General features: G+C 37.6%; 8 protein-coding genes across 17 annotated transcripts in view; 4 read left to right on the top strand and 4 right to left on the bottom strand.

The window, feature by feature from the left end:
- Positions 1–6,775: 6,775 nt before the first annotated feature.
- Positions 6,776–8,372, top strand: LOC122003505. 2 transcript variants are annotated; one of them, XM_042558614.1, is made up of 4 exons: positions 6,776–7,372; positions 7,452–7,689; positions 7,852–7,929; positions 8,008–8,372. In XM_042558614.1, the coding sequence occupies exons 1-4, from the start codon at positions 6,956–6,958 to the stop codon at positions 8,088–8,090; spliced, it is 816 nt and encodes a 271-aa protein (XP_042414548.1). In that variant the 5' UTR covers positions 6,776–6,955; the 3' UTR covers positions 8,091–8,372. The 2 variants fall into 2 exon arrangements, with proteins under 2 accessions (XP_042414548.1, XP_042414547.1); XM_042558613.1 differs by having other exon boundaries at positions 6,777–7,372; positions 7,837–7,929; positions 8,008–8,370.
- A 5,455-nt stretch (positions 8,373–13,827) lies between these two features.
- On the bottom strand, positions 13,828–16,294 carry LOC122005084. Its single transcript, XM_042560001.1, has 2 exons — positions 14,932–16,294; positions 13,828–14,413 (listed from the first exon to the last, which is right to left on the bottom strand). The coding sequence occupies exons 1-2, from the start codon at positions 15,381–15,383 to the stop codon at positions 14,194–14,196; spliced, it is 672 nt and encodes a 223-aa protein (XP_042415935.1). The 5' UTR covers positions 15,384–16,294; the 3' UTR covers positions 13,828–14,193.
- Positions 16,295–19,875: 3,581 nt separating this feature from the next.
- On the top strand, positions 19,876–21,985 carry LOC122005083 (transcription factor DIVARICATA-like). The gene is made up of 3 exons (XM_042560000.1): positions 19,876–20,463; positions 20,553–21,095; positions 21,278–21,985. The coding sequence occupies exons 2-3, from the start codon at positions 20,641–20,643 to the stop codon at positions 21,759–21,761; spliced, it is 939 nt and encodes a 312-aa protein (XP_042415934.1). The 5' UTR covers positions 19,876–20,463; positions 20,553–20,640; the 3' UTR covers positions 21,762–21,985.
- Positions 21,986–24,855: 2,870 nt separating this feature from the next.
- Positions 24,856–25,616, top strand: LOC122005081 (josephin-like protein). The gene has a single exon (XM_042559999.1). The coding sequence runs from the start codon at positions 24,896–24,898 to the stop codon at positions 25,298–25,300; it is 405 nt and encodes a 134-aa protein (XP_042415933.1). The 5' UTR covers positions 24,856–24,895; the 3' UTR covers positions 25,301–25,616.
- Positions 25,617–25,669: 53 nt separating this feature from the next.
- On the bottom strand, positions 25,670–40,221 carry LOC122005080 (putative tRNA (cytidine(32)/guanosine(34)-2'-O)-methyltransferase). 7 transcript variants are annotated; one of them, XM_042559993.1, is made up of 13 exons: positions 40,065–40,171; positions 39,880–39,973; positions 36,334–39,362; positions 36,007–36,195; positions 35,413–35,462; positions 30,115–30,164; positions 29,488–29,596; positions 28,651–28,711; positions 28,505–28,557; positions 27,967–28,059; positions 27,812–27,875; positions 27,181–27,288; positions 25,670–25,971 (listed from the first exon to the last, which is right to left on the bottom strand). In XM_042559993.1, the coding sequence occupies exons 3-13, from the start codon at positions 36,416–36,418 to the stop codon at positions 25,721–25,723; spliced, it is 1,113 nt and encodes a 370-aa protein (XP_042415927.1). In that variant the 5' UTR covers positions 36,419–39,362; positions 39,880–39,973; positions 40,065–40,171; the 3' UTR covers positions 25,670–25,720. The 7 variants fall into 7 exon arrangements, with proteins under 7 accessions (XP_042415927.1, XP_042415926.1, XP_042415929.1 ...); XM_042559992.1 differs by lacking the exon at positions 36,334–39,362 and having other exon boundaries at positions 40,065–40,221; XM_042559995.1 differs by lacking the exon at positions 36,334–39,362 and having other exon boundaries at positions 27,996–28,025; positions 40,065–40,221.
- Positions 40,222–41,116: 895 nt separating this feature from the next.
- On the bottom strand, positions 41,117–42,510 carry LOC122003504 (WUSCHEL-related homeobox 9-like). The gene is made up of 2 exons (XM_042558612.1): positions 41,613–42,510; positions 41,117–41,465 (listed from the first exon to the last, which is right to left on the bottom strand). The coding sequence occupies exons 1-2, from the start codon at positions 41,917–41,919 to the stop codon at positions 41,257–41,259; spliced, it is 516 nt and encodes a 171-aa protein (XP_042414546.1). The 5' UTR covers positions 41,920–42,510; the 3' UTR covers positions 41,117–41,256.
- A 15,252-nt stretch (positions 42,511–57,762) lies between these two features.
- LOC122005079 (nuclear pore complex protein NUP155-like) lies at positions 57,763–60,618 on the top strand. Of its 3 annotated transcripts, none has more exons than XR_006118315.1 (4): positions 57,763–58,046; positions 59,187–59,358; positions 59,455–59,777; positions 60,198–60,618. XR_006118315.1 is itself a non-coding variant. In XM_042559991.1 (4 exons), the coding sequence occupies exons 1-3, from the start codon at positions 57,939–57,941 to the stop codon at positions 59,665–59,667; spliced, it is 465 nt and encodes a 154-aa protein (XP_042415925.1). In that variant the 5' UTR covers positions 57,763–57,938; the 3' UTR covers positions 59,668–59,777; positions 60,323–60,618. The 3 variants fall into 3 exon arrangements, 2 of the variants coding, with proteins under 2 accessions (XP_042415925.1, XP_042415923.1); XM_042559991.1 differs by having other exon boundaries at positions 59,215–59,358; positions 60,323–60,618; XM_042559989.1 differs by having other exon boundaries at positions 59,215–59,358.
- Positions 60,619–69,115: 8,497 nt separating this feature from the next.
- The window catches only part of LOC122005078 (glycosylinositol phosphorylceramide mannosyl transferase 1-like), a 2,301-nt gene continuing 1,210 nt past the window's right edge, over positions 69,116–70,206 (bottom strand). The window contains exons 2-5 of the mRNA XM_042559988.1: positions 69,849–70,206; positions 69,596–69,762; positions 69,423–69,493; positions 69,116–69,334 (exon numbers count right to left, since the gene is read on the bottom strand). The exon at positions 69,849–70,206 is cut by the window's right edge and continues 42 nt beyond it. Of these exons, the coding sequence (XP_042415922.1) occupies positions 69,174–69,334; positions 69,423–69,493; positions 69,596–69,762; positions 69,849–70,206 (757 nt within the window). The 3' untranslated portion in view covers positions 69,116–69,173. The remainder of the gene's footprint in view (positions 69,335–69,422; positions 69,494–69,595; positions 69,763–69,848) is intronic.

Genomic DNA, 70,206 nt, shown 5'->3' with positions numbered 1-70,206 from the left:
AAAAAGTAAAGCTTATACCGACAAAAGTAGTAGTAAATCGTAGCTCGGTCGGCAATCGTATGAAGTTGCTTGAAAAGTTGATGATGACTTGTCGCGTGAGCAGCTTGCAGAAGTACACGGGAGTCGATCAGAAAAGTTCTGTCACAACCTCTGACTTCGAGCACTTTTTATAACTTCCTTGAGCATTCGGTTGACCGATCTCTCTGTTCGGTCGACCGAACCCTGCTCCATTCCTTCCTCGCCAAAAACAGAAGTTGGCTCGATCTTTTGTGGTAAATGCTCATAAATGGTTCGGTCGACCGAACCTATTTTTCGGTCGACTGAACAGTCTATTTCCCTGTTCGTCGAAATCAGCCAAGATCTTCATTAATGCCGCAATTAATTCTGATTGGATCGGTCGACCGATCCTCCGGTTCGGTCGACCGATCAACCCTTTTTCCCTTTTCTGCTAATCGCTGCTGATGAGATGTCCAGTGCTGATTCTTCATGGTTCGGTCGACCGATCTTACTGTTCGGTCGACCGATCAGTCTTTGATCGGACTCTGATCTAATCTGTTCTGAGATGTTAGCTGCTTTGTATTGATCTTGTTTGGTCAACCGAACCACAGGTTCGGTCGACCGATTCAGTCGGTCCTGCAACAGAAGGTTAAGCAAAAACTATTTCCCGTAAAACAGATGTTAGAACAGTAGTAATATAATGCAGGATTAATAATATAAAAGACAGTATAATTGTCTTGATCTCAACTTGGAAACCTTCCCGGTTTCTTCAGTTGGATCAGCGACCTAAGGTTGTTCCCTTCGGGAACCCAACCTCACTGTCGCTCCTCCAGTTGTTTACCTCAACCTACCTGCCAAACTTAGATCCTCCAGATCTAGTTTGGACTTTTCACTTAGCTTTGATCGGCTCGCCAGGACTTTTTCCTTGATCTTAGGTCCTCCAGACTTCTCGATCATACTGCCAAGCTTCGGGTCCTCTCGACCTCCTTGGACTTGTACCTGGGTTCCATAATCTGCTAAGATTTCTCCTGTCTAGCCTCCAACTAGGTCTTTCTTGGTTGAGTAAACATCCTACACACTCAGTCAACTTATTAGATCATAACAAGACTTAACTTGAACCTTTAACAACATCAAAACTCAGGTTTGATTCTGGTGCGGCTTGCACCAACAATTGTTGTTTCAGATGGATGTCAAGAATGCATTTCTAAATGGTGATCTTCATGAAGAAGTTTATATGACACATCCTCCTGGCATTTCACACAAACTTGGTGAAGTTTGCAGGCTTCGTAAAGCGCTTTATGGTCTCAAGCAAGCACCTCATGCTTGGTTTGAGAAGTTCTCTACAATGATTACTTCGTTTGATTTTCATCCTAGTAATCATGATTCAACATTGTTTGTCAGATATAGGAGTGCATGTCGTATTCTTTTATCATTATATGTTGATGACATGATTATTACTGGTGATGATTCTGATGGAATTGCTTCCTTGAAGTCTGAGTTGGCTCATTGTTTTGCTATAAAAGACTTGGGTATATTACGCTACTTTCTAGACATTGAGGTTGCTTATTCCTTGAAAGATTATATTTTATCTTAGTCAAAGTATATATCTAATCTGTTTGAGCGTGCTCGTCTTACTGATAATAGAGTTGTTGATACTCCTATTAAGACTAATGCTCGATATTCTCCATCGGATGACTCACCTTTGCCGAATACTAGTTTGTACAGAACTATTATTGGAAGTTTGGTTTATCTCACCGTGACTTGTCTAGATATTGTGTATGTTGTTTATGTGGTTAGTCAATTTGTCGTTGCACCAACTATAGTTCATTGGTCTGCTGTTCTTCGTATTCTCAGGTATATTTGGGACACTCAATTTCAAAGTCTTTTATTTCCTTCTACTTTATCTCTTGAGCTGCATGCATACTCTGATGCGGATTAGGCTGGTGATCCTACGGATCACAAATCTACCACTGGCTTCTGCATTTTTCTTGGTGATTCCCTCGTTCTTGGAAGAGTAAAAAGGAATATGTTATTTTTAGATCTTCCACAGAAGCTGAGTATTGTATCATGGCCTCAACTACTTGTGAGATAGTTTGGTTGTATTGGTTGCTTGCGGATATGAGTGTCTCTCTTCATCAATCTACTCTGTTATACTATGATAATCAGAGTGTTATTCAAATTACACGCAATTCAGTTTTTCATGAGCGGAAGAAACATATTAAAATTAATTGTCACATTACTCATCACTATCTTCAGATTGACACCATTACATTGCCTTTTGTTCCTTCAAAGCTACATATTGTTGATATGTTTAGCAAGACACATTTCACTTCACGTTTTTATTTCTTATCTGATAAACTCTCAATGTTTTTAGTTATAGTATCATGAGTTTGAGGGGGATATTATATTATATATTTATTTATTTATAGCTTTTAGAGAATTTGAACTTTTTCTTTTTATTATAGAATTTAAGATTTTTTAACTTAACTATAGAAGAAGATCTTATACTCTATCAATTTTAATTTTAAGATCTTCTTCGTCTAAATGCTATCAGATCCTTTCGTTTGACTTGGATTTAGTGATTGGTTAAAAAAATAGCATGAAGAAATTTTTTATGTTGGTTATTATGGAGAGATTATTTTGATTAGAAATAATATTCCGAAAGCAATTTAGATATCGTATTGTAACATATTCCAAGAAGATTTTATATATAAACAACTTTCACAAATGATAATATTGTACTTAGTGAGATTGCCAAATTTTCTTTTGAATTTGACTTCTGCAATTTGCAAAAATAAAATCCCTAAATTTATATTATCTGAAGAAAAAATATATATCGCCTGCTCGCTTCTCCTCGAATTGGAGCTGTTATTCTCAAAATTAGCGTATTTTATTACCAGTGAATTTATTTATTTTTTTATTGCCAGAAGTGGATTGCAATTTTTGGATTCAATTAGTGCCACCGTGTCTATCCAGATGTACCTTTGAATTAAGGTATAACTAAAAAAATAATTAACCAGATTAAGGGATTGACCAATTTATTCTCACGAAATTTTTTCATTCATTAGAGTAAATCATGAAATACTCACATTGAACAACCTAAGAATCTAATATTCTTTAATTACATATCTCATTTGAACGAGCTACAGATTAAGATATAATTAAGGAGATTGTCAAAATGGGTTTAAATTGTCATTATTTTGATTTACTTGGTAAAAGGATAGAAGCGGTTGACGATGGATAGAAGGGACTCGAAAGGGAAAATATATATATATATTGAGCATAAAACACTTATTCAAGTAAATTCATTCTTAAATTATTATAAAATGACGGCTGCTGCTGATGATAAGTATCTTTTTTACTGGGATGAAACTGAGCTTTTAAATAAATCTAATAGTTATAATTTCAGTAGTTTAATTAAAAGCTTTGCTTTCTTCCTGGTTGTCTTGTCCGGCACTGTCATCGTCGTCAGCAGGCATGGATGCGAGCATGCAACCACCAGTTCATGTCTCCATTAATTTCTGCAATTGTTGTCCTCTACTTTTTTGTTTAAAATTCCAACATTCTCCTCATTTTCTGAAACCTTTTTAATCGTCGGGAGTATGTGCGATTTCTGAAACCTTATTTATTGTTAAACTTTCCAATAATTTGTTTTAGTAATTTTTAATATAAGTATAAAATATTACTATTCTCTTCCCAATTTAAAAAAATATTCATATAACTTTTTTCTTTACCTGAATCATACATTATAAATAACATATCTTTATTTATTATTTTTTATTTAATATCTCTATATAATTTTTAATTAATATTTCAATTAACTATGATCTTTAATTTAATTTATTTATAATTTTTAATTAATAAATTAATAACTTATAAATTTTAATTTAATTTATAATTTTTATTTAATATTTAATTAACTTATGAATTTTAATTTAAGTATCGTGTACATTTGTTTTAACTTATCAAATATATTTTTTTAAAGAAAAGTACCGTTTTAATTATTACTAACAATTTATAAAATAAAATATGATAATTAAATGTTTCATTAAATAATTTATTTGTTAATTGTTTTGAAACATCAATCATATCCATTAATTATTGGCTCCACCTTTAATAGAAATAAATTAGTTTAATTTTTCAAACTTATTCTTAACTAAAAACCCTAAATCTCACCTCCACCATTATTCAGGATTTTTTGTTGAGGTTTTTTTATTTAAAAAACTTTTGATAAATCTTATATTTCTTAGGGCACTCTGATGTAAGATTTTGAGAGCTCTACATAATCAAAAAAATTAAATAAAAAAGTTTAAACCATGGTAGATATGAGGTTTGAGGTTTATAGTTTAAAAATAATAGTAAAAATTTAAATCTTCTCTTTTATCTTGAAATTGATGTAATATGCATGAATTGGACTAAAAAAATTACATTTAAGGTTCTAACCATTAAAAATGTTTTAATAAAATTTTATAATATTTATGTAATATTGAAAGCTCATTTAAAGTTCTAGCTATTAAAGATGTCTTAATTAGTTACTTGAGACAATTAGTCAAAGTTTAGCATGTGTTTTATCCTAGATAACTCGAATGTCGATGGTGACAACTATTTTTTTTTTTTTTGGCATTTTCTTCTGAAAATTATTCACTTAGAGCGAGTATGGCTGTGGGCCAAGGACTCCACACCGCGTCCATCAAACTTGACGAACGACCGACTCATTGCCTTCATCCTAAATCAATCAATTATCCAACTTTAATAATTTAATCATAATCAATGAGAGTCAATTTACTTTAACCAGATGATGCTATCGTCTTTAATTAGTTGAATGAGAATCAGGCCAGGCCATCTATACACTCTAATGACATTGTTTGCTATTTAATTGAGTTTTGTTTGCTAAAACATTTGGTTTTTTCATCATGTATTGAACTTACTCGACTCAGTTTTGTTCGGTGCATCTAAAGCAAAAACAAAAAAATAAAAAAAAATAAATAAAACCGAACAACTAGATAAGAATTGGTGTGCAATTCTGATTGATATTCTTTTATTCTTGCATATAAATTTTAAAATAATATTACAGATATCATCAAATTATGTTTTGAATGTTATTAAATTATATATTTTCAATGCTATCTGTTTGTATTCTAAAATTGTAACTTAAATGATATTATATTGTATTATATACACTATCAAATTTTATTTTTGGCACTACTGAGGTATATATATTATAAATATTATTATATTTTAGTTAGTATTAGATTATAGCTAAGATGTTATTGAATAAAAAAGTATTTTAAATTCATTAATAAATCTATTTTAAGTTTATAATAAATAAAAAAAGGTCATCACATGTACAGAACCTTCGTAGTAGTTCTATTTACCATAGTAAATGGTTAAGGATTAGAATGAAAAAAATAAACAAAAGGCTGATGTACATTAAGTTGTATTTACAGTGGTAAATGGTTAGGGATTACAATAACAAAATTAATCAAAAGGCTAAATACAATTGGAGATCAGTCCTACTATACTAAGACATGGGTGCTTACAACAAAATTACGTGATTTGTTGGGTAGAGGAAAAAAAAAAAAGACTATAATTAAAGGTGCAGTCCTTACATTACTTGAAGAGGTGGGATGAAAAATATATAAAATTGATTAACCTAGTTAATTTAGGACCGATTCGGTCTCATAGATTTTTTTCATCGACTAACCGGATAAATCGAAAAGTACTCTAAAAATTCATCATAATTAAAAATCGAATAATAAATATCTAGATGATAATATGGATATTTTATCTCTGCATGCAAATATTAATCCTCCTACACTACTATTTTCTTGTGTCGCTTGTGCAAAGATGACATTATTTTCTTGTAATGTTGGCTGCTGAGGATCGGAGTGTAGTGCTCTTGTCATGATTGTCACCGTGAAATTCGAGTAGTCAGTAAGGACGAAGTAAAGCAGAAGATGCTTGTGCAACACATCGACCGGTTGCTCAATGTGTGGTCCTCTCATGTCCTCGAACACACAAAGTTGAATCTTGACGTTGTAATTATATTGGAGATGAGAGGGTGCCAGATGAGAACGACAAGAAGGTTGGAAATGACGGTAGATATGCCATTGGACTACGTACAATAATAGATGTTGCAAAAATCAGCAGCCGGCTTATATATCTTTGCTGGGTTGGAATGAATGATCAATTGATGAAGAATTCCCTTGGGGCTTGGTCTGCTATAAGAGGAGCCAATAATGGCAGAAGTTGGCTGAAGAGCCACTGCTCGTTGGGCGTGACAATGGGTTGCATGCAACCTTAGCGTCCATGGAGAGACAATTGATAGATAATAGGGAAATCTATGGAATTTGGTCTACAAGCAAGCATTCATGGATTGAGCAACCCGTTCTCTTCTCCTCAAAATTCACAAATCCACCACCTTCATCATTCCTAATCCTCTGTTCATTGGGCTAAACCTGAAACCTTCTTCCTCTGTTCGTTGGGCTACATTTTTCGTCTCAAGTAACTGTTTGTTAAAATGACTTCCCTTCCTCTTCTCCCAAGTTTCAAGCAAGCGTGCGGGGTCAAAATACGAGCCTGGTTGGGTTTGAGAAAGCCAGCGGTGGGTCGGACGAAAGCCGCTTACAACCGCACGCATTAAGATAAATAAGATTTATTACTACTCAGAAATCAGAATCCGTCACTTCATTGCCGGATCTTAAACAATTCGATGGAACAATTAACCGATAACTTGCAAAGTGCAGTAAGCAACTCCGTATCAAAAATCTATTTATGGATTTGTTTGGGAAGGGAAAGAGCAGAATAGGAGAGGAAACCCCGGACCTTGCCTTTGTCGCTGTCGGCTAACATTGTGCCTTCTTCAAGAAGCAAATTAAAAATCGTCTTTTTACTGGGCGGCGCTGCGGCGCTTGCTATTAGTAGCGCGCCTACTTCTCAGTTTTCCTCGTGCTGTGATATGGCGGAGGACTTGGAGGTCGGAGAGTTCTGGCTTCCTCTGGAGCTACTCGAAGATAGCTTCGCTGTCGAGAAAGAGGAGTCACAGCCGGGCGAGGAACCGGTCGATGTGACGATGGGGATGAAGAGAGATGGGGAGGAGAAAGATTACATGGATGGCCTCACGCGGCGAATGACTCAATCCTTCCTCCAGGACGATAAGGAGGAGGAGGAGGCAAAGAGGACAGCGGCGTGGTCGTCTCCTTGGGAGCAGTGGAAGGGGGACGAGTGGGCTCTGTTCCAAGAGACGGGAGGATGGGTGGCAGCGTCTGCGAAGCTTAATTGGGAGCCAAGGAGGCAATGTCCGGCGAAGAACTCCGGCCCTGGCGGTTGCTTCGCGTCACCCCTTAACGCTCACTACTATTGGGATGCCGCTCGAGTGAGTCTTGCTCACCCAACGAAGCCTTAGACTTCAAGATTCAATCTGAATTCACTCACAATCTCGTTTAATTCGTTAGATATTCCAACTGAGGCAGCAGCAGTTTGCTGCGGCATGGGAGCGGCAGACGATGACAAGCAGAGGCAGAGCAGGCGGCCGTGGTGCGCCGCCTCGCCAACTTCAGCATCGACACATGCCAGGAGCAGGGATGAGAGCCGTCTTCCTTCGCAGATCCGGCGAGCGGAAAGAGCCTGTCGGCACCGGCGTCTTTCTCCCCCGGACCGCGACGCGCAACACCGAACGGAAAAATAACTCAGGTAGCTTGCTGCGATCTTATTCCATTAACTTAGCTAGAGATTACAAATTTTGCTACCTTCTCCTTCGAATTGATTCTTGTTTATTTGAAACATCTATTTTACGGACGATACTTTTCCTGTTTTCCTTTGATCGAAATTCAAACGCAGCGGCTTGTCCGACAGTGCGAATTCCGGCCAAGGTGGCGCAGGCTTTAAACTTGAACATTGAGAACTTCCCCAGTGGATTTGTTCTACAACATGGCAAGTTCTTTTTATCTTTATCTATTCGTAATTTGGAAGTCTTTGTTCTTGAGGTAAACCATTTTCGTGTTTCAACAGATGCTTTCGTAGAGGGAAGAAATGAGACTTCTGCGACGGCGGTTCCTATAAGCTCTGGGCTTCCTCAAGAATGGACTTACTGACCCACTCCACCAGCTTCGCTGAGAGAATTGTGTTGGTTGGAAGCCATGATCAGAAAGTGCATGGTTTTGCTTGTAACGGAAGAATGCATTGATGATAAGAAATGAAAATAACAATAAATAATATACTTTTTCTCTTCTAGTGTGATGAAATCAGGAAGGGATTTGTTTATGATTGCAGTAAGATCCTCGCAAAGCAAAAGGCTTCATGTGACGACATTTGTAACTCGTGATCATTGGATGTGTTCTTGTTGTCTTTTAAAGTTTTGTAACCTCTCTAATCTCTATTGAACAGCACGGAGTTGGAGCCCATACACAGAGAAGGGATGTTGGGAACTGATCAGTGAAAAAAGCTCCTCTGGTTTTTCATTTCAAATTTCATTTTTTAAAGAAAAACTTAGACAGTGAAAAGAAAACAATAAAACAATATATTTATAAATTATTTGATATATTTAATGTAGCTAAAAGGGGTGATTAACTGTAATAACTTCTTTAATGATGTGTGTTGCAGTGAAAATTTGAAACAATACTAATATCCTTAATTTTACTTAATATTCACCCCCTTGAGATGATAAATCTAAGGATCCACTCCTCACACTCATAGTTCTACTATGAATATCTCCTTGGAGATGGAAAAATCTCGTACAAGTAAATACGAGAAATACAACAAGAAGAAAAAAGTAAATACAAATAAAAGTAAAAAATGATTTTACAATACGTGAATATTGTTTAGCTTGCTTTCTTCTTGCATGGAAAATATCTCTACATTAGAAAGTACAGTAATACTTATCTCCAAGAGCTCAAAAATTGACAGAGAAGGGCAAACAAGAAGAGCTTCTGAATCCTTCACGAAAACACCTTTTATCTAGCTGATTAGGATGTTTAATCGATTGACTTTACTCTTAATTGATTGTCACATCAGATCCGTCTGTTTAAACCTCGCAATGACTCTTTTCTGCTTCTCTCAATCAATTAAACAACTTTAATTGATCATCTGATCGATTTAGAAATCTACTGTTCGCTTACATTCATTCCCAATCGATCACCTAATTGATTGATCTTTTCATGAACAAAAACCTTGTCCAATCGATTGACCCAATTGATTGGTCGGGGCTGAATCGATTAGGCCAATCGATTTAGCCATTATTCTCACGACTTCACTCCTCGAAGTTCCCAATCGATTGAGCTTTCTTCCTAATCGATTCAGCACTGCCTAATCTATTGAACTAATTTATTAGAGATGCTGGAATTGATTGTCCAATCGATTCGGGTACCTTCTGTGCTCCATGCGAATTAAGCTCTAATCGATTGCCTAATCGATTAGCTTAGGGTCAATCGATTGTCCAAACATAACTTGCTTAATCTAAGTATAGGGTTCCCTTGTTCAACATCTGGTCAATCATGATCTTTTGAGACTTCTTAATCAAGTATCTAGTTAACCTTTGACTCACTTAGACTTTCCATCTTGTGTCAACTTTCTGTTAGACTTTTGATCACTAAGTGCGGTCTTCATTGACCCACTTCGATTTTTATCTTGCCTAACCTCAATTAGGATTTTTCCTTACCAACATGCGGTCATTCTTGACTGAGTTGGACTTTCCTTTGCCAACATGTGGTCCTTCTTTCCTTTGCCTAACCATAGTTAGGACTAGTCACTCGATAGACCTTCACCCTGCCTAATCTCAATTAGGGGTTTTCCTTGCCTAACCCTCAAGTTATGTCTTTGTCTTACCTAACTTCCAGTTAGGACTTTCCCAGTCGAGTATGTAACGACCCGCCTTCTACTGACTAGGCTGTGAGGCCGATCGCTAAATTATGCTGTGCTAAATTACTATTGCGGAAATCTGGATTGATTAAAATTTTACTAAACTGATTACTGTAAAATCTGAACTTAATATTCTAGGTGTACCTAGGAGTTGTACACATGCTAGGGAAGATAATCTATACCTCTCGGATGTCCTGCTAGCTGTAATCAGACATTTCAATCGATCCATGAATCGATTGGGCTGTCGGATCGATCCAGTGATCGATCCAGCTTGATACCGGCACGGAGAAATTGGATCGGTCGGTGACCGATCCATAAGCTATATTGCTTCTGTACGCTCGGATCGGTCTCCGACCGATCCAGCAATCGATCGGTCGGTTGACCGATCCGTTAGCTCACCGATCGATCGGTGACCGATCGGTGGCTCTACTCTGTTAGCATACGGATCGGTCGGTGACCGATCCATATGACGCTAACTCTCGTTCATGTTGGATTGGTCGGTGACCGATCGATTGGCACAACCAATCGATCGATCAGATCGATTCGATTTCACGAATCGGAACCCCTGATTTCAACACTATTTCGTGCCCAACTCATACACATCAAGTCTATAACAGCTAGAAACATTTTTAACATGTATTAGCTAACATTTTAAACATGATATCACGCATGGTTCACTAATTCATGGCATGCAAATGTACTATGTGTAGAATAATAAGGTTCTAACAGTTAACTAATTTTGCTGAAAGTTCTAATGCATAAATAAAGCTTGTTAGATCCCTAAGATCTTTTATTCCAAGTTCCTTCCACACACATCTTCATCGCATTGTCCTCCAGCCTCCGCTAGTCCATTTTCCCTTTACCTTTATCTGCAGTATAAGGAAAAAGTATCTGTAAGCTTAAAGCTTAGTAAGAAACCAGCTACCTCACAAAACATGTACACGATGCAATTTATGTTTTGAAAACATGCTATTTGAAATACGTACTGAACATAGATAAGCATTAGCAAAGTTACTAAGCACAAATACTGAAACATAGCATGCATATCAAAATCTAAGCATGGAGCTAACTCATGGTATCAGTCAGGAAGAACTAAACTGAAACTGAAACTGAACTAAACTAAGCGGATACTGAATTAAATCCTGATCATATAGGTGACTGAGAGTTTTGAAAACTGTATACATAAGTAGATTAAAATAATAATCATGCTGCTGAGGGCCCTGGCAACTGTACGTGCCGTGCGCGCACCCCTAGCTAAACCCGGGATTGCAAGTTCCAAATCTAGTAGGGTTTACTAGGTTATCTGAACCTAGGGACGACTGTGGGAGTCCAACCCAATGGATATCTGATTCTGTACAGTGTCACTGCTGAAAATAAAATACTGAATAGCTGTACTGTTTTATTTAGCCGTTTCTAGGTTATCTGAACCTAGAGCTAGGTTGTCTGAACCTAGAGGCGACTGTGGGAGCCCACCCATTGAACATCTAGTCCCATGAAAGCTGTAATAAATCTAATAACTGGATCAATACGTCTATACGGCATTTGACTGAGCTGAATAAATGCCCACTGAATCAAAAGCTGTCCTAATCTTTTTATCGAGCATTTGGTGTGCTCTAACTCTCCTCTCTAGTAGGGAGACCACCTCTAGGCACCCGACAACGTCTAACACCTCAAATTGAAGAGGGCAAACGCGTCCGGCCCATCTAGAGGTGCTCGACTAATCCCTAAAACTGCAAGGAGGGTTAAATACACCCTAGATGTCGACAAAAATCCGAGTATAACTAATCTAAAAGCATGCATTCAAACGGAAGCTACTTATACTGCAGGTGAGGGGTTTCTTACCTCCTATTCGTAATTTCTTACGATTCTAATCGCGAGATTTTCCCGGAGGAGACGATCCTTTCGACGATCTTCTCGCGTCTAAGCGTTCCTCTCGTGAAGGGGAACGTCCTCGTGTCGGAGATATCGCCGGAAGGTGTCCTTGAAGCCCTAGGAAAGGAACCCTAGGTTTCTTCTTGTGGTTGGCGCCGAGAGAAGGAGAGGGAAGGGAGCGGCGTGGCTAGGGTGAGGAGAAGGAAAAGTCACATTAAAAAAATAACTCTTCACCTATTAAATTCCCTATTTATATTAAGTGGGTAATTTCAGCCCAACTCTAATATAAATTTAATTACCTCCCTTTTCTTTCAGCATGGCCCTACTGGGTTCAACTAGTTACTAACATTATTCGTAAACCGTAAGTTTCGGGTTCAATTCCCGCTTAGGCTGTTTTCGTTTTCTATTTGTTTTTGCTACTTCCGTTACTCTAAAAATTCTGTAAAAATATCCTAAAATTCCAGAAAAATCATTGAATATTTCTAAAATAGTTTTGAGAAATTCAGTCCTCTATGCCCTACTTGACTTCTCTCTCACTGTCTCACATATTATTAAGTATCCAGTTAACCTTGATCTACTTAATTTTTTTTTCATATATTGTCCAAAAATCAAAATTCAAACTTGAATCCATTCAAACTTAATTAAACTAGTCAACTTTAACCATGAGAAAATTGTGCTAACAATCTTCCAACATTTAAGATATTAAAATATTTTTTTCAAAGGAAATGCTTCATCTTCTTTAGAAGATGAAACTAATTACTATAAAGTAAAATTCAATGAAATTTTTAACTATTTTAACGATTCCCTCCAAAAGTTATTATTTTTCATTTTGATAAAGGTCATTTTACTTCTCAATCATTGCAAGGTTATATATCATTTTATTTTCTACGACGATTTCTTAAAATGAGTTAATTGCTAGCACATAATATATTATTTGAAATACTGTCAATTTAAAATTTAGGATTTGAATTTTAGTATAATCAAAATAGATATTTTCCTCATATACTAATCACTATTTTAAGGGTGAATTAATAGGGACGCTGAGACGACTAGAGTCGTCTTTTGTCAACTTATCTTCTATGGCTAACCTTATTTATCACTGTGCGCTTATTAGTGGAATATTGTTATTTTACCTATGAAATTTATCTAAAAGTACATTTGAAATTTTAAAGTCATCAAAAAAAAAAAATCTCACAAAGTTTTTGATTTGTGTCTCCTAACTATAAACATCATTATGTTCCTTAACAAAACAAGTGAAGTAAACCAACTACCATATCACAAACTAATTATGTTAATGGCTAATAGTGTTTAACAAAAATATTAGTCTATCAAGATATAATAAAGACAATCAAACTTAATTAACGCAAGCAAAAATAAGTTGCATTTCATGTTGCATTATATATATTTTTTTCTAGAACCAAACTATTTTTGTAATTACTAATAATATATATAATTTATACTATAACTTTATTGTGGATATATTATAGTTATACATTCAATCAAATTATTAGTTCATTTACAATTATATAATTTATGCTATAAACTAATCTAAATTTTGAATTCATAGATGAATTTAGTATTCATATTTGAATTATCAAAAACAAATTTGTTTATTCTCTTGATTTCAATTTTCTTGTCTCATTGTTAAAATTTTATAAGAATATAATAAAAAAAATCCTCAAAACTAAAAAAAAAAAATCTCAAATTTGATCCCGTCGGACCTAAAAAATTTAGGTGCAATTATTATTTTTTAAAAAAGTAAGGTTCGAGTTTATTATTATTTCATTTAAATTTCAAATCTAAATTTAGAGATTTTTACTATCTCAAATTTGGACTGTCGTTTTCAACCTGGAAAACTTCAAAGGAATTTTGAATCTCCTCTCTCTAGAAGCATTTCGGAAAGAAAGTGATTTTAAGGTGCAAAGTGAAACATTCTCTATGATTCGCATTGATCATATTGACCTAACAGTGTTAAACTCAGGAGTAAAATAATGTGATTTTCCAAACGCTGAGAGAAAAAGTGCAACTTATAAAAAATTTGAGTAGCATAGTGAAAGGTTTAATAGCTGCAAAACAAATGACAACTTAGATTCCAAGAGATCATATACTAAGTTTTGATTTATTCCTACCAGTGATGTTCATGGTTTCATCCTGCACCTTAACATTCAACATCCAATCATGTGATTTTCGAAACACAAAAAAGCACAAGCTGCTACAGCATGATCATATCTTGCAAATGATAAACACTTAGGTGCGGAATAAGCCTAATCGCACCACAAAGCAGACTAATAAAGGGCAACCAAAAAGCTAGTTATGTAGCTTTGTGTTCCCTTCATCAAACCGGTAGCACACCGAATATTCAAACGACCCATCAAGTGCCTCTCGCTTAGTATTGTTCATTCTTTGTTTGTTCATGCGAAAAGGGAAATGCAGTTACGGTGCCAGTGCTACTCGGAAATCATATGAAGTTTATCCCGGCACATTGAAGTGGAATAGCCATGAGACGACAAAGGCGAGCACAAGACAAGCGAGAAGGAATTTAAGAAAACGGTGCCCCTGCCAAAAGCTCCGAGCTTCTGATGGTGGCGGCGGAACAGTTCCGGTAGTAGCCTCATTCCACTGCTCCACAGTCTCAGTCTCAGTTGAACCAACAACATTCCGTGCAGTTGAACCACAAATCTCACAAATCCTAGAGTCAAAATACGTACAAAAGAGACTTAGGAGCTGAATTAAGAAGATATAAAAAGAAAGGAAGTGACAGATATAAATAGCAAATGAACCTATAGAGATTAACAAAATATCAAAGAAATGATCAGTGAGGCACTAGGGTGGCTTTTAGAGATAGAAATATCAAAGTTGATAATATCCAACAACTTCATGTTTTCTCAATCATGTAAAAACTGCATTGCATTGGGTGGGTTATGATCAAAAGAAAGAAACATGAACAACATGAGAGCCTGTCAATGATTTTTATCCGGCCTAGATCTGCTTTATTCTCTACCCTTTTGTTCTACACTCACTACTAAAGAATATGGTTTTCAGTAGGTTATGATGGAAATTTCTTCTGATAATTGCAGACTTGAAGATTTACTAAAAAAATGTGACTGATTTTTTTTCTCTACTGACACCATAATGCAACCAAGAAAAGCATGCATTTCTAAAGAGATAAGAAGAGAACTGCGGAAAGATATGCTAAGCTAAACTTACTTGTTTCCCCTGATTTTAAACCATGTCTCAGCACACTGCTTATGGGCAGCAGCTAAATCATCCTTGCAAGAACAGCCTAATACAATCGGGACACCTGACTCCGGAGACGCCCTCTCCAAGCTGAGATGACAAATCCTGCAATCTCGCTCAGCTTTACTCATATCCACCTTTACTTCCGAGTCTCCACTCTCAGGATCGTCATGATCAAGTGAAGAATCAGAGACACAGGATTTCCTACAGGGAGCTCTAAATTCATCAATCTCACGGCAGGATGCAGCCGAGGCACGATCATCATCATAAGCTGAACTATCACGGTGGGAGCTATTCGGCGAATGCCAGGAGTGCTCTTCAGCATCTGAGTAGCAAATACTTTCTTCATTGCTCTCGTTACCATGGCAGTGGTTTGACCCTTCTTCTATGTCACCAGAGGATTTCCCAATCTTCTTAGCCATTTGACAAGTATTTCAAGAGCAGAAAGTTGTAATATGGCATTAACTTCCCTCTGAATGAGCTCCTTAGATAGAACGGACAATCTATTTGACCAAGAATTTTGTATAAAATTCGATGGTCAGAAGCAGAAGAATGTGCGATTTCTACATAGGGCGAAGAGGATGGCAAGAACAAATAATAGAAGAGCTCTTTCAATAAGTATCGGCAAGCAAACCCGACAACCTCAAAATTAGGAACACAGTATCAAATTGTCTCTTTTCTCAGTATCTGAAGTCATAACTAAACTGGTCCAGAATCACAATCCGTTAATCGACTCCCTCAAGACAAACACAACTATAGATCATCAAAAAGAAACTTCACCATTGGTCTACTGCAGGTTATGAACAACAAATTGCTCCTAAAGGCCCATTGCATTACAACACAAGGTTTTCCCAAAACCAGGACAATCTCTGAATCCCAAGTGTTCCAACAATGCGTGAATAAAGGGTAGAAAGGGAAGCAGGACAAAAAATCGATTTTTGCGAACTCTCATCCTCGGATGAAGGACCAAGAGCAGAATATTATAGATAAAAAGGAGCAGAGACAAAAATCAATTCACGGTGTCCACATGAAGACCGTCTGGAGATAGAAGCCCTTATAAATAGAAGTTGAGACCGGAGATACCGCAGTAGGCCGTGATGGACGCAAGGTTTACCAGCAACCGTGGCGGCGGCGGCGGCGGCGGAAGATGTGGCAGCAGAGGAGGCTGAGCTCGCTTTGCTCGTAGGAGCCGGAAAACAAATAGAGAGGAGGGGAGGAGAAGTAAAGTAAAGCTGGGACGTAGGGCAAAAGATGAAGAGACCCAAAGAAATGTGCAGGCTTTGGATTCTTGTGACAGCCTCAGGGCCACAAAAATGACAGGGGGGAGAGAGAGAGCAACACAGACATTATGGAAGCTGCAAATAAATTATTACTCCCAATTCTGGTCATTAATTTAGGCTAGAAATGCCCATCCATGAAGTTTGTGTGAATAAAAAAAAAAAACTCTCTTCGCTTCTTAAATTTAGCTCGGTACGATTCGGAAAATAGATGATCAAAATGTGCCGGTGGTAAGAACAATGCATGCTTTCATTATACCATCCTAAAACTAAGATTCATGCGAATTGACGCCGAGACAGACATGGAGGTCTGTAGCCCAAACTCAAGTCATATTCTGTGCTTTTTGTGACCAAGTAGAGAGAGCTTGCCCAGAGATTCTTCGACAAGAGTGAACCATGAAGGACCACCTTAAGGCAACAACTATCATCACGTGACCCGATCGAATTGATGTATCAAATGCACACCTCAGTGATCCTTCCCAGAAGCATGCGTCCGACAGAAGCAAAGCGGCCTATTCTCTTCTCTTCTCCGAGGAATTCATCAAAGTTTCCAACTCCCATCAAGTGTGATTTCGTACATCTTTAAGGTTGCTCCAATAAAGAACGGAAAATAACCTTGTGGCGTATCAGATTCGTTAATTTTATATCTTGATCGAGCAAACGATGGTGGCACTGAATCCACTAAAAATGGGACAAATATAATGAAATGAAAGGAATCGATCTATCATCTATCAATAATAGAGTGGCTTAGGGTTGTTTGTGCTAGTCCTCATCACATGCTTTAAATCAAAAGCTTTTTTACTTGCAGTTGTGTAGGGCATGCATGACTCGGAGTGCTTCAATAGAAAATTGTCGGGATCACGTGAATGTGATACTTTAAACATCGTTTATGAATTCGCCGTATTCAAATCACAGTTAGTATAGTTGAATATTAGCCACTTCTCCAAGAGAATCTGAGGGGAAAAGTACAATAACAGCCTCTCTATTCTCATATCAAATTGGGATGAACTTCAATTAATTCATCTCAAACACTCTCAATAAATATGAATATAAGAATCGATCAATGTATTTCTTCCCATAGGTAATACACTCTCAATCTATCTTATCACAAAGACTGAAGCACATTTGGTAAAACTGATTCAAGAAATGCCAAGGAATTTAACCCGCCATATATAAGCTCAAAGAATCATGGTTAAGGTTGACTCATTGGATCATAATCCGAGTAAGCTGTCTCAGTATTTGGCTAAATGACATGACACAAGTCACAAGCAAATTTTGTGTACCAGCACATGGGCATGGATCTGCTTCGTAGAAGATTCATGGACTGAGTAACGTGTCATTAAAAAGAATGCCACGACCCATAGACTTTGCACATGTTCTCAATCGTGATAGTGAAACTAAGAAGCTAGGATCTGATCTGTTCAACTATTGACGACAACTTTAATTTCTTGTACGACTTTTTTTTTCCACTTATGATCGGGACCTTCTCACCTGACCTCGGTCGACTAAAGCAATGGCGGGACATAAATTAAGGGAAGAGTACACAACTGTCGAAGCTGATCAGCACATGTGATGATGCCGAAGACTGTTGCTCCTGTCCACGTATGGGCTAGCTAAATTCAGAACTTCAGTAGACGAGATCTCATATTACTGGAAATTAAGCAGATCTCAGCTCACTTAAGGACCATGATCGATAGACGTCGTAACGCAGCTCAATCAGAGGCCCTGTTTCATCCAGGACTGGGAGGAGAAAGAAGGAAAGGAGAGGAAGGAGTAAGAGGAAAAGAAACAGAAAGAGAGAGGTGGAAAGTTTTGAGTCATCGCTATCGAATCATCATGTAAATATTTACATGTTTTCTTCAAGGTATACACTCAATAAAATATTTACTCAAACAATTTAGTTAGTAAAGTTTTTGCTGAGTTAGAGATGTAATTGAAATTTTAAAAAAAAGTTTTTCTCCATAACTATATTTTTAAAAAGAAAATTTGCTAAAATAATTTAGAATCATGTATCCAAGGCCGAATTCAATGGGCTGATTCGATCTATAAAGTCGATGGGCTTTCATACTCAATTTGTATAACTAGAAATGGGTCAAATATTACATGAAAACTTAAGAAATAAGGTTGTAAATGAATCAAACGTTCGTGAACAAGTTTGATGTTCGGCTTGGTAAGAACTTGTTTATGTTCGTTTAATATACATAAGATTAATTAAACAAACAAGCTTGAACAGCTCGTTAAGCTAAACAAACAAATTAAGTTTGAACACATATGTGTTCAGCTTGTTAACGTTCGTGAACAACGTTCGTGAACAATATTCGTGAACAACATTCGTGAACAATGTTCACGAACCATATTTATTAATAAAATTCTTTTCAATATGCTAAATAAACAGTAAAATAAAATAAAATAAATAAATAAATTTAAATTATCAATCTTAATAGCCAATAATAGCCAATCAAACAAGCTTGAATTGAGAGTTTGATAACATCTAAATAAACCAAGCTCAAGCCAAGCTTGAATTGAGAGTTTGATAACATTTAAACCAACCAAACTCAAGCCAAGGTTCAAATAAGCTCAAGCTCATAAAAAATAAACCAAGACAAGCTTGAACACTCATTTCAAAAGCTTGATTCATTTTAAACTCGGCTCGGCTCGATTATTTTATCAAACAAGCTTGAACACTCCAAAACTCGGCGCGGCTCGTTTACAACCCTATTAAGAAATACAAAAGATAATGTTATATATAATAATGAAATAAAAACTTAGTACAGTTGTATTTAATTCAAATAAATCACTGCTAATTAAAAGTTATATGTATATTTGATTATAAACACAACCAAAAAAGTTATCAATTACTGTTGTGAATTAAAAAGAACAGTCAGATAAAACAAAGAAAACATGTCAAAGAGAATTAAAAACCAAAGTTAGAAAATAATTACATAGTTGAAATATAGGCGATCCAGCCCTGTTTAAAGAGAACATGTACTATTCAACAAATTTCTTGAAATATAGGCGAGCCAGTCCTTTAAAGTGTAACAAGAAATACATGGCACATTTCATTAATGTTTTTACGATGATACATATAATAAAAAAATTATCGAGAAGAATTTAATCTGATCATTTAAAATCATCCTGCACTGGAAAAAGTAAACAAAAAAAGAATATCTATATTAGCGAGCAGTGAACAGGTGAAACCGCGAATCTATTTAAACTACTGCGTCCATGTTCCTCTGCCGATTCTGCACCAGCAGCTGTCCTCCAATGGAATCTCGAAACCTAAATCCCTCCCTATTCAATTGAAGCCTCACAATCACACTGGCCATGAATGGGTGCTCGACACATCTACACACTAGGGACAAGCCTCACAAAATGCTCTCGAGCGATGCGGTTGAGAGAGAGCAGTAAAAACAGAAGATTGTCACACACACAAATAAAACAATTGACGGAGCTCAGGATGTACACCAGTTGTCCATATCAACTGCACCAGACAGTGATTCCAACCGCCTTCCAATCACCGGAAGATCAAGGAAAACACACTCTTCATAATTTACCCTTTACTTCTGTCAGATTCTCATTTGATTGGATCGAGTAGGCCAAATTTAAAAAAAAAACAAGAATTAGAGGGGCAGATGGGCTAGTACTCATTGCCTCAGGACCAGAAGGGGGAAATTGTTTCTCCTCTCTGAGTGAGAAAACAGTGGTTGGGTGACTGAATAAACAACAAGAACGAGTAGGTTAGCTTGCTATCATATCATTGTATGGTTTGTCATTGTAGGCTTCTGATACAAAAATAAACCAATGCAAGAGTTAATGAGAATGATCGGAAGTATAAGCTTTGAGGTCTAGCAATGGTCTCTGGTCTGTCTTTATGAAGGAACAAAGGGGAGAATTTTCCACTTTAGTCGATTGGGAGGCCACAAATTTTAAGCTTCCAGAGCCAGTCGTAGCAGGTTCACCTCCGTTTGTGCTCTTTTCCCTCAGATCTCTGAAGGCAGGAAACTTGGATTAGAATACAGAATCCAGGAGGAAAAAAGGGAGGGTGGAAAGATTGGAACTTCTGGATTCATAGATCTACCACTTTCTGACTGCTTTATACTAGTAAAGTTCTCCGAGGGGGGAAGGAAAGCCAAGGGAGAAGGAAAGGTTGCATCTTTGCCTCCGCCTCTTTGTTTGCGTCATCTCCTCGCTCACACTTCTCCTGTCGTTGTCCCTTTCTCGGCAGGTAGGCGTGCTGCTTCCGAGTGTCGATTTTTTTTTTTTTTTATATGTTCTTATCTCCAGTTTCTGATCGAGTTCTTGTGAATTGAGAAGCCTCTTGGTTAGTTTTTGCTCTCAAAAATCGTGGTCAAGTTCATATTTTGTGGTCGGGGGGCCAAGGGTTTCGGCAGCGGAGCTCCGGATGATGACAAGATATTGCGCGGATGTGCTTCCGCAGAAGGAGACGGGCCCGCAATCGTACTCCTCTAATTGGTTCGCCGGCCGGGAGAGCAACGGCGGTCGCCGCAGCGCGTGTTGGACGCCGCACGAAAACAAGCGGTTCGAGGATGCCCTAGCGGAGGTCGATGCCGACAGCCCCGACCGGTGGGAGAAGGTGGCGTCTTTAATCCCGGGGAAGACTGTGGCAGATGTGATGAACCATTACGGTGAATTGGTCGACGACGTGAGCGATATCGAGGCCGGGCGGATCCCGTGCCCCGAGTACTACGGCGCTTCATCTTTTACCCTCGACTGGGAGAGCAGTTACGATTCTGAAGAATGGAATAACTCGTTCTGCAACTCCGGCAAGCGATCGTGTATCAGGGGATCAGATCATGAGAGGAAAAAAGGAGTCCCTTGGACTGAAGATGAGCACAAGTAAGCTCAGTCCCTTCCTTGTTTGTCATGCCCATCTTCTTCTTCTTCAACTACATACAGAGTCTAATTCCATGATCTTGTCTTTTTATCTGTTTCGAGTTGTCTAGCTTTCTTTAGGTTGTTCTTGCGAGTAACAGAACATAATCTCGGCTGACATGGGAACTCTGTGTGAAAATTCTCAGGTTGTTTTTGCTCGGCCTTAAGAAGTATGGCAAAGGAGATTGGAGAAACATATCCCGAAATTTTGTGATCACCAGGACTCCTACTCAAGTAGCAAGCCATGCACAAAAGTACTTCATCAGGCTCAACACGGGCAGCAAAGACAAGAGAAGATCCAGCATACATGACATTACTACTGTCGATTTGCCCAATAACAATAGGCCTCCTTCGCCATCAACTCAACCATCTACTATTACCTCACAGTCAAGCTTGGGCATGCCACCCACATTGCCGTGCCAGCTCTCTGTTATCGTCGATGCAGATCAGCTCGGCGAAGTAGCAAATGGCTTCAATCCATCATTGCGTGAGAATCAGTTTGTGCAAAATCAGTTAGGAATAAATCCATCTTATATGAAACTACGATCTCAAAATCCACAGCTCATGGATGAGATACTGTCCAGCATGGCATCCAAAGAGACGTTTCCCGTTGGATTTTCGATGCAGTGAGTGGATTTTTCAAACCCACATGAATGCTTGAGATCAATATGATGCAAAGATGGCTGAGAAAATGCATCTAAGCTTTCCAATTGCTGCATCCAGTGTCAGTTCTACTAGAAAGTTTTGTTGCATTTCGAATTATATATCTCGCGGTATTGATTGATAGAATTGTATATGCTTAAAGCTTTGTTAGTATTTTTATGATAATGAAGTGGATGGAAAATATAACTATTTTTTGGCTTTTGAGTTAGAAAAACTAAATTACTCAACCATAAGTTAAAGAAGATAACCCAGTAGTGGCAAAATATATCTGTTAGTTGGACTTTAAACTAAATTATACACTCGACCAAGCAAATTAGAGAGGAAACATTATTTATCGGGCTTGTGGCTTTGCATGGATTGTGAACCAGTCATTTGCTTCAATGCTTTGGTATAATGCGGGCATCACTATCGTCCCAAAAAAGTTGGATATTTAAACTCCTACCAGCAATTGTTGGCTGTGATGGCCATTCCACAAAGGGACAGGTGACCAAAGAGTAAGCCTATTGCTTTTCCAACATCATCTTGATGCTTACTGTTTGTTTCCACAATTGCCACCATTGTTCTTATTGGAACCTTTCGAACATGAGCTTGCAGTTTTGTAATGTAAGATGCTGCAAATCCTTTGACTGTGAGAATGCAACAGACCAGGGTTAATTCTAAATGTTAGTATGCATCTTCAATTCCAGACAAGTCATCTTCATTGACTGCTTTTGGCCTTATGTTACTAGTTTTTGTCTGCCAGTTGAGCAAAAGAAGGATTCAGTTCTACGCAATTCTAACTGTGATGTGCTAGTTTATATATATATATTTAAAAAATACATAATATAATATTTAACGTGTTAATCTTCTTTTTTCTGAAGCAAATAAATCAATTCTAGTAACTTCGTAAAACGTCATGTCATGCGTTTACAGCAAGATTCCAAACTTCAACAGAATAACATGGTGATGGAACCATTAAATGGATGGAGACCATCCGAAACAAGGACCAGTGTAGAGCAAACACGTCGAGTTTTATAGGGATTTTCGTTCGAATGGCTTAAGCATATATTGCCACCTATTGTCCACTATTTTTGAATGCCAATCATATGATACTATCAATATATTAAATTTAGTGACTATCATTATTTATTAATTAACATATTTATGATATAGCAATAGTTAAAAAAGTGAATAACATTTAAATTAGGAAAAGATTATTAACAAAATACTCGAACGTCGCCTTTAGATGTTAACTATCAATCAGTAATTTGGATATTTTGCCATGAATTTATCTGAACCTAGCAAGATCAGTAAACGAGAAAATTGTTTCTTTTAAATCAGCTTCGTGACACAATAGTTGTCTCATTCTGAGGGTTAATTAGATAGGACGAGTGTAAGAGGTCTTCTGATTATCAACTAACGAGATCAGATCTATTCTTAACTCTAATATATGTCTCATCAGACCTAATTCAATGGTTATAGGATAGCCCAATAGCCTAACACAAATTTCTTTCTGGTTCCAAAAGGACGTAAAAATGGGTTGGACCGAGATGTTCAACTAGGTCTACCGTGAAACGGTTCCAATTGAAGCAAATTCACCTGTTATTCTCTTAATTGTTATTAGTATTTTTTTTTTTTCAGATTCCCTGAAGCAAATTCAAGGAATCTAAAAAAAAAACAAATGAACTCTTATGAAACAAATCTTAATTATCTATTTTGGTCTTATGGTGATTATTATTATTATAATAAATCAAACTAAGAAACACATTCCTATTAAATCCTTAATCTATTATATTTCTCAACCCATCCAATTATTTGGACAAATATAGATGATTTCTTAGCACATCCACAATGGATTAATAGGATGTTATAACACCTCCTTAGTGGTAACACCAGTATGAAAGGGTGTTATAGCACCCCTTCATTTGAAGGTGTTAAAAGGTATTGAATGCATTCAAGTAAATATGGGGTGGGCTAGGCTTGGGTGGGCTAGCCCCTAGCCCACCCCATGTGTGTGTGTGTTTTTTTTAAAATTTTATTTATTTAAAAATTATAAATTTTAATATTATTTTTAAAAATAGTATTATTTTTTTAAAATAAGATTATTATTAAAAATAATAATAATAATTTTTATATTTTAAAATATATTTAAAATATATTTATTTAATATGATATAATTTTAAGATAATTGAATAGACTATGAACTCATAAATAATGAGTGTTAATGTTAAAAGAAATATAAGCAAAAGAGATATGTTGTTATAATGAGTATGTAGCAGTGGACCCCATATTTTTTAATGAGGTGATGAATATTACAATAAGAGTGGATTATGAATACCCTTATGTAAAAAATTATAGTTTGAATGTTAGTATCACATAACTCTTATAGATAAAAATACTCAACAATATGTCTAATTTGTCTGTCACAAAACATGGATATCATTGCCATATATGATTTTGAAAATTTGGAAGTTCAAATTTAGAGTTAAGTATTTAGCCAAAAAGTAAATGAACAGATAAATTATGAGCTACAAAACCTTTGCTTTTAATTTTTGGACACTTGCTCACTCCCACCACATATTTGCTCCCGCTGGTCGCCGATACGTCACTTTGAAACCAGGGCCATATCAAACAAACAGTAAATTATTCTCAAACAGATTGCACCAAGATACGACACAAGCCCAAAGATGCCATGCTAGTCGACCATTAGCACTCATCGATCCAGTTAACTTTCATGACAAACTCAAATACCGCATCCAGGAGAAAAAACAGGAAAAGAAAGGTAGGCAAAATGGTCGTCATGGACCCAAAGCACTCCATAGAAAGATCACGCGAGAAGAAAGAGTAGGGCAAAGTATAACAGAACAAAGAGAATGAGGAGAAGTTCCAAGAGAGCGCACCTCAAAAGAAACAAAGCAGCGTGACGGGCTCAAACTGTCATCTAGCATGAAGTCGCTTTCTCCTCTCGCAAGCCTTGACGAACCTTTATCTTGCACCAAGGGTGATAAGATTCTTCAACCATCGGCCAAAGCGTGACGCCAAGCATATACCATCCCGGTTGGTGTTCCGCTAGTCCAAAGCCAGCCATTCTCTTTGACCTCTGTTTTCTTGGCTGCCTGAGAATGTCTCGCCATAAATGTTTACACTATCTTCTCGAGTGCGATGACAGCATGGACTTCCGCAGCTCCAATGATATAGAGAAGCACGTATTTCATCAAACATCTAGTGGGCATTGCGAAGAAGATTCAACAGGGAGGAAACGAGGAGGCAGGGGCATCTCCTCTCGGCTGCTCAAGAATGCTCGTTGCTCGTGGGCGAGAGTCCTTCGCCTTCTCGACGTCAGGGCGTCGAGGACTAATCAGAAGCCCATCTCGAGAAGCAGAAGCAGGATGTGGCAGCCAACAGCCAAAGTCTCTTCTTCGACCATGACTCCACAGAGATTTGCTGCGCCAGGAGATACTCACCTGTCGGAGGCCATTGAAGACTGCATCAAGTTCCTCAACTCGTCATCCAAGAGGTCGAGCTAGAGGAAGCTGAACCTGCAATTTGTGTTAGCTTTATATGAGATACTAGTACCCTCTCCTGTGAACAGTTGTTCATGAGATTCACTAGTTGGTTTTCTTGGTTCTTCAGTATTGCCCTTGTATCTTTGCACGTGGAAAGTGGGAAAAGATATTTTCCACCTGCTAAAAAGTTTTTAAAAATCAGAATAATAATTGCAATAGCTCATGTGTTGCATGAGAACTACACTGTACACTGATTTTGGACCTGCACACATCGCATTGGTACAATGTGCTATAATTGTAGATCCAACCCACATTTTAGTGTCATAACTTAGCTGTCATTCAGGCCTCATTCGCAGATATGATTGTAGCATTCATTTGAAATCTCTCAAATTGAGGAAACTATAATAGATATAACCGAATCTACTTAAATTATTCAGTGTTTTACAAATCTGAATTCAAAGATAGCTTTTCAATGTCGACAATCCCGTGACTCGAAGCTTTCTTCAGTTCTAGTGCTGTTTTATAGGGTGGAGCAATGGGAGGCTGCACGGGATCCAAACTCTTGTATAAGCGACCCTCTGAAGAACTTGGGAGTGGGTAGGAACGATCTGAATCATAGCCATTGAGGTCTCCACATGCTAAAAATGGAATGTAAATCTTGTTTGGTCCCTCTAACCACCCACTTCGGCAATCTGTCAAGAGCGAATAACGTTATCCATGATTTTTAATTGAAAAATGCAAGATATGGAATTTCACTTGGATTGTTTGATTTAGCATGATTTCCATTCTGGGATTTCAAGAGAAGAAATAGGTAAACAAGCTCAAAATAGACGATGCAAGTCATTCAGCTGCAAGGGCAATATAAAATATCAGCTGTCTCATAATCATGAAACACATTCTACCACACAAGTCTTTCATAGAATTTGCTATGGAGGCCTCCACAGCCACATGATCTGGTTATGAATTGTGGGATTACATGTCAGTGTCCGCTTGATCATGCTACAATGAAGGTGCCCTTCACATCAAATATTATAAGTGCCCTCTATAGAATGTGATCCTAATCACTGTGTAACACAAGAAAATCTTTATGTATCGTTTAGTTCTGAGCTTAATGGTCCATCGTGTTTTCTTAACTGCCCATGGTAGCAAATGGAGTGAAGTTAGAATAAGAAGAGTGAAGGATAGTAGGATCTTTGTGTGGAAACAAATTCATATTATTAAGCTTTACAGAGTAAATGTTGATTAAAAAAACTACATGAGGTGGCAAGTTGGTGTTAGTGGAAGATACCTCTAGTTGCTCTTGCATTTCTCACAAATTAAACAAACCCTTAGTTTGATGAGATCTCAACCAGATATAACTACTAAATATGGCGATCACATCTGTGATGAAAAGAACTGATTGTTTTAGCACAAATGCAAGGAAACTGAAGCTGATATCCAATGGAATCAGAAGTTTAGCCGCAGATTCCTCATCACATCAACAGTCAATGGTGTTGTGCATCTAATATAGTGAAGGGAAGCAGATTTACATTTGGGTCATGACTCATGAGTAATGAACTTTAAGGGGATGGAAATGTCATCAGAAGATTGATATGGAAAATCAAGTTAATAAAGACTTGGAACAGATCATCTAATCATATGATGAGTTGCAGGATATTCCACATATATATGTATTAATTCCATATATGTGTGTCAGTGTGTGTATTCTGTCCTTGAATTATCCTCTAGGTTTTATTTCATTACAGGGCACTGTGAAACTAATAGCATGAGATATCCATGCAGCTGATTGTATAAAAGAAATATAGATCAGCGACAACTAGATTGCAATAGACATGCATGTTTAACAGGTGCGAAGGAAATAAAGGTGAATCATGCAGAAAGTTCTAAGGTGAGCAGCTGACCTAAATCATCAACGCCAGAGGGAGTGCCAACTTTTTCCAGAAGGTGATATAAATCTCTCTCATTAAAACCTTGAGGAGGTGAATAATTCTCACAAACAGCAAATGCCTCTGCGACATAAATATAGTTGGGAACCTCTTATGGTATAAAAAAATTGCAAAAGTATTTTCAAAATTTTCTATTATTAAAAAAATCTTAATTCCATATGAAGCAATATAGTGTATTTTATTATTCATCATCATCAATTTTGATGTACTAATTCAGCTTTACAAGAAAAGTACTTTCCACTTTAAACATATTATTAAACCAGGTCCAGCTCAAGATTGTACCAACTCGAGAAAAAAGAATCTATTGTACTGACTGCAAAATATCCTACGTTTTGTCATGGCCATATCTCCATGGCATCACATCAGTATGCATTAAGGGGATGAAATAGAAATAAGAATTTAGGTATGTTTTATAACAGAAAGAACAATAGGCATTTACTTTCAATTTGGTTGGAATTTATTTTCACATGAAAACCAACATATAAAATAATATAAACATGTAGCTTCATTGATAGAATCTGCCCTAAATAACACCAACTTGTATTTTAGCAGCAAAAAGGTAACTCTAAATGATAAGCAATCTTACCTATGCTTGAGTTACGACTACTTTTGGGCTTTGCAAATGTAACCTGGGAAAAAAATAGTTTCAGCTGCAAAGGGAGAAAAAACACGATAGTAAGCAAACACTGAAAGCAAACAAGAAATTTGAGTAAGCGTGAACCAATATAAGGATCATTTTACTTGGCAGTACAGAAGGCTTGTATCTTTACCCCGGAATATTTTTGCAATGAACTTTCCACCTACTCGAAGCACGTGAGTAACAATTGTTAGAGCCTACAACAAAGAAAATCAATAATAGATTACCATAGCATGATAAAAACAAACAACCAATAATCTTCAAAGTAAATTTATTAACTCAAGAAAGTTCAGAAAAGATAATAGTACGAATCAAGAGTCAGCTTGATAAAACTGAAACGTAACTGGAAGTTGTGCAACCATGACCAAAATTTAAACTTCAAAGGCTTCACAACATTTCATGGTTTACACATACTAACTCAGGGATTAGAATAAAAAATATGATCTGAACCAGGATTATAAAGTTTTTGTCTGCGATTATAAGTGTAAAGCAGATGTAGACAAAGGCATTCAAAGTATTGAACAAATGGAAGTTTCAACTTCTTTTTTTCATGAATACTCTGATGTATTGTTATCATGACTCTTATTTAGGAATAATAAGTAGGCTCAGAATAATGAAAATATTGGACATATTTGTACTTACTGCCAATATAAGTTGAGACTGAACAAATTCATCCATATCATGTAGGCCAGTAACTGCAATAAATTCAGAGGTCAACCAAAAGAATAAAGATACTAAAGATTGAGGTTCAAATAAAATTACAATGAGAATGTATAGAGCATTCTTACCATCTGGAGCACCATCACAGACAACTAAATCGGCTTTGCACCCATCGAAATGTCGGATTACCTGGCAGGTTCATTCTAGTTAGTTAAATAGGCAGATGGTTCATATACGACCCCATCAGGGAACTGAATGAAAATTGCCTTAAGAGAAGACTTTATATCATAAAATGTCTGGCCAATATCCTAGAATGAATAAAAGAAAATAGAATAAGGCTTATGCCTATATGAAGATTGAAAAATGAATGCAAAAAACAAAAACAAATAGAAAGCTATCAAAATAATGAAAAACTCAATAATGTGTGTGTGTGTGTGTGTGTGTGTGTGTGTATATACACACACACATTATTGAGTTTTTCATTATTTTGATATATATAACATGGAAAATAGTCAATTAAAAAATTTCCCAATATCATTACAAGTTCATTGCCATAATGATGGAGGGATAAAATCCATGTAACCAATCCAAATATTTGGAACAAAAACAGCTTAATGATGATAATTACAAGTTAATTAGTTGCTCCCAGTTTCAAGTTTTTTACTCAAACAATAAAATAAATATCCTCCTTCACTAGATAAAGTGTGTGAATAGAAACTAGAAATTTCCAATACTTGTTATCAAGTTTACTCAAAAAGCCCAAATAACATGGACGTTGGTAGATTAAAATTTATTCAAAAGAAGTTAAAGAAAAGTTTGCAACATTTCAAGAAATAACAATACATGACAGTTTATTTCCACTTTCACTGCAAATACATGGCATGGTAAAGTTACAGAAGAATGAAGTATCAAGAAACAATCCAACTGTTAAATAGTAATAAATGTCAAGTACAAAATAATGTTACCACTTCTGCAGTTCGAGCATTAGTGATATCACCCTGCACTTGAATAACACCCTCAATAGGAGCCATAGGCTGCAAATCGATTGCAACAATAAGTGGAAGATCAGCATCCCTACAATAAAATGTCGATACATGGAGATTTAGTCGTAGCCAGTTTATATGAATCATGCTCCCTCACCTAAATTGGTATATGTATATCCAAAAACAGCCTTTTGGAATTCCACCTAAACTTACATTCTTCTATTACAAACTAAAGCTAAAATAGATGCACAAATTCAATGACAGAAACTCTGCAAATGAGCCACATGCAAGGTCAGGGAACTCAGTATACATTCAACGAACTTGATTTTATCCTGCATTAAGAAAGACGAGACTATTTGACAAGAATCTGTGTTGCCTTGATAAATTCAACAAGGCTTGGAGGCTCACCACTATATAAATTTATAAAAAAAACGTTAATATTGAAGGAACAGGAAAATTCAATGTGTAAGTTTAGGTCATAAGGAAATTGCACAGCATAATGTAACTACAATAGGATTCTATCAGAAATATCTAACTATAATAGACATTCTAGGTTATTTACAAATGATTAACTCAAACATCTACTAGCAGTAAATAGACAAATCTTACCTAGAAGCTGATGACAACTTTGCTGGAACATACAATTTGCGACTCAAGACCTACAGATAAATTAAATAAGATCATATCATTGACCAATGATTCACAGGGTCCAAGAAGGGAATCACACATTATAATGTTCTTCTAATAGAAAATCATTGTTAATGCTTGAAAAAATTGTCTATTTCAGATAATTTGTTGATAACAAATTATGTGTCTACAAAACAAACACTTTCACCCACAACAAGATATATTATTTGAACCAAAATCAAAGACAAACTGAGCATCTTAAGAATATACTTTCCTCCACAGTTGGAATATAAGGAGATAAAGGCAGAGGTTTGGGGGTGAAAAAGATATTTGGTCTCACAGTGGCAATTGAATGACTAACAAACACGGCAAAGGTCATTCCCTGGATATAGACTAGTGCTAATTAAGCACATATTTGTATGTATGCATCATTTACAAATCCTCAAAAATGATTGTACAAGACTAAGAGACTAAGGGTTTCTTCTTCTAAAACTTCATGGATTCATGTGGAATTAGATTTTATTGGCTTCTGAACAAATTTTCAGTTTCCTTTTTTTTAAAGAATATGCATGGTTTTAACTTCCTAGGTCTGCTAGTACATTGCCAGAACCAGACTTTCATTCTCAGAGGCAAACTATTCCACCATAAACAAAACTAAGAGTGCTAAGATTAATAAATTAAATATAATTATTAAACAGTGCTTTTCAATGCATGTTGCTTGTAATATGAATTCTCAATAGAAATATTTCTATAAACTAAGAGTGCTAAGATTAATAAATTAAAGATGCATATTTATTAAATAGTGCTTTTTCAATGCATGTTGCTTGTAATATGAATTCTCAATAGAAAGCAGCAGTTGAGAAAAAAAATGTAATTAATCCTTACAAGCACAATTGTACAGAATAATCTAACATCATTCATTGAAAGTTGAAACTTCATTCTGATCCATCTGATAAGAGCAGGGACTGAATCGAATCAATCAGGGAGCCAAGTGGACATAGAAGTTTCAAATCGAAGGGAGGCACAAGGTAGGAATCTCAGAGGAGGGGCATGAGGAAGTCATAACATGAAATTCATTTGGGCAAGAATGTTAGTCAAGCATCCCTCTATAGTAAACATTGAAAACACTAGGTATATAACTGCCTCATCTTCATCCTTCCTCTACTTCATTTTATTTTGCTTCTTCTGCTTTCTGCCTTTCATTCTTTCTCATTTTTCTCTTCCAATTCTGCCTCTTTATCCCTTCCCTTTTGGTCGATGTCTACATGCACCACCTCATATACAAAGATAAACACAAACCATTTTGTTCCAACTAGCTACTAAAATGTTGGCATTAAACAAGATTTTAAATGTACCTAAGATTGCTAAGAAAAGGATTAATAAGTTAGCAAATCAGGATCAGCCTGACCAACTCTCACCATTTCCTCTGTGTCTCATAAAGGAGTTAAGGGAATCCCCATTTTACTGAAAATGTCATATTAAAAATTGTTCTGATGAACTCAATTCATTCAAATTACAAAAAGATTTGTAGACTCATCTTACGATTTGTCAAGTTAACTGTTACCTACACTTGGAATAATCCCTACATGATAGTGTTGTTCTAAAAATCATTTTTTTTCAAACCAGGTCATGAACAAGGTTGCTATGGATCATCAATACAAAAATTAACATTATTAGGTCTATACCAAACTGCCACTGAAATCAGTTTATATTACACCCAAAATTGCATTCATCATCCATGCTACACAATAATAATGGATCCTCTTGAAACTAAAGAATATCTAAACTATAATGATAGCACCATACTGTTAAAATATTTTAGTCAAGAAAATTAAAATTTTGTATGAGTATTCAGTAAATTATTTAAAATAGAATAAAATATTTCATTCTATATGAAAATTGAAATCTAACAATGGGAATGCATATACCCAATCAGCAAATCTAGAGAAGACTAAGAAACTTCAAAAGCATAATATAATCACAACAACTTAACCTAAGTGAAGAAGGGTTGTGGCTGGGGAGCGAGTCAAGAAATAGCTTGACAAAATTAAGGACAGTGACTTAGGGATTTGAGGACATGTTAACACAGAAGAATTAAATAATAACTATAATCGGCTATAAATTTAAAAGTATAACTACCGATACAACAAGAACAAGAAAAAACACTCCATTGACTACTCAAGACACTGTTACACTGAGATTACCTTAGGGAGACAAGTATAAAAACTACTTTTTTATGAACCTAACAACAACAACAACAACAACAACCAAGCCTTTTCCCACTAGGTGGGGTCGGCTGTATGAATCCTTTTACGCCATTGAGCTCTATCTCCTATTATATCATCATCATCTATATTTAAATAAATTTTATCTTGTTTTATTGTTGCTAACCAAGTCTTTTTTGGTCTTCCTCTTCCTCGTTTGATATGCATGTTTATCATAGTTTCACATCGCCTAACTGGAACATTTATTGGTCATCTAAGTACATGTCCGTACCATCTTAAACGTGAGTTTTTCCTCAATAGATGCAACTCCGACTTTCTCTCTAATGCTCTCATTTCTTATTTTGTCCATCTTCGTATGTCCACACATCCACCTTAACATTCTCATCTCTGCAACTCTCATCTTCTGCTCATGTGCTCGAGTCATAGCCCAACATTCAGCTCCATATAACATAGCAGGTATACAACGGTTTTATAGAACTTACCTTTAAGTTTAAGAGGTACTTTACGATCACATAAAACACTCGCCACTCCCCTCCATTTCACCCATCTTGCTTGTATTCTATGTAAGACATCTCTCTCAATCCCTCCATCATTTTATAAAAATGATCCTAAATATTTAAATCTCTCGGTTCCGAGCAACTCGTCCTCTCCTATCTTAACAATTGTTTCATTATTCCTAATATTGCTAAACTTAAATTCCATATATTCTGTCTTTAATCTACTAAGCTTAAAACCTTTCCCTTCTAATGTTTCCCTCCAAAATTCTAGTTTAGCATTTACTCCTTCACGTGTCTCATCTACCAAAATAATATCATCTGCAAACAACATGCACCACGGTACTGTGTCTTGAATGTGCGGAGTTCGTCCATAATTAGTGTAAAAAGATAGGGACTTAGAGCTGATCCTTGATGTAACCCTATCTTTATTGGAAACGCTTCAGTTACTCCGCCTGAAGTCTTTACTCTGATCGTTACATCCTCATACATATCCTTAATTAGTTCAATATATGTTACGCTAACACCTCTCTTTTCTAAAATTCTCCATATAATTTCTCTTGGGACTCTATCATAATTCTCCATATATGTTTTGCTCCCGATATTTTTCAATTAATTGTCTAAAAAAATGTATAGCTTCTATTGTCGACCTTCCAGGCATGAACCCAAATTGATTTTCTGTCACTGTTGTCTCATTCCTTAATCTTTTTTTCTATTACTTTTTCCCTAAGTTTCATAGTATGACTCATTAGTTTAATACCCCTATAGTTTACACAATTTTGTACGTCTCCCTTGTTCTTATATAAGGGAACTAGAGTACTTATCCTCTATTGATCAGACATTTTTTTCGTTTTCAATATCATGATAAATAATTTTGTAAGTCATTTAATACCTTGTTTCCCTAAGCACTTCTATACCTCTATCGGAATATCATCTGGTCCAACGGCTTTTCCACTGTGCATCTCATTTAAAGTTTGTTTTACTTCTGAAGTTTGAATTTTACGATAAAAATTAAAATTTCTATGCCCATTTGACCTAATTAAATTACCTAAGTTAAGTTGGTCACCTAAACCTTCATTAAAAAGTTGATGAAAATACCTCTTCCACCGCTCTTTTATTTCTCCATCGTTTACTAATATCCTATTGCATTCATCTTTAATACATTTTATTTGGCTAAGATCTCTTGTTTTCCTTTCTCTCACTTTAGCTATTCTATAAATGTCTCTTTCCCCTTTTTTGTATCCATTTTTTGATATAACCGTTCAAAAGTTTCATTTTTTGCTTCACTCACTACTTTTTTAACTTCTTTCTTGCTATTGAATATTTTTTTAAGTTTTCCTCATTCTTACAAATATATAATTCTTTATAAGCTATTCGTTTTTCTTTCGCTTTCTCTTGTACTTTCTCATTCCACCACCAAGATTCTTTACTTAGTGGTGCATGTCCCTTTGACTCACCGAGTACACTTTTAACTACTATTTTCAACTTTGATACCATCTTATCCCATGTTGTATTAGAGTCATCGTATATTTCACCTAATGCTTGTACTTCTACCTTCTTCTTAAATATATTTTGCTTCCCATCCTTTAACTTCCACAACTTAATTCTAGGAATTGTATATATTTTCTTTCTATTGATACTGTGTTTGAGGCGTATATCCAACACTACCACCCTATGTTGGGTAGTTAAGCTTTCTCCAGGGATGACTTTGCAACCTTTACAAATCTTTCTATTATTCTTCCTAACCATAAGAAAGTCAATTTGCGATTTATTATTCACTTTTGAATGTGACTAAGTGTTCTTCTCTTTTCTTAAAAAAACGTATTAGCTAATATAAGGTCATATGCTATCGCAAAATCTAATATAGTTTTCCCTTTCTTATTCCTCGTTCCAAACCCATAACTCCCATGTACTCTCTCATATTCCTCATTTTTCACTCCGACATGCCCATTTAGATCACCTCCTATTAAAATCATTTCATTTGGTGGAATATTTTATAATATTTCGTAAAATTTCATCTAAGTCCTCCCAAAATCTTGATATGGTAACTTCATCTAATCCTACTTGTGGCGCATATACACTAATTGTGTTCATAGTTTCTTTCGCCATTATTATCTTAAGGGCTATAGAAAAAGAAAATTTTATAATCAATAGGTGGCTGCATAACTCAAATAGGTAAGTTGGACTAAGCAGAGAATAGACAGAAAATTTTATTTTAAAACCGCATTTTAGTGCCTGATTCATAAGTTAGAAAAAGGCAGGAGACTCATGTTTTATCTCAGGTGAATCATCATACCATGTTATCGAAATGCAAGTGGTCAAATTCTAATAGCATACAGGAAAGATGTCAAGGAACAGATTTAAGGAAGAGGATAAATATAGCAATCTGTGTCCAGCTAGAAAGATAATAGCTCAACATTAGGAAATTTGAATAAGTGGAGAAACATGCTTATACACATTCCATTATGCAACACCAACATAATTAAAGGCATAAAAAATGAATTGATTCAATTAGCATAATTTCCCCAAAGAAAAAAAGATCATTAAGAGGTATATCATACCTGACTCCAGCTACCAGGAGCTGCACAGAGATCAACTACACGTTTTACTCCTGCCACATTGAAATGTGTTGAACATTATACGTTTTATATTTTCCAAAATAAAAACAATAAAAATAATTTTATTGGAAAAAAAAGTTTGTCCTGAGTTGATTTTCTGATTGTTATGTCAAATTAACATCTAAATATTTGCTAAAAGTTCAGATGAACATAAAAAGTATCATGAACTTTATGTTTGAAAATGATTGCATTCAAGGATCAGTCTTACAACCCGTAACAGTAGCAATTGCTGCAGTAGGTACAACGAAATTTTATTTTCCTATTGTCAATGCATAACTGTCTTCTCTTGGCCTCTCTCTTCATTTTGCTTACCACTCTAATCTTCCAGTTCATATCTACTTGAGAAGAGAATCCAATGCATTTTTCACTAAATGGTTAGATTAAGTAGATTGACAAATGCAACTATCAACTATGTAAGCAACTTCATAATTATTGACCAAAAAAATAAATCATTCAAAGATGAGATGGAAATTTCACTTTTTAGCTTCATGAAAGCAATGTTTGCTAGTTCTCTCCTATAGAAGGAATGAAACTAACCAAGAAGTATGATTATAGGAAGAATCCTAAAAACATGATGATCCTGTCCGAGAATGAGTCGACGGACGCTGGGGAGGTGGCGTTCACGTTGACTGGGTGGGCGTCGACTGATGATGACGTGAACCTCCGACGAACTGAGCGTTGACCGGATGTAGCCTAAAGGCGATGCGGACCTCCGACGATCTGAGCCTGCAACCACAGAGTCGTTAGCGCCTAGTCAGGGAGGGCTTCCCCGGGATGGCCCCCCGACGCTCAAGTCAATTACCGGCGACAAGCGAGTGAAGTAAAGGAGCAGCGTAACTGTAGCAACAGTAATAAAAAACATACCTCCGATGAAGCTTTGGGACTTCTTATATAGAGCTCCCAGGAGGCGCACACATGCTTCTCGAGGCATGCCCGCTTCCCAAAGCATACCTGGAAAGGTCGTGTCAGAAAAGTATGTCTGACGCCATACCTGAACAAACCAAGCATATCTCTGATATGACAGTGGAAGCTTCCATCGTACGATCCTCTACCTGACCATGCCGTTGATCATGCCGACTGTCGATGACACTGGTCCCTAGGAAGATATTGTCAACTGCTCCCTTTGTCTGCTATTGGGCCGAGCGGGAGAGCCGCTCGGCCAGTCTGTCGTTCAAGTGATGCGACGGCAGAGCCGAGCATCAGCTCGACCAATGAGATGTTGTTCGGCTCCACCCTGTCGAGCGAGGGAGCCATGCCTGCCGGGTCGAAGCCGCGTCCATTGCTTAGCCGAGCGGGATGGTCGCTCGGCCTTCGTCTCTTCCTGCTTTGCCTTATGAGCGTCGGAAGCTCGGCATTAGACCGAGCTGTCGAAGTGTCGGACCGGCTACTCTTCTTGCTGATCGGGAAGGTAGCTCGCCCGATCGGATGCCTACCCTGGATGTTGACCACTTTGACCTCCTGCCGGGCAGACCCCACTTTACCACCGGATCACATAATCTGACTTGAGCGTCGGAGGGTCGTCGCCGGAAACCCCTTCCCGGCTCGACTTCTTTACAGGTTCGCCGGAGCTCCATACGGTCAGTCAGAGAGCCACGTCATCGGTTGGGAGAGCGCTACGTGCCCAGCGTCCATCGATTCAGCGTTCGGACAGGATCAGTCGCTATTCCTTAGTTGCTGGCGATGTTGCCGCTCGGGTGATCGTCTAACCTCCTCTCGTCGTTCGGCGCCTTGACGCCCATGTTGCCGATCGGGCGAAGGAGATCGGCATCGGTAGCCTCTGGGAGTTGGGTGAGCTACCGGGATATATTCGCGACAATCACGGGTATTGTGGTTTGCTGATTGGTGAAAGTAACAGAACATTGGAGTTCATACCTTTCCCTTTTGTCTAGGTCGCTCGGAAGCCACGTGCTAAACGGCGTGTGGCCTCGATTCGTGGTGCGGTCGTGCTCCCTCTGCCCGCGGCCCCCTTGGTGGTTGATGGCTCATCGGCGGCCTCCGCTCGGTGTGCACCGAAGGTTCTGACGGTGCTTCTTTCCTTCGGGCCGCCTGAGCTTCCTCTATGTTGATATATTCGCTGGCCTTCTTCAGCATATGGTCGTAGTCGCGAGGTGGCTTTCTGATGAGCGAGCGGAAGAAGTCCCCGTCAACGAGCCCTTGGGCGAAGGCATGCATCATGGTTTCAAACGAGACCGCGGGGATGTCCATGGCTGCTTGGTTGAAGCGTTGAATGTAGGCCCGCAGAGTCTCTCTCGGCCCTTGCTTCATAGAGAACAGACTAACGCTAGCCTTCTGATAGCGCCTGCTACTGGCGAAGTGGTGGAGGAAGGCCGTTCGGAAGCCCTTGAAGCTCTGAATCGACCCGTCTGGCAATCTCCGAAACCAACGTTGTGCCGAGCCGGATAATGTAGTGAGGAAGACTCGGCACTTGACTCCATCTGTGTATTGATGAAGAGTGGCGGCGTTGTCGAACTTACCCAGATGATCGTCCGGGTCGGTTGTTCCATTATACTCTCCGATTGACAATGGAGCGTAGTGCCTTGCAGAATCGCCTCGGCGAATTGGCGGTTAATCCGCTCGGGGGATGATTCAGCTTGGGACACTTTGCCTTTTCTCGCGTCCCGCACGAGAGCTTCGTCTGATGAAGACCAGTATCGATTGGCTTGCGCAATCTTGGAAAAAAAAAGAGCGCGATGAAATGGTATCGGGGCGGGTAGCTCTTCTACTTGAGTGCCAGTCGGTCCCTTGTTTTGACCCCAAATAGAAAGCTGCTCCGATCGAACTTTCTGCGTCGGTCGGCCTCCAGACGACGATGTTGCTTGTTGCGCTAGCCGATCGGCTAACGCCTTCTGTTGCTGTTCTACTATCTTGGCTGCTTTCGCCTGGATGAGCGTGTCGAGTTCTTCCTGAGAGAGTGTCACCGTGTGCTGATGTCCAGCTTCTTCCATCTCTTCAGCTCGGATTCAAGTGTGTTCCCACAGACGGCGTCAAATTTGATCCTGTCCAAGAATGAGTCGACGGACGCTGGGGAGGTGGCGTTCACGTTGACTGGGCGTCGACTGATGATGACGTGGACCTCCGACGAATTGAGCGTTGACTGGATGTAGCCTGAAGGCGATGCGGACCTCCGACGATTTGAGCCTGCAACCACAGAGTCGTTAGCGCCGAGTCAAAGAGGGGTTCCCCGGCGATAACCCTCCGACGCTCAAGTCAATTACCAGCGGCAAGCGAGTGAAGTAAAGGAGCAGCCAAACTGTAGCAACAGTAGTCACAAACATACCTCTGATGAAGCTTTAGGGCTTCTTATATAGAGCTCCCAGGATGCGCATGCACGCTTCTCGAGGCGCGCCCGTTTCCCAAAGCATACCTGGAAATGTTGTGTCAAAAAAACGTATCTGATGCCATACCTGAACAGACCAAGCATATCCCTGATGTGATAGTGGAAGCTTCCACCGTACGATCCTCTGCCTGACCATGCCGTTGATCATGCCGACTGTCGATGACACTGGTCCCTAGGAAGATATTGTCAACTGCTCCCTTTGTCTGCTATTGGGCCGAGCGGGAGAGCCGCTCGGCCAGTCTGCTGTTCAGGTGATGCAACGGCAGGGCCGAGCATCCGCTCGGCCAATGAGCTATTGTTCGGCTCCACCCTGTCGAGCGAGGGAGTCATGCCTGCCGGGTCGAAGCCGCGTCCATTGCTTAGCCGAGCGGGATGGCCGCTCGGCCTTCGTCTCTTCCTACTTTGCCTTATGAGCGTCGGAAGCTCGGCGTTAGACCGAGCTATCGAAGTGTCGGACCGGCTACTCTTCCTGCTGATCGGGAAGGTAGCTCGCCCGATCGGACGCCTACCCCGGATGTTGGCCACTTTGACCTCCTGCCGAGCAGGCCCCACCTTACTACCGAATCACATGATATGGAAACTTATAACAAATTAATGACATTGTCTAGTAGAATTCCCATATAAAGTCATTCATAAGATAGTAAAAATTAGGATTTTAATTTTTAATAACAAGCCAAAGTTGATTTCATAAGCAGGAACATAGGATGATTCAATATTATGGAGTGCACATATGGTTGCATGTTTGCTTGAGAATTCAACAAACATGATAACATAATAACGAATCAATAGAAGTGGCCATCGTTTTTTTTTGTCTTTTGACATGATACCACCATGCCCAAGCTTCACGTGCAACGGCACAGGCCTTAACTAATGTGTGTGTGTGTGTGTGTCTTCACTCTACAATTTCGTGGCATGCAGTCTCTAGCAAAGAGGAACTTAGATTGCATTCCACAAAGTCTAAATCAACAACCAGAATCATAAATTCTTAAGCAAACGAAGCAACAAAGTTCATGAATAGAACCTGACACGTAGCTATTTGAAGCATAAGGTAAAAGGAGATGATTTTCAGTTACCTTCGAAGATGTTGAATTCCTCATCGATTTGGAGAAGCTTGAAAGCACTCCGCGCACGCCACCCCTCCTCTTTCGCTTTCCGGTAATAAATATCCTGCAACACATAGACGGCGTACAAGGACGCGGAGAAATCAGCCAAACAACCAGAAAAAAAGAAAATGAAGAGACAAAAGAGATATGAATACCCGCTTGTCCTTGGAAGCTTTTCCCATGGCTTCGCTAAACAAAAGCGTCTATCTGATCTCCGCTGGCCTAGGAATCGCTGAAGAAAAGACACGGGCGGCGACCACCGCCGAAGAAGAAGACGAAAGGGCAGGTTAACCTGACGACGGCCCATTTACTGGCCCATTTACTTTTGACGTTAGATTGTGAATTAGAAGGTAAAAATATGTAACTTATTGATTCATTTTACTATTTAGAATAACATGTTTTGGTAAAACTCTTAATTTATAAAATTTTATTTATTTTATATGATTTATTTTTATTTTAATTAATTTTGTTTATGCACTATTTAAAATTTTACTTTCGCCTCATATCTCATTTTTAATAAAAATACAAGATATTATTTCAATTTTTTAAATTATTTTCCCATTTTCAAAGATTATATATTATGCATTTTTAAGGTTGTTTTTGCACAAAAATCATGTTAAAAAATCATTTAGAAATCAGCTTAATTTGTTAATCATGTTAAATGGCAAAAAAAAAAATGTACTGGATCTATATATACGAGGTCTGAAGCCACAAAAGACAGCAATTATTTCAAGAATAACAAATTAAAACTATATATGCATTTGGAGTGCATGGTTCTGTGACTGAAAGGTCCAGGGGTCGATCCCCGGAGTGTCATTGTCTGGGGTTAACGTCTCCGCTATGCACTTTCTACTTGTGTACCTGTATTTATCTCCCTTTATATTCATAGGACCAACTTTAGGGGAGTCGTTGATGTGACGATTCCATATTTTTTTTTATATATGCATTTGGAAGACTGCTGCATTCTGCTTTTATATATCTGCCATCACTTGGAGCGAAGGAAGCCGTTGACAAACCGAGAGTAATAAACTATCTAATTAGCAGACGCAATTTCAGACTTCCCAAGGAAACATAACCAAAGATCGAGCTACCAAATGCATGCAGTCAACCAAACTGGTACGTTGTCCTACAGTCCGACTGATCATGTGCTACCACAGTGACTCGCACTCAAATATCAGTAGGAAATTAAAAGAACAACAAACAAATCTACAGAAATTTAAAACACACTGCATGAAGCAAGCTAGCTAGCTAGCTAGCTAGCTATGGATCTTTCAAGTAGGATTCAACACGGAGAAATATGAAGCGGAATGAGGGATCTAAACTAGGTTAAATTTACTCGACGTAATTTTAGCTCAATCGCAAATCCAACGGCGGAAGATCTCTTCCAGCTGCATCCAAGTATAATGCTCGTCGTCCGCAGAGCTCGCCTCTCACGGTGATCACCTTGTCGGCCTCCTCGGAGATGGATGACTTCAACGGAAATAACTCCAGTGTCTCCGTCTCTCCTCTGATCTCCTTCCGCTGCCAGTACACTTCCTGCTTCCCCTTGCTGCACCCTGTCATTTGATTATCAACGAATTCGCTTAATTGCCTTAATTAAGCTAATAATAATAATAATAATAATAATAATAATAATAGCTAGTAATTAAAAATAAATTTTTATCCAGTACTCGTGAACCTAGCTAGTTATAATAGATATATACCTACGCGGAAACATCTGGTTCTGGACTTGCGGTGATCCCCAGCGGCGGTGCCGTCTTCGTCGTCATCGTCAGGGGGGCCGCGGCGGCGCTTCTTGTTGTGGCGCTCGCGGGCTTTGTGGTTTTGGAACCAGTAGAAGACGTTCTTGCTCTCGATCTTGCCGAAGGCACCGAGGTGGGCGGAGATCATTTGGATCTGGTGGGTGGTGGGGGTGCGCAACCCCGATCGGAACAAGTTGGTCAGCACCTTCACCTGCTCTGCTGTCGGGTTCCACCGCTCGCACTTGGCGCCCACCGGAACGGCCTCCATGCTCTTCCCCTGATATTTTGGTCGCCTAATTATCTCTCCTACCTCTCCTGTTCTCACTTCCCACTTCTCTCGATCGCATCTGCTACTTGCTAGCTAGCTCAGTTCTCTCTGAAATGTTGAAATCAAAGGCAGCAAGCGGTGGATGAGTATATACAGAAGTACGTAGTGCGTGGAGAAGGATCTGATGGCAGAGGTTAAAGATGCCACGTAACAGTACTGAATAGTGGACGTGCCGGGGGGACATGCGCAAAAGCTAGCTGCCACTGCTCAATTGCATCTCGATCACCGAGTAGACGTCCATTATATTGGAGCAATGATTCGTAGGGTTTGTTAATGAATAATGGTTCGTACAATCCGAGCACCATCGTGTCTAATAGATCTCTGTCGTATTGCTTGTCTGCTTCTACGTGGGGAGGGCTTCCTATACTTAATCATGGTAATCTGAGCGGAAGTTTGACTACTTGGTGTTTGGATAAGAGCTCCGCCACTGCAGTGCCAGTGTTCAAACTGAGTTTGTAAACTAGCTAGCCATTTCCTTCCATTTAGTCGGCTGGCATGGAAGAACCTTCCAGTACGCATGGTTATTAATTATATATATGAATGAGTGCATGAGTTTTAAATCATATATATGTAATTTAAATTACTAAATTTATTATTTATAATTTTAAAGTACTATTAGCTTAAATTAAAAAGGTTGCCCCACTATAATAAATGAAAACTAGCTAGACTTGTGAAGCTCTACTTCTTCTACCCCATTGACTCAGTTGTTGAGAATCCAACATTTATAAGAGATATGTCAACCAATCTAGCGCCATCGTCAAATATCATGATTAAAGCAATAATAAAGTAACTTCACATGACCATTAGCTATCCCCTTTGTTGAGTGTCCAAAGAAACTTAATGATTACGTATAGGAAATTGCGTGTACCATCGTATTAATTAATTGAAACTACAATAAATATGTAGATTACGCAGTTACAAACATTTAACTTCGGTACATTTTTTCTTTCTATACCATATGCACTCATTTGTATATACTATCCATTTTTTTGTTGTATGCAAGATCGATCCTATATATATGAAAAGTTTTGCTTAATTATATATACTATCCATTTTTTTCAACGTTCTTTACCTACTTCAGTTATGCCTTGTATTTCGGTTATGTAAATCTCGTGTTGTTCGTGTTTTGTGTTGATAATTAGATTGGGCTCACTGTCATTGGCCAATTCCCTTACGGGATGAATTTGTATAAACAAAAGGGTTAGAGTAGAATTCTAAATTCAAGATGCAATTTGCAAAAGGTCAGGTTAGCCAATTCTTTTCGTGTCAAAATTATATTTCCTTATTGATCATTTTCAACTAATTGATGCAAATTTTAAGGGATTTTACCAAATAAACCAACGAATTTATACTTAATGCTTGCATTAGCTACTAGATTTATATGCAATCACAGGATATACGAGAAATAGGACTATAAATAAGCTAAGCCGAGCCGAGTCAAGTTTTGAGATGTTAAAATTTATTTGATAAGGTAATCAAGTCAAGCCGAGCCTAGCCTAACATGATGGTTTATTTTTTATGAGCTTGAGCTTGGTTCAAGTTTGATTTGAGTTTGGTTTATTTAGATGTTATTAAACTTTCAATTCAAGATTGGGTTGAACATGGTTCATTTAGATATTATCGAGCTCTCAATTCAAATTAAATTTATTTGATTAATTATTGAGTTTGATAATTCAAACTTTTTTTATTTATTTTAAAAGTTTTTATTTTATTTATTTAATATTTTGATAAGAGTTTTATTAATTAATATGGTTCACGAATATTGTTCACAAATATTATTTATATGTGTTCAAACTTGTTTGTTTAGTTTAACGAATTGTTTGAGCTTGTTTATTTAATTGATTTTATATGTATTGAATGAACATAAGTAAATTCTTATTAAATCGAACATCAAACTTATTCATGAACATTCAATTCATTTACGGTCCTAATAAGAAGGGTCAATTGGCCCTCCGACTGCTAGGACAATCTTATGGCATTAACTTTTTAGGATTGTCATTAAAAGTTGAGGAAGTTGTCATCCTTTCAGGCAGTTCCTTGAAGATGTTTGTAGACAATTGGGGTTTGGCTTTCTCTGGCCATGCCTTTTGTTGCAGGTCATATTTACAAAAAGGTATCAAGGTCTTGGCCTCGTGCTTTTGTTGCAGGCCATGTGACAAAAGTATCAAAGTTTGGCCTCATGCTTCTTGTTTCCTGCCGCTGCATGCATCATAAAATCCCCTCCATTGACATCGTCGCTAGCTCCCACTTTGCAAAATCCCCGGCGTCCCAAAGTTTCGTGCACGGAGAACCCGTTTTGCGTGCGGACGAGCTGCAGGCTCCAAGGCAGTAGTACTGATTTGATCTCCCACAGACTTCAACTTGAGGTAGCAGAAAAGAGCAGCGTGCGCGTCCTCTCATACTATGTTTTCTTTAGAATCTAACTCGCGCGACTTTTCAACAAACATGAATGATTATCATTGGTGAAGTGCTTTTGTTTTCTGAAACACATGTACAGAGTAGTCTCTCTCTCTGCAGCTTGATCTGTTGTACTTTAAAGAAACAGAGGCATTCACGTTGGGGAGCTGAAGCAATTGATCAGCATGATTCTGACCAGGTACGTGATTTACGCTGGTGTCTGTGAACCGCGCAGTGTGCAGCCATCGAGAATCCTATTCTCACTTCACTGCATGTGTCATCAATAACCGTATATATAGGGTTAAAAACGCTAGTATAATAATCAAAATTTCGTAAATTAACCTAAATAATAATAAAACAAGATTCAGAAACACATTTTGAAAAATAACAAAATAATAATTGACTAGCCCTATCTAGGGTGATCAGCTTGATCCCACGAATTTTTTTAACTGGCCACCAAGATAAATCGGAAAGCGCGCATTGCGGGCAGCCTAGAAGCGCAGCATCTAATGATTGCATATCTCATTTAGAGAAAAAATTCTTACAAATATGCAATAGCTGGGGATCTAACTACGGATGCTTAGGTAATAACCTGGATGTCGTACTATGGCACCTGATACAGGTTATAGCGAGCGGACCCAGAAAATGATGTAGTAGTCAAAGTCAAGGTGAGGTGGTGGTCAAAATCAAGATAGAGAGCATTCTACACTTGGTTCCGTTGATCGCCAAGCCCCAAAGTTTTCAGGTTTTTCCTGCACGGCCTTAAAGCAGGATGCTCAGATAAGGCTGACCAACTATAAACCCGGTCAAATATAAGGACTCAAGGATTTTACTCTGGAACTAAAGAAATAATACGCTCAAGCGATAAATGGTCGGACGGGTTCATAAGAGCTCGATCGGAAGAAATGCCGACTGAGCTCTAGGTGTAAGTACTCCGTGATAATTTTGATGTGATCAACCAAATCAAGTAAGATCATCAAGTAAGATCCTGTTATGTTTTGATGCCCTGTGTCTGAGTATGTAAAAACTTAGGATCACAGGAGATCAAGTAAAAAACGCAGCTAGTGAGAAGGACGACCGGGTTCATAAGAGCTCGACTGGTAGAAAGGCTGACCGAGCTCTAGGTGTAAGTACCCCGTGATAATTTTGATGTCATCAACCAAGTCAAGTTAGATCCTGTTATGTTTCGATGCCCTGTGTCTGAGTGTACAGAAACTCAAGAGCACAGGAGATCGAGCAAAAAACGTAGTTAGTGAGAAAGACGATACGGGAGAGAGTCGACGAGCTTGGTGTGTTTGAGGGACGAGGCGCTGCGGAAGAGTACACTGGTGGATGAGAAGGAGGCGCACGATGTTTCCGAGGGATAAGAAGCCGGAGTGGAAGGCTGCTCAAGAAGGCCGGAATATGGGTTCGGGTGAACCCTATTTCGGATAGCAGCAATCACCCAAGCGAGCAGAGGCAGAGTGGAAGCCGGACAAAAAGTCAACTTGTTGTTGACTGTGGTTCGAGCGCCCGGAGTCTAGGTGCCCAGAGTCTGGGCGCCCGGAGTCTAAGCGTCCGGAGCTAGTTCGAGCGCCCAAGCACCCCCGAGGGCGCCCTCGACTGTGGATCAAGTTTAACAGGACCCGGGCTCGGAGCGGGTTCAAGTGTCCGAACCAAAAAGTTTATTGAGACGCCACCTGTTGTGATCTAGTGCAATGTGGATAAAGTTTTATTCATGTCCAGGCGCCTAGAACCCTTCCAGGTGCCCGATCAGAGCTATAAATACAACTCTAATCCCAGTAACTAAAGACAACACTTGTAAATGATTCTTCTTTTGTTTAGCTTTGTAATTGAGTGTTTCATTACTATAAGAGGTTTCTCCGCCTGAAAGAGATTTATAGTGAGCTTTCAACGTCTTGGATTAGTAATCCCCTTATTGTAAACCAAGTAAACGATCTGTCTCTTTTTTCTTTTTGTTAATTAGTTTCTTTTTGGTACAAATGGTTTATTATTATTTCCAAAGTCGAGAAAGATGTTTATTTTAATTGTGTAGGGTAATTCATTCTTCTCTTGTCGACTGCAAGGGACCAACAAGTGATATTAGAGCCCAACCACTTCAGAAGGACTAACCACCGACTGAAGTACAAAAGACGATGACCGAACCAACAATCTACCTGCCTAAGTTCGAAGGGGGAGTTCGTGATTTGGAAAAGGAAGATGGAGGTATTCTTCAAAATGGATTTTGATCTATTATTAATATTGAAGTACGACTTTGTAGAACCGAAGGACAAAGAAGAATATCATGTTGGAGCAATCTAGTGACCCTAGGTTTTGATGTTTGGGCAAATGTTTAAGTTAGGTTTATTATTGTATTTGATATGCATTATGAGTGTGCAGGATGCAGGTACAACAAGGAAAGTCCAAGTATGATCTTGGCAAAGGGGGAAAGTCCAAGGATGAGTCTTGGCGGTGTAAATCCAAGCATGTAGTCTTGGCAACGTAAGTCCAAGTATGACTTGGCAATGGATGAAGTCTCGGAGGCACAACCTCTTGGCAAAGGAAGACCCGACAATAATGACAAGGTCGATGGAAGCTCCAAAAGGCAAGACGTGAAGGATGGAGAGTCATCTAAGGGACGTAAGGATGATGGATGAGGCTAGGTCTAAGTTCGTCGGGCGAGAAGTGCTGAGTGAATATACTCGGGGGTTAAATCTTTATTGTAGCAGTACTGTAGCGTTGTCGTAGTAATACTGTAGCAGTCGACTGGTGTTTTCATCAGTCGACTGATAGCCGACCATTGGCTTGTAACGGTCGAATTTTACTTAGGACCAGTCGACTGGTGGTTGTACCAGTCGACTGGTGGCGGAAAAAATAGTAGGTATTTTCCTCCTGGGCTCTATTTAATAGAGCTCGGGGTGCTTGGCCAAGGTTGACGAAATTAGTGGTGGTTGAGTCTTCAAGTGCCCAAGTGATCTAGCGTGCTTGTACGAGGTTATGGAGAGGTTTCTCCACCCACAAGGAGCTACGCGAGCTAGTTGGAAGTTCTCCGGGGAATCATCCACCAACGGATCGAGATCATCCACCTTACGGACAACCGTGGAGTAGGAGCTTTATCTCCGAACCATGTTAAATCAACGTGTTAGGTTTGTTTTATATTGTTAGTATTTGTTTTTGTATTTTGCTGTGTGTACTAACCATTGTAGGAAGCGACGTTTTGGGTGAGACACTATTCACCCCCTCTAGTGGCATCAAGGTCCCAACATATCAATGGACAAAGAAGGAGCAAACTGACTTAGTAGTAAATGGACTAGCTGAATTCCATCTACTGAGCGTGCTACCTCCACAAGAAGTCAACAGAATTGGCGCCTATGAATCAACAAAGGAACTTTGGGAGAAGTTCATGAAGTTACACAAAGGTACGTCCAAAGCCAAAATTGGAAGAAGGTGAAATCGTTGCATACCTCTACTCGAGGATTAAGGAACTCATCATCGGACTTACGAATTTCAGAGAAAATGTAATCAACCGAGATTCACTAAGGTATACACTTAATACATTTCGTAAGACCCCTGAATGGTCAACCCTAGTAGATGTATATTTCATCTCTCGGACTTAGAGGTAAGTGATTTACAGGAGTTATTTTCAATATTTGAAATTCACGAATCTAGAAATGCAAATCTAACAACAAGGACGAAGCAGAACTTTACCCTAAAGGAAAAAGTGGATGAACCAAAATCTGAAACTTCTTTCGATGATGATGAAATGACATTCATGGTAAAGAAGTTCAAAGGTTTTTTTTAAACTAATAAGTTTAATGAAGTGTAGGGTAAAAGAAGAAGAAAAACAAATATAAGATGCTATCACTGTAATGAAAAAGGACACGTGAAAGATAACTACTCAAAATTGAAGAGCAAGGACAAGGACAAGAGCAAGGACAAAAGACCAACCTAGAAAAGGCACAAGAACCTAAAGGCGACACGGAATGAAACTTCATTAGAATCAGAAATCGAAGCCTACGTCGGACTTGTACTATGGCAAGTCACAAAGAAGGTGATGAAGCAAGCTCATCAGAAATGATCATCAAGAGTATCGATAAAGGGGGAGCAACATCTGAAGAGAGCAGCTCTACAGGGGGAGTCTCAGATGATGAGATCGACAATGTAAGTCAGGTATGATCTCTTCCTCCTGATAAATTATTTAAATTTATAAAAATATTATCGAAAACTATTATAAATTAGAAATAGATAATAAAAAATTATTAAAAGAAAATAATAAATTAAAAGGAACTTTAGCTACATCTTATCGATTAGAAGAATTTTATATTTATTCTTTTAAAATTATATTTTATATTTTAATTTTGTTGAAATCTTATAATCGACAAGATGTAGCTAAGGTTCCTTTTAATTTATTATTTTATATTCGAATGTTATTTCTTCAAATTTTAAAAATTTTCAAGGACTCAATTGGCATATTAGATATCAGAAGGGTCAAATTAGAAAATTATCAATAAAATATACTCCTAAAAATTTTTTGATTAACCTTGGAAGGAACCTATATTGGGTTCCAAAATCATACTTAAATTAAATTCTTAAGTATGTCATACTATAAATTGATTTAATTTTTATTATTTGCTTAGAATTATCAAATAAATTGTTTTACATAATTTTTGTTAGAAATTAATTAGAATTTATTTTTTTTATGAGAAAGAGGATTTCATTACACATCTATAGATTTTTTTTAAAATTTTTTTTTAACCATTTTATTATTTTTCTATAATTTTTTTAATAAAATTCATATTTCTTAATTTAAAATTATTTCATAGAATTATCTTTTACAAACTTTATTTTTTGTGAAACTTTATCATTTTCTCTATTTAAGAACATTTGATTGAAATTTCTTTTACCGTTGGTGAATTTTTTATTAATTATTTATCTAAATATTAATTTTTAATATTAAAAATTTATGAAAATTTAATTCTTGAAAATTTATTTTTTCTATAAAAATGTACACTCTATTACATTTTCAAAAAAAAAAATCATGATTTTTTGAGATTGAAAACTATTTTTTTTTTTGAAAATATAACTTTTCGTAGAATATATTTTATTTCTGCTTAAATCAATTTAATAATTTAATGAAATTTTTTTACAGTTTTTTTATATCGGTTTTATAGCTATAAAAAATTTTAGATTTAAAAAAAAAAAAAATATTTTCCAAATTATTTTTTTCCCAAGATCGGTTTATAGTTTTTAAAAATCCAGATTTTTTGAAATTTAAACTTAATGATTTTCTAGATGATAGTCATTATAGTGTTATACCTTAGACTCTATTTTAAATTTATTTCAAGTTATATTCATAGTTTACCCCTATTTTAATGTGAACAAAGGAGAAAATTAGAAGTTAAGTCTAGGAGAGGGTATATTTTTTATTTTTGCATATTTTTTCTTAAAATGTAAAATCTATACTTGTCATTTTTACTCTTATTTGTTTTTAGTTTATCCTAACTTAACTTAGGTTACTCATATCAAAAAGGACGAGATTTTAAGTACCCCGTGATAGTTTTGATGTGATCAACCAAGTCAAGTTAGGCCTAATTATGTTTTGATACTCTGTGTCTGAGTGTGCAGGAACTTAGGAGCACAGAAGATCGAGCGAAAGACGCAGCTAGTGAGAAGGACGACACAGGAGAGAGTCGACGGGCTCGGTGCGTCCGAGGGACGAGGCACTGCGAAAGAGTACATTGGCGGACAAGATGCCAGAGCGGAAGGTTGCTCGATAAGGCCGAAAAATGAGTTTGGGTGAACCCTATTCCGGATGGCCGCAATCACCCAAGCGGAGTCGAAACGGAAGCCGGACAAAAAGTCAACTTGTTGCTGACTGTGGTCTCGGCGCTTAGAGAGATTCCAGGCGCCCGGAGCTGGTCTGGGCGCCCGGACCACTTCGAGTGTCGAGGGTGCCCTCAAACGTGGATCAAGTTTAACAGGGTTCAGGCGCCCAGAGCGAGTCCAGGTGCCCAGACCAGAAAGTTTATCGAGACGCCACTTGTTGTGATCCGGTGTAATGTGGATAAAATTTTATCCATATCTAGGCACCTGGAACTCTTCCAGGTGCCCCGATCAGGGCTATAAATACATCCTTGATCCGTGTAGCTAAAGACATCACTTGTAAACGATTTTTCTTCTGTTTAACTTTGTAATTGATTAACTTTGTAATTGAGTGATTTAACTGCTATAAGAGACTTCTCCGCCTGAAAGAGATATTATAGTGAGCTTTCAATATCTTGGATTAGCAATCTCCTGATTGTAAACCAAGTAAACGATTCACATCTCCTTTATTTTTGTTAATTAGTTTCTTTTTTTTATACAAATGGGTTATTATTATTTACAAAGTCGAGAAAGGTGTTTGTTTTAATTGTGCAGGGCAATTCATCCCCTCTTGCTGGCCGCAAGGGACGAACTCTAGGCACCTAAGCCTTCTAAAAACTCTTTATGCTCACATGGTCGGATGAAGGTCGGTCGAACATAAGGCTTTCTGTGTACGCCCAATCAGGTAAAAGGTCGGCTGGGCTTAGTGCCCTTAGCCTAGTGAAGATCTTAATATGCGATCGACCGAATTAATAAAGGCTAGTCGAACTTAAGGCTTTTGGTATACGCCCGACAAGGCAAAGCCCGGCCGGACTCAAAGACACTTAGTCTCACAAAATTCTTAATATACGATCGACCGGATAAGAGTCGATCAAACATAAGGCTTTCTGTGTACGTCCGGCCGGGCCAAGTCCGACCGAGCTCAATGACACTTAGCCTCACAAAGATCTTAATATACAATCGGTCGAATAAGGGCTCATCGAACATAAGACTTTCTGTGTACGGTCGTCCGGGCTTAGTGCCCTTAGCCTAGTAAAGTTCTTAATATACGATCTGTAGGATAAAGGCAGGTTGAACATAAGTCTTTCTGTATACGCTCGACTGGGCCAAGTCCGGTCGGGCTCAAGGACACTTAGACTCACAAATATCTTAATATATGATTGGCCAGATAAGAGTCCATAGAACATAAGGCTTTCTGTGTACGCCCGATCGGACTTAGCACCCTTAGCCTAGTAAAGTTCTTAATATACGATTAGCTAAATAAAGGTCGGTCGAACATAACGATTTCTGTATATGCCTGACCAAGCCAAGTCCGACCAGACTCAAAGATACTTAGTCTCAAAAAAAATCTTAATATACAATCGGTCAAATAAGAGCTAATCGAACATAAGGCTTTCTATGTACGCCCAGTCGAGCTTAGTGCCCTTAGCTTAGTAAAGTTCTTAATATATGATCTGCCAAATAAAGGCCGGTCAAACATAAGGCTTTTTGTATACGCTCGACCGGGCCAAGTCCGGTCGAGTTCAAAGACACTTAGTCTCACAAAGATCTTAATGTACGATCGGTCGGATAAGGACCGATCAAACATAAGTCTTTATGTGTACGCCCGATCGAGAAAAATTCAGCTAGGCAAAGTCCGACCGGCCCCAAAGATATAGCCTCACAAAGACCTTAATATATAATCGGTCAGATAAATACTGGTCGAACATAAGGCTCTATGTGTACGCTTTGTCGGTCAAAGACCAGGCGGGCTAAAAGACACTTATCTTTAGGAAACTCTATATATATGGTTGATTGGGCAAAGGTCGACCGAGTTTAAGTTACATGATGTTATATTGTTCCTAAAATAAATAAAGACTCTAACATATATAATTTATCCTATGATTTCTTGAATAGATCTTTGGCATGTTATGAGCATCATACTAGTCTCTGAATAGATCTTTACAGTATTTAGCACACGATGGAGCAGATTGATACCAAAACAGGTTAAAAGTGCTTCATTTCATAGGGTTTACTATAAATGCTCAGTCAAATGAAAGATTAGCACGAAACAAATTCAATGGAAGACATTCCAATTAAGCGGCCGACTTAAGGAGCGGCCGGTTTAAGGACCGGTCGTGATATATTTAGTAGACAAGCAGCAGACAATATTCTGACAGGCTGCCAAAGTTGTCGAGGAATATTCCTTGGGGGTTTGCTCACTAATTAATCCATTACAACAGTATATCTCAACAACCTCAGAAAAGGCCTAAGGCATAAGCGACAAAAGAGGTACATATGTGGGTAGAAAAAAGATTCTTCGGACTATCATTACCAATCACCCAGACTATACTCTTTTCATCACCTAACAAACTCTATCACAAGGGGTATCACAAGGGGTCACCTTATGGTCACGGAGATTGTAAGAGGTGGTATATAAAGGGAGATCCTCTCCATTGGTAAGGTATGCAATAAGCATCATCTAGAACTTACTCTGACGCATATCCTCTACTGCTCTTTTTCTTCGCCCACTCGCCAGAAAGTGTATTGACTTGAGCGTCGAATGGCCTTGCCAAGGCCCCCTTCCTTGGTCTTGGGTTACTAACGTCTTGTTCGATCGTCTAATTTGTACGCAAGATCGGAGAAAAGTTTCATTCCGAGCTAAAAAAAACATCCACCGATCAACAAATCATCCATTAGAATCAGTGCACTATCTTCCTAGTCTTCAGACAAAATCAACACCATAGACCTGAAGACAATACATTTTATAAAATAGAATGGCACCTAGCTAGCTAGTAATCCATCATTATTATTTATTAATGTTGTCGATCGTATGACTCGTGGATCCATGAGAAAGCAAGTTAAGCGATGGAGTGCACTAACGTATATATCACCAACCCAGATCCTCTGGATCGTAAAAAGTAGTCCAGAGTATGGTCCCTTGATTTGAATTGGTAGGGATGAATGGTTCCCATCTATTTTATGAATGGGGACCATCCCCTGAACCAATCCAAACCAAAGGACCATCCCCTAGACCACTTTTTACGGTCCAGAGGATCTACCCTCAGATATCACAGGCTCCCAGACCGACCCTTTATCTTAACTAGATCAGCATGAAGCCGGAACGCATTTTGAGTTTTGGGATACGAATTTTAAATTTTGATATAATCGGAGTAACTATCTTTCTCATGTATCAGTTTTTATTTCATCCATTTTTATTCCAAAAATTAATAGTTATTCCTTATTTATGTCTTGTATGTTAGTTGATAAGGATGTTCGAATGAGAAGTCATCTTTTGCCAACTAAATCGGTAGAAAATCTCCCAACTACCTCTATATATATATATATATATATATATATATATATATATATATATATATATATTTTGCCAACTAAATCGGTAGAAAATCTCCCAACTACCTCTATATATATATATATATATATCCCAAGTATAGATTTGGGTGGCTTCCACTCAAAATAGGAAAAAGAAAAAAAAAAAAAGAGAGAGTCTGTTTGCCTTATTTTGGAGGCGTGCACAAGAAACAAAACTACAAAAGGAAGGTTGATTCCCTTTCTTAGATGCTTTCATCGGCACAAGAAATAAAATGGGAAGATATTTTGTCTTTTCTCAGTGTGAGAGAACAATGCGGAGCTATTTACAATTCGGATTAGTAAATTATAGTTGAGAGAACTAAAGGACTTGTGATAAGAATATTTTTTTATGGAATGGTAAACAGATGTCATTATTTTTTACTTTTGAGGCGATTTTGAATAAATCTTTTTTCTCTCTTGTATATATAATTAAAAAAATTCTATTGTAAAATCAGCTCACACGTCGATTAATTTAATTCATGAGTATGTTTTATGACTGGCCTCGATTGTTTTCTATCTAAAAGATCAGGGGCGAAATTAAGAATATAGTCGAGAGGGCAAAAGTTAATAATGTATAATTTCAAAATAATTACAATTGTTTCTGGAGAGAAGCCTGAGTCAACGAAAATGAAGACCATCATATATGCATTTTTTTTCCCCCATTTTCATAGTAATTTTTTTAACAATCAATAAATTTTGATTAAAATGCAATCTAGTATTACATATATTGTATAGTTTTCAAAAATTATATTAGAGACCTTAAATTCTAGATGACCATTTTTTTTTTTTTAAGAGGAGGGATATAGCTGGCTGCGGCCAAGCTTGTGGCCTCAACACTAGTCGTAAGCTTGGTTGGCCTCATCTTGGCCGATCGTGTGCTTGACCGACCGCTTGCTCGGCTGCTATCTTGATCAGTTAGCCTTGCCCGAGAGCTTATTTGTCTATGAGCTTGGTCGTCCGTGAGTTTGGCCGACCATGAGCTAGGGTTGTCGCAAGCTCGACCTCACCTAGCCCTAGCCACTAGCTTAGCCAACCAAGACTTGGTATTTGTCAGGATGGCATGAAAGATTGTTGACTTCATAATGTTATTTATGCCGACATTGTTTGTGTAGGCATTTTCTTTGGAGAGACATTAGCTAGCTTCTTTGTACATTCGTTTTAGATATATCATGAATGATTATTTAATGATTTAATTAAGTTTAATTTTAAACTATATGCATACTTAGTTGTTTAGGTTTACATGTTTAATACTGTTACAAATTTTTTCTGTTGCTTTGTCATCTAGACCTTCTATTGCTTCATCATCTAATTATATTGCAATGCTTATGATGCGATAAATACAGTTAATCATTTGAATATAAATGAAATACTAACATCTAAAGTTCAAATATTATATGACATATTAAAGGCTAGTGAAAGAGAAGTTTGGATCTTCTAGTCATTCTCAACTATCAGCTAATATATGACTATTAAACATCAAAGCAGAAGTTATTTCTCAGAACGATGCTATAATGACTATTGTCAATTGATGTTATACTCGTTTCCTGTAATAACATAATAACTGATAGCTTCTACAATATAAAAAAAATTGGTTAGAGTGTTAGGTTTACTTGTGGAAAAAAATAATTATTGTATAAATAACTAATTGATCTTTTGAAATGAAGACAGTGAACTTATAGAATGCAGAATATATAATCACTCTCGTTATATGCAACATAGTCGCATATAAGGGAAGAAGAAGAATTTACTATGAAAAGTTATGTATTATTTCTCATTAACTGCTAGATTTCAACGCTTGTGTGCATTTGTCACAAGGTAAGTTACATGAGGTTGCATCATGAGCATGTACAATGATCATGTCTGAAACTAGCTAAAGTTGGACCACCTACAAGATGACATTGAAGTTGACCGCAAGAAGACTTTGAAGGAGAAGATGAGAGGGCTTGGAAGTTGACCACAAAAGGACCTTAAAGGAGAAAAAACCTCAGAGGGAGATCACCTGCAAGTGGTTAGTAAGGTGGGAAAAATGTGGAAGATAGATAGTGTAGTAAAGTAATATATATTTCTATAGACGCGCACGTACCTTGGCCCATGAGGGCGGAGCTTTTATAGTACAAAAGAGTGATGTGTTACATCCATGACTATCAGAGGAGATGGTGTGCTTCTGACAGGATGTCATGTCTTGGTATGGAAGATGCCCCACCGTCGTATCAAAATGTCATACCAATCATATCTGGTATTGTAGAAGATCTTGTGAGATCATGCTATCCTCCATGATGTTCCACATGTCACATTGATCCACATGCTAGAGCATCTGAATATTTGGGCTTGGGAGAAGAGTCGAGTCAGAGTGGAGGTGAGCTAGAGCGTTCAAATGGTAGGTTTTTTTTTTTAATCGGGCATGAGCTAAATATCTGGTCAAAGAGATAAGCCCCTAGAATATTTAATCAGGGAGCTGAGCCCCTGAAGTATCCAACCAGGGAGCTAGGTTTCGACCTGATTGATAGCAGCGTAAAGCAGTGGAGGCGGAGTACAACAAGGGTGCACAACAATGAGGACTCAAAGGCTAGATGTGGCTCTGCCGACCCAGATGTAGTGGTAGCAGGAGGTGGAAGTGGCAATCAACTTTGCGCCAGTGGCGGCGGCAATGACCGAATCTAAAGATGGGGGTGCTAGCCAGTCATATCTAAAGGCGAGGGAGAGCCTACCGGAGGGCACGACTAAGAGGAAGAGGGAAGGTCACACACAACGGTGAGAGAGATCTGACCGATAGTAAGAGAGCTTCGATAGCGACATATAGAATAAGGAGAGAGAGCATTAGAGAGGGATGGTCGGCGACACTTTTGGGTTGTGGCATCGTGAGCGAGAGAAGGTAGCATTCCTATGAGAGGGAGAAAGGGAGGTCAAGGGCATGAGGAGTGGAGGATATCCCTCCCGTTTGGTAGCGGTGGTTGTGCGAGATCCGACGACCAAAGTTGATTCCAGTCTTGCGTTTTCAGTTTTGATTTGATCCTTGCATTCATCATTAGAGTGGTCTCTATGGTGAAGATTGCAAGCTTTGAATTGATTCTAGAGTTTAGAAGCTACTTGTACATCTTCTTCGACGATCAAAGTTTGGCCTTTGTGTCTCCGGCCTCTTGTGTTGGTTGTGAGTTTGGATCGGTTCCTTTTATTTATTATTTTTTGTAGCTTAGAACAGATTTCGTTTGATGTTTATTGAATTTAATTCCATAGTTAGATTTCTTATATGTCCTGCTTTTTCTTTTCTTAGCATATTCATCGCTTTAGATAAGATTTTATTAGTGCCTTGCTATTTTATTTCTTAGTTTAATTGTGTTGATGATGAAACTCATAGCGTAGAGTGACAATGCATTGTGGATTAATTGTTGGCACTTAGTTAGATTTCATTCAAGCATTAGATTAGTTTCCTACTACAAGAATTCTGACTTTTAGCGATGCATAGTGCGGTCAACGTCGCAAAATATGACCTTTTGGCGATGCATGAAATGTTTCGCGTCGCTAAAAGGTAGACCATTAGGAGGAAATTTTCCTACATTTATTTTGTATCATTTAGCGACGCATTAACAATACGCGTCGTCAAATGAAGACCTTTGGCGACACGCACATCACTCCACGTCGCTAAAAGATAGCGCAAATTTTTCCTGGATCATTTGGCGACACGACATAGAAAACACGTCGCCAAATGTGACACTATAGTGACGCATTCTGCACTCAACGTCACTAATAGTAGTGGAAATTTTTTCCATCTCAAATTTTGATTATTTGGTGACGTAGATACATTAACTGTCGCTAAAATAAAATTTGAAAAAAATTTCAAAATTTTTTATAAATTATAAATTAAAATAAATATAATTTGAAAAGGTATTAGAAAGAAATTTATTAAATAATTATTATTTTAATTAATTTTAATAAATTAACTGCTCATATTCTCTTTTAACAAAATTATAAATCAAATTAAATATCATTTAAAAACAAATCTAACAAATTATTAAATAATTAATATTTTAATTTATTTTAATAAATTAACTGTTGATATTCCCTTTTAACAACATTATAAATCAAAATAAATATCATTTAAAAATAAATCAAATAAATTATTAAATAATTCTTATTTTATTTTATTTTATTTTAATGCATTAAAGCCCCATGCTTTTGAGATAGCATTGCGGATCCCATTCCTCACCCCTACTACCTCAAACCAAACGCCCACAAGTTGCTCTCACAGGTAATCCGTCGCGGTGTTTCTATCGTAACATAGGGCTTGCGGCAGCTGCGCGACCCTCCGACGATCGCGTAATGGCATGGGGGCGACGAAACCGTGGGACTGGATGTAGCCTCCGCCGGCCTCCATGTCACCGAGCGCATCGGCAGGGACGTCGCCGGCCGCCTCGACCTCGAGGAGGCTATCGAAGCCTCGCTCTATGCTAGCCTCCCCCTACTCCACCCTCCCCAAAGAGGTACCTCGCTCTCTGTTGGGAATCTAATTGTTGCAGAATGGTTGTTAATTCTGAATGAAGTTGATCACGATAAATATGATAATGTTCACCGAATTTTGAATTAGGAACTCCTGTTCTTATAGGAGAAAAGGAAATTTTGGAGAAGTATATTTAGGTTGCTTCTGTTAGAAAGGTATACACTTGGTTAGTGCTTTTTTTACTTTCCAGATTTCCAATCATGGACTTCACTTCTGTCGAGTTGCAGTTTGTAGATTCACTGATATTACTACTATGACAATCCAGGTAAGACTAACACAAGAGGAAACACTTTGCTACTGTTAATAACAATTAGATTTTTTTACTATCCACACCTAGGCCTTTCTCATTGGTACACAACTGGAGCAGACCAGGATGGCATTGAAACTGATGTTTTTGATGATTGGCCTTTTTTTTTAATCTGTCATTCGGCTAAGAAGGAAAGGAGTACTATCTTGAAAATGTTGGTTTTCCTATAAAATAAGTGCTCTTGCATTAATGAAAAAGAAACTCTTGATCCAAAAGTATTTGTTGTATGCATAAAATCCTATTTACAAATTATTTAAACTGACTTTTGGTTAATTTAGTGATCTTGGGCCGATGCTGGTTGTTTAATTTTTCCAATTAGATAAACTAGGAGGAAGATACTTGAATGGAAAATGACAATGAGTTATTCTGATCTCAGGAATGAAATTATCTGTAAATAAGATTGATTCAAACAAAAAACTAAATCTATGACTCAACATACTTAAAACCCTTCTTGCATAGTGCATCTAAGTAGTTAACATAATGTTGAAGCGATATTTTTATCTACAAAGTACACATTTCTGTAATTATCAATATCTTTGATCCATTAATTTGTTCCTTCGATGGAGTCTTCGTGGAACATCTTCCTCTTTCTTTAGGGCTTTGCTCTCCGACCGACTATAAAACTGAAAGTGATAGTTGGTTAATATAGTATATAAATATCTAACGAAGAAACATTAATGTTCAATTAAGATAATGATTTAGTAATATTAGTGTAGGACGAAAGTGATCTTCAAAAAGTGAATCTGGTATCCTTTATTTTGAAATTTTTTTTAATGAAGGTATTTTTAGTCTTCTCATGTTTCTGATAATGCTCAGATATGCTTGGAAATGCACAACTTTTCAGATTATTCTGTGTGAAGCTTTTTCTAGAGGTGGAGTTGCAGAAGCATGTTCTGTAGTAAAGAGGGTCGGTTCAAATATCTATACTGGAGTGGAGGGTCGCTTGTCTTTAGAGATTATTTATCTTCATCTTGAAATGGCTGCTTCGGTAAAATTTGTGTTCTTACCCCAATTGTTCTTTATTAAAGTTCAACTTTTCTGTTAATATTTGTATATCTATTAATTTTCTGTTTTACTTGTCTAGCAATGTATGAATATTCTACAAACAAGCCTCATCATACGTGCTAGAGCCCTTCTTGCTGCTTGTAAGGTTGAACCAAAGCCTGTATTAAGCACATATGATCAGCTTTTATCATATGGAGCTATTTTACCTTTGCCAAAGCTGAAACTTCGCTGTCTGAGATCTGTTCTTGCTGTACTCTGTGAGTGGGTTGGGTCTGTATTTGCACATACATAATGGACCACAGCTGTTGGCGCTTCTCCAATCCTTGGTGGATTACTCTTGTTACAACAGACAGCAATCATCAACCAAGGAGCTCGAGATAAGATAACCAGTTTAGCAAATGGGTAAGTTTTTTGTTTTTTTGGAAGCAGTAGAATTACATTTATTCCAATCTTTTTATGTTAGTAGTTTATTTATTGTGACTTATAGTTGGTTAATAAAAACTTTCAAAGTGTCTATTGAAAAAGGTTAATAAGCAAACCCCAGTGCACTTGTTTTTTAATATTAATCTATACGGGTTTACTTGTTGTCGCTTAGGGTCTTAATAGAATGGACTTATTCTAGGATAGTACTTCAGAGAGCTTGCCAGTATTGATGATATGTTTCTCTGAACTCCTTGTGCTCGACAGCCAAGGATAATAAAGGCTACACTCAGTTTTCACTAATTGCATATATCCCTTCTCCACTTGGCATTTGATGGAATCCATTTTACTTGTTTTTTCAAAGTTTTTTTATTTTTAGTAATCTTCAACTTGCGATGACAGGCATACGGTCTCGTTACGTGAAGGGTTTAGGTCCATTACCTAAACTATCTGTAGTGGGTGGTTCTAGAGCCACAAACATCAGTTCAAAACATCATGATGATTATGAAAAATTTGCAACTATGCAGAAAACAATCGATGAACAGAATCTGACTATACGTGAGCAACATCAAAAATTTGAAGCATTATTGCACCAACTTCAACAGGTCATTCCTAGCTTCTCATTCCAACCTCCACCAACATGCTCTTCAATTCGACCTCCTCCACCACCTCCCTCGCCTCCAGCATCAACTATGTAGTTTTTTATTTTGCAAGATTATGTAATGCGCATTTTACTACTCATGTTCTTTTGGATAATATTTGACTAATTGTGTTCATGTTTTAAAAATATTTGACTAATTAATAGTAAATTGCACTTTTATGATGTCTTTTAGACACATTATAATGTTGTGACTGAATGAGCAATATATTTTGTAATGCATAGATTGCGTCACAAATAATTAAAGAAAAATATATAGCAAAAATATATTTCGCGACGCATTTCATGTGTCATGACATGTTAGAACCTTTTCGCGATGCATAAAAGAAGGTGTCGGCAATATTAGTGTTGCGAAATGACATCACCTTTGGCGACGTCATTTGGCGACATAATAAAAGAAGGTGTCGCCAATGTTTGCGTCGCGAAATGTTGTAACCTTTGGTGACGCGTACCTTAGTGCGTCGCCAAAGATCATATTGACATTTGCATACGAACCAATTGCGACGCATGCTAGCGACGCATGTTTGCGTCACAAAATGTTCTGCGACGCATTTTACGTACATATGGCGACGCTAAAATACATCGTTAAAAGTCCGAATTCTTGGTTTAGATAAGATTTTATTAGTGTCTTGCTATTTTATTTCTTAGTTTAATTGTGTTGATGAAACTCATAGCGTAGAGTAACAATGCATTGTGGATTAATTGTTGGCACATAGTTAGATTTCATTCAAGCATTAGATTAGTTTCCTACTTGTTTTATTTTTCATTTGTTGGATTTAGAACTACAAAAATCAAACAACCCCCATTTCCATGTTAAAAATCCCAAAATATGAATAACAAACAATCTTAGATTATCATCGTATCGATGCATTCATTGGGAGACGACTTGAGTCATTTCTATACTTCATTAGTATAGTTAGAGGTGTTTGGAACTTAAATTCTTTTGATATTGTTTCATGACAAAAATAATTTTATCACTCATCAGTCGACTGATGTCAGCAGTTGAGTCTAACAACCGAATCAATTTACTTTTGTTCAGTTTCTAAAGCCACCAGTCAACTGATCAAACACATTAGTAAACTGATATCTTAGTTTTATAAACATAGATCTCTAAATGAGCTCTATTTCGCAATAAAATTTGCCTCATTTTGATATCCGAGTTAAAAGTTATATCCTTCAGAAGTTTGCTCTATCGAAACTTCCTCGTTGCCTAGCATCCGATCAACCTCGACCTACTGGGACTTCACGCCTCATCGCTAAGTGTCCAGTCACCTATGAGCCACTTAGGCTTTCCATCTCATATCAAGTGTCCAATTCTCCATGATCCACTTGTATTTTCTGTTGTCAACTTTCCATTAGACTTTAGATCACCAAGTGTCCAATCCTCCATGACTTACTTGGACTTTTCTCTTACCAACTTTGCATTGAACTTTTGATCACCAAGTATCTAATCCTCCATGATCCACTTAGACTTTTTTCTTACCAAATTTTCATTGGACTTCCGATTACCAAGTGTTTGGTTATCTATAACCCACTTGGACTTTTCTTTTGCTAACTTTCTGTTAGACTTCGGATCACCAAGTGTCTAGTTCTCCGTGATCCACTTGGACTGTTCTCTTGTAGTCAAGTGTCCAGTCACTGTGACCTACTTGACTTTTTACTAACATATTATCAAATATAGAAACTCAAACTCGAGTCAATCCGAGCTTAGTCAACCTGGTCAACCTTGACCTGATGTCGATAAACACCAACATGTATGTAGGTTGATACTTTACAGAGATGCCCCACTTGTTGGGTGGTATTTCGCAAAACACACAAAAGGAATGATGACATCTTTGTCAATACTCGATCAAAGACCATAGAAGTAAGAATTTAAATTTTATTACCGCTCATATTTAACAATTACCAGCTTTATTTATTATATATTAGATATTAATAATATTTTTTTACATAGGATAAAATCATTAATCGAGTTGCTGAGGTGTCTCAACCTATTATAGAGGAAGGGGAGTTACAAACTCCATCAGACAATGTAATAAATAAGATCTATTATAACATTGTCGGTGGAAGAAAAAAAACTCTTTATATTACCTTAGCTCCCAGACGAAAGTAGCATATGATTGTGTGATGACTCCTAGTCTCAGGGGTTGCCTAGCTTCTTTATATAATGAAGTACAATCGTTACAAAAACAGAGTCAAGATTTAAGGGATCAGGTCACATCATTAAAGTAGTCTCGAAATAGTAATGAGAAATCGATGGAAAATCAGGTCAAGACATTAGTAGAGCGGCAAATGTAAGAATTCATAGATCGATGGACTATAAATTTTCCAATGCCACATGGTTTTAACTCACAGGATACTCAAGATCCGAATGCTACTGAAGAGTAGTTCTTCTGAGGTGTGTTTACCTTCAACTTCATTTTTTTGTTTATCACTTATAAAGTATGGAAAATAATTTTTTTAATTGTGATATTATATATATGCATCTCAAATTGTATTACTTTTTTATAGTTCTAATTGTATTACATCTTTTCAGGAATAATGTAATAAAAGATTAGCACTTAGAAGAATTAGATTTGACTCTATATTATATCATTAAGGTATGCATTCTTTTAAATCATGTTAAACTTGTGTTGATCAATTTTTTATTCTGCTAAGAAGTTTAACTTTACAAAAAAAATGATGAACTAAGTAACACAGAACCTGGGGTGACTGGCTCAACCCCACGAAAATTTTCAACTGACCGCTAGGGTAAATCAAAAAGTGCTCGCGGCAGGTGGCCTAGCATCCCATGGTTGCATGCCCATTTGGAGGAAAAAATCCTACAAATACACCGTAACTGGAGATCAAATCACGGGTGCTTGGGTGACAACTTAGCGCCTTCCGCTATACTATAGCCCTAGGAGCATGATACATAGTTTAACTTTAGATTCATATATATGTAGTTAATTGTGATATTAACTTTCCTCTTGCTCGGGCTCCTCCTTTCCTCAAGTCCTCCATTCTCGTATTGGTTTGTGGATCTGAAACGGTAACACAAATTAGAGGTTGGCTCCTCCAGTCTAACTCCTTCGACGCTTAAGTTAGTAATTTATCAAGAAAGAAGGAAAGAAGAATAAGAAGAACTTGAAGAAGAAAGAACAGTCTCCACTAGCTAGAAGACGACCATCATACCTAGGAGTTATCGTTTAATGTGTTTATATAACTGTCAGAAAGGGAATCTCCACATCATCCGTCTTCATCCCTCTCCACTTTTTCATAAAGTTGCTCTATGGAACACAGAGTTATTACTCAACTATACTTTGTAAGATTGCTCACTCTATGGAACACAGAATTTTTGCTCAGCGCATCCTTTGTAAGATTGCTCTTGTGGAACGCTGCGTTATTATTGCTCAGCTATCCATTGTAAGATTGCTCTGTGGAACACAGAGTTATTGCTCGGTGCATCCTTTATAAGATTGTTGATGCAGGAGAGAATCCAAAATTGGAGTTTTTTAAAGTAGTTATCCATTAATTAAGTTTAGTTTAGTTTTTATATTTAATTTTGTCCTAAATCTTAGGAACCGAGTCTTGATAGTTAATTTATCATAAAACTTAGGGAATAAGTCTAGTTGATTATTTTTTTATTTAGATTTATTTTGAGGGTTTTAAGAGATATATAAACCTATATATGCTTAAATAATGTTTATGGATAAGTTATTTTGATATTGAATCAATTGGTTTCGCTTAAGTCACGTTACAGCTACATCTATTTTGTTCTTTATTTTTCGCTCTTATTTTCTCAAGAAGGTTTTTTTTTAATCTATCTTGAACTACTTCTTATTTCGGCATTTCTCTCTTGTTTCTTCTTAATCCCTTTGTAACTTCACGTCCTAGAATAATCTATATTCTGCTTTGCGTCAGTTGGTATCAGAGCTCATTAAGATCCAATGGAGGGTCGTCGTGGACGTGGTCATAATCGTGACAGGCAGGTTCCAATTGAGGAAGCCTCACTTTGTGGTCGTAGCACCCAAGACGAGATTCAGTATCTACATAGACAAGTCACAAAGTTATCTCAATGTCTAGCGACACGAGAACGTAAATATCGTAAATTCCTTTATTCACCTTTTGAAAAATCTCTAATTTCCAATCGAGAAGAGTTGTCCAAGTACAATTTTGGTTTCGAGAAATACGGGTTCAACCACCCCACCACCTACAACTTCGAGAGAACACCAACTCCCTAGTGCCTCTACGCCCCCTCTTCCTCTCACGGCGACAGAGACAACCATGAGGATGCGGACCTCAACAACATCGAGTATGACCAGTTCTACTCTCTCAATCATCCAATCGTAGGAGGTAGCGAAGACGACGACGAGATCAAATTATTCGGTGATCCAATTTATGACGAAGACGAGATTGAAACACTAGGCGAACCGATATTTGATGATGAAGTTGACAAGGTACTCTATGGTGATGACCATGAGATTTTGGTCTTATTTGAAGATGCAGTTTGTGCCGTATCGGAAGACAATGCGAAGAAAAGGGAGACTATGGATGTTGAAGACATTATTTTGAACTCGAGGATGAGCTCTTTTCAACCTTGGGCATCTGATGCAGGAGCATCCAGTGACACAATCATCTCGTACCATCCAACATGGCTATGTTCCCCTTGGAGTTGCTATGAGAAGAAAATAAGGCTACCAACTTTCCTTTTGAATCTAGAAGAAGGACGATCGAGGTCACTTACATGGAAGATGATGAGTTCATGGTCTTCTGACATGGTTGCACTTTATTCGGAGTATGGACGAGATGGAATCCCTTCAGATTTGGTAACTAATAACTCTACACTACTTTCTATGTCCAGATTTTTGAACAAGATGAAGCATGAAGACATGGTCTATACTTTGCTTCCTTACAAAAGCGATAAAATAGACCTAGACTTGGATCTACCAGCTGAGGTGCAACAACTCCTATCTGATTTTGCTAATTTGATGGCTGAAGACCTTCCTTCGAGACTTTCCTTTAGGAGAGACATTCAACTCCAGATTAATCTTGTTCAGGGGTCAAGCTTACCTAACCGGCCGACATACCGTTTTAGCCCTAAGGATGCTGAAAAACTACAACGATAAGTTGTGGAGCTATTGAGACAAGGTTATACTCGTGAGAGTATAAGCCCTTGTGCAGTCCCTTCCCTACTCGTGCCAAAGAAAGGCGGTTCGTGGTGCATGTGTATTGATAGTATAGTCATTACCACAATCACGGTGAAGTATATATTTTCGATTCCTCGCTTAGATGACATGTTGGATCAACTTTCCAGTTCAAAGATCTTCTCCAAGATTGATCTTAGGAGTGGATACCACCAGATTCGAATTAAGCCCAGAGATAAATGGAAGACCGCCTTCAAGACACAACATGGGTTGTACGAGTGGATGATCATGCCTTTTGGACTATCCAATGCACCCAACATGTTCATGAGATTCATGCATCAAGTCTTACGACCTTTCATGGGAAGATTGGTAGTTGTATACTTGGACAACATCCTCATTTATAGCCCGACACAAGCTTTGCACCTTGATCACCTTCGCACTATTTTTGAGAAGCTATAGGCGGAACACTTGTTCATCAACAACAAGAAGTGTTCTTTCTTCACAACCTCAGTTTTGCTTCTTGGATTTATAGTGTCTACCGATGGTGTTCATGCAGATCCATCAAAGATAGATGCAGTTTTCGAGTGGCCGCAGCCAAAAACCATTCACGACATCCGAAATTTTCAAGGATTTGCCTCTTTTTATTGTCGATTCATCTAGAATTTCAGCACCTTAATTACTCTTATCACTGAGAATCTCAAGGGGCAGGGGTTCAAGTTGACTGAAGTGACTACAACTAGTTTTCAATTGATGAAGGAAAAGATGATCGAAGCACCCATTCTAGCACTTCCAGAGTTCACATTCACGCTGAAGCATCAATCCAAGAGTCTCAATTGTGTTGCAGATACTCTAAGCTGTCATTCTTCCCTGCTTACTACCATGAGCATTATGGTTGTTGGGTTTGAATCTTTCTTAGATATACAACACATTATCAGTGAATTACATAACGAATGACACTTTAACTGAGATAAGACATTAGCCCTCATCTCTTCCGACTTCTATTGGACCAAGCTAACTAGTGACGTAGCTCATTTCGTGGGCCATTGCTTTGTTTGTCAACAATCTAAAGGAACCCTCACCAATGCTGATTCTATTCTAGTTACGGTGGACCAATTCTCCAAGATGGCTCACTTTGTGGCGTGCAGAAAAATCATGGATATTGTTCGGATTGCCACCCTCTTCTTCAAAGAGATTGTGCGTTTACAGGGTATTTCTCAAACTATTACTTCAGATCGTGATACTAAATTTGTCAATCAATTTTGGAAGATTTTATGGGAAAAGCTAGGGACGAAGCAAAACTTCAGCAGCGCCTATCACCCTCAGACAGATGGGTCAGACCGAGGTAGTGAATCAGAGCTTAGGAAATCTTCTGAGATGTCTCATAGGAATCAAACTGAAGCAATGGGATCTAGTTTTACCTCAAGTAAAACTCACATACAATAGATCAAAGAACATGACCAGTGGTTTGAGTCCTATTTCGTGTCCCGGACAAACTAACCCCTAGGTTGAGGAGATGGCCAAACATCTTCGAGTTATTCATGAGCAGGTTAAGCAAGCTATTCAAGAAAGTAACACCGAATACAAGATCAAGGCAGATCAGCATCGACGTCCGGTTCTTTTTGACATTGGTGATATGATTTGAGTTGTATTAACTCATGACTGTTTCCCTGTTGGTGAATACAACAAGCTCAAAGATCGAAACATTAGGTCTTGCGAGATACTAGAAAAGATTAATGACAATGCCTACAGGTTGCGACTTCCTAGCCATTTAAAAACTTCTGATGTTTTTAATGTAAAATACCTAAGTCATTGTACTTTGGAGCCGGATACACCCACCCTAAACTCGAGGATGAGTTCTCTTCAACTCCAGGCGACTGATGCAGGAGAGAATCCAAAATTGGGATTTTTTTAAGTAGTTATCCGTTAATTAAATTTAATTTATTTTTTATATTTAATTTTGTCCTAAATCTTAGAAACCGAGTCTTGATAGTTAATTTATCATAAAACTTAGGGAATAAATCTAGTTGATTATTTTTATGTTTAAATTTTTTTTGAGGATTTTGAAAGCTATATAAACCTATGCTTAGATGATGTTTATGGACAAGTTATTTTGATATTGAATCAATTGGCTTCGCTTAAGCCACGTTACGGCTATACCTCTTTTATTCTTTATTTTATTTTCTCAAGAAGGTTTTTTAAAACCTATCTTGAGCTACAATTCTTATTTCGTTATTTCTCTTTTGTTTCTTCTTAATCCCTCTATAACTTCATGTGAATAATCTATATTTTGCTCGACATCAATTGCTCTATGGAACACAGAGTTATTGCTTGGTGCATCCTTCATAAGATTGCTCTATGGAACACAAGGTTATTGCCCAGCTATCCTTTGTAAGATTACTTTGTGGAATGCAGAATTATTGCTCTACAAGCCTTGAGGATATTGCTTGACTATATTTATCCATCCTTCCAGAAAGAAATTTAACTATATTACTCTAGAGAATCCAATACACCTTTCGAGGTAAATCCACTTACCATCAAGTAGGATTGTTTCAAAATAGCAAATAATGTAGTGTACTTTAAATCATGTCTTTGTTTTTTTAAATAACCTATCATTTTATACTTATTGCAAGTTGTGATGATGAGATGTGATGTATTAGTTTTTTAGATTTGAATTGGAATGTAATGAATTTGAATTATATTATTTTTTTAACTATGTATCATTTTAGATTTTATATATATCTTGTACGATGAATTTGATAGTGTGGTTTGAATGTATGGTTTGTGTTTGATGTTGTGTGTATCATGTGTACAGAAATATATTGTGAACGCGTGGTTTGTGGTTTAATAGTATGAATGGATTTGGATTTGAGTATGTTTACTCGATACATTCGAATGTATCATGAATATGAATGTGTTTGAATAAATGTATCATGAATATGAATGCGTTTAAATTTGAATGTGAATGTTATAGATTGTATTGTTGGATGTGAATATGTATTGGTTTAATTTGTTTATGATGTATCGTATCAACAGGATGAAATCTCTTAAAAAGGGGAGACCTATCAGAATATTTTAGAAAATTAGCGACGGAATTATTATTTCCGTCGCTAATGTTAATGATGAAGATTAACTTCCGTTGTTAAATTTAGCAATCGAATTTTAATATCGTCGCTAAGCTAATTATAGACGGAAATAAATATCAATCGTTAAAATAAGTCTATGACTGAAATTGGTGCAATCAAAATATTCAATCGCTAATCAATCGATAAGATAGCGACCGATTAACGATTGAACTATTCGATCACTATTCGGTGTTATGTATGGAATTTATGATGTTTGACCATAAAAAAAATTATAGAGAAAATAATAGAATTTTATATTTTAACGTGACATATTGGGGACTTAAAAAAAAAGTTAATTTGGAATTTTAACCGTGTGTAACTTATTAAACAAAAGCAATAGGAGAAACTCTCTTCAATACTTTCACCCAAACTGTAGGCAATATATTTCCTTTTTTCCTAAAAAAAATCATAGAATAAGATAAAAAATATATATATATAATCCTAAAACCAATACAGCAATCGACCATATACATCACCAAAGCCAACTATGCCTACTATCTATAACCTTCATATTTGTTGCAACCAAAGGCATCTCCCCATACAAGTTAGTAAACAAATTGAGGCAATGAGTTCTTTTGTCGCTATGTCCTCCCAAACTACTAATCCCACTCGATCCGATCTCAAAGATTCTCCCTGCAAGAGCCCAGATCTATCCATTAAGTCCTGTAATAATTAAATAAATAAACAAATCATTCTATCATGCATCAAACTCGTTCCTCACCTTTCACCCAAATTGGTGGAGCACCTGTTGCGTTTGCGACCAGAAAAGACATCGCAATATCTTCACAGTTTCTGCAAAGTTATCAATCAAAATATTCAACACAAACCTTGTTGGATATATAAGAAAATACAGATTTCTGAGACAGATGCTGAGGAAGATCGTATGTTTGTGACCTGTATTTGGTGACATACTGTCTGATGGATTTAGGCATGTGATTTGTGTAAAGATCAAGGTACTTCTTGTGGAAGAAGGAAGCCTTGGAGAGCACCATGCTGTAAGTGCCCGTCCACCACACCGACCACCACCCTCCGTACTTGTAATACTCTCTGTTGTTGTCTCTCTGCACAAGGGAAATCGAGGATGAGCTGCAGGAACCAAATCTGACAGAAAGCAAATAAAGAAGGGGATCAGTTGGAGAAGCGGTACCGTCTTACTGTCCAGCCAATGCATGCGGGGAACGAAGCCAACCATGGTATTGGGGGCGCTCTGCCACACGCGGAAAGCCAAGTCCATGGAGCTGCAAGGAAAGAGGACGTCGTCGTCAATGGAGAAGACAGCGTCGGTCTTCAAGCCCTTTGTGTCTCTGAACCTGTTGTTCAAACTATCTTCCTCGTTCAGATCGAACTTGAGATCCATCCCCTCGCAGCTCTTGGAATTCTGCTGCGCCACCTGCCACAGCGACTCGCGTAGAGAATCCGAAGGCCGATCCGGCTCGCTCCACACTATGTGAATAGATTCCACGCCGGCGCAGGAAGAATAGTGACTCACAGATTGCTTGAGGAGG

This window comes from Zingiber officinale, chromosome 7B (genome assembly GCF_018446385.1).
Source record: "Zingiber officinale cultivar Zhangliang chromosome 7B, Zo_v1.1, whole genome shotgun sequence".
NCBI lineage: Eukaryota > Viridiplantae > Streptophyta > Magnoliopsida > Zingiberales > Zingiberaceae > Zingiber > Zingiber officinale.
The sequence above is the reverse complement of the archived record's forward strand: the minus strand, read 5'-3'. Positions and strand labels throughout refer to the sequence as shown.

Excerpts from the sequence above, each read along its gene's own strand:
- LOC122003505 (XM_042558613.1), top strand. The coding sequence starts at position 6,956 with ATGGCGGAGGACTTGGAGGTCGGAGAGTTCTGGCTTCCTCTGGAGCTA. Across the intron at positions 7,373-7,451 it reads ACTATTGGGATGCCGCTCGA|ATATTCCAACTGAGGCAGCA; the intron begins GTGAGTCTTGCT and ends TTAATTCGTTAG. Across the intron at positions 7,690-7,836 it reads CGAACGGAAAAATAACTCAG|CGGCTTGTCCGACAGTGCGA; the intron begins GTAGCTTGCTGC and ends ATTCAAACGCAG.
- LOC122005083 (XM_042560000.1), top strand. The coding sequence starts at position 20,641 with ATGATGACAAGATATTGCGCGGATGTGCTTCCGCAGAAGGAGACGGGC. Across the intron at positions 21,096-21,277 it reads TGGACTGAAGATGAGCACAA|GTTGTTTTTGCTCGGCCTTA; the intron begins GTAAGCTCAGTC and ends GAAAATTCTCAG.
- LOC122005079 (XM_042559991.1), top strand. The coding sequence starts at position 57,939 with ATGTCACCGAGCGCATCGGCAGGGACGTCGCCGGCCGCCTCGACCTCG. Across the intron at positions 58,047-59,214 it reads ACTCCACCCTCCCCAAAGAG|ATTATTCTGTGTGAAGCTTT; the intron begins GTACCTCGCTCT and ends ACAACTTTTCAG. Across the intron at positions 59,359-59,454 it reads ATCTTGAAATGGCTGCTTCG|CAATGTATGAATATTCTACA; the intron begins GTAAAATTTGTG and ends TTACTTGTCTAG.
- LOC122005084 (XM_042560001.1), bottom strand. The coding sequence starts at position 15,383 with ATGGCTAAGAAGATTGGGAAATCCTCTGGTGACATAGAAGAAGGGTCA. Across the intron at positions 14,414-14,931 it reads TTTAAAATCAGGGGAAACAA|GATTTGTGAGATTTGTGGTT; the intron begins GTAAGTTTAGCT and ends TTTTGACTCTAG.
- LOC122003504 (XM_042558612.1), bottom strand. The coding sequence starts at position 41,919 with ATGGAGGCCGTTCCGGTGGGCGCCAAGTGCGAGCGGTGGAACCCGACA. Across the intron at positions 41,466-41,612 it reads AACCAGATGTTTCCGCGTAG|GGTGCAGCAAGGGGAAGCAG; the intron begins GTATATATCTAT and ends ATCAAATGACAG.
- LOC122005080 (XM_042559992.1), bottom strand. The coding sequence starts at position 40,091 with ATGGGAAAAGCTTCCAAGGACAAGCGG. Across the intron at positions 29,597-30,114 it reads AAGTTGTCATCAGCTTCTAG|GGATGCTGATCTTCCACTTA; the intron begins GTAAGATTTGTC and ends ATTTTATTGTAG. Across the intron at positions 28,060-28,504 it reads AGTCTCAACTTATATTGGCA|GCTCTAACAATTGTTACTCA; the intron begins GTAAGTACAAAT and ends TCTTTGTTGTAG.
- LOC122005081 (XM_042559999.1), top strand. The coding sequence starts at position 24,896 with ATGTCTCGCCATAAATGTTTACACTATCTTCTCGAGTGCGATGACAGC.